The following is a 72,089-nucleotide window of genomic DNA, read 5'->3' on the forward strand; positions in this document are numbered from 1 at the left end:
GCTCCTGTGTGAGGTGGGCTCACATCTCTCTGCACTCATCTCATCAAACCAGGGGTTTTGAGGCATCTTCCCATCTCGTACTTGTGAAGATCGGGTCGCAGGAAAGGATCTAGTGGTAGCATCTTGTATCACTATGACAAGGATAGCTAAGGTGTGGGCGAGGTCCAAATCAGCCTCCAATAAGGTCGGAAGCTCTCTGGCTAAGTGACACACATACATAGGATCAAGGGCACGGTCAAAGTGGATCCGGGTACAGGTAGCAGTAGGAACTCTCCCTGTGCCTGGTGTAATAGCAAGAACATCGAAGGCCAGATATGAGTGGTCGGCTCCAAGTGGGGGGGGGTATGGTGAGGTCATGTATCTGTGAGACAAAGGCCAATGGGCCCAGTAGGTAGTCCACTATGCTAGTCCCGCCTCCATGTGGGAAGCATGTGAATCCCTCAGATGATGGCCATAAAGGCCATTGTAGATGATGAGGCTGTGGACAGCTCCCACCTCAAGCAAGTGTTGCCTGTATGCTATCACATGTGAAGTATCTGTAGAAAGTCTCTGAATCCCAAGTTCTAATGCATCTAACTCTGGCATCATGTGGGGGTCTCTCTCATATGCGAAGTCAAGTAAGCCCACTTGCCTATCCCTCATCCTTGCATTGAAATCCCCCAAAAGAATGGTGTCTCCCTGTCTGGAGAACTCTATGATATCATCATGTATCGTCTCATAAGGGCTGTGCCCCTCTATAGGGACATCATGGGCATATGATGACATGTGTGGAGGGAAATAGCATACTGCATGAAGATCGGTCAGGCATCTAGTAGGCTGCACTCGTATCCACATGTGACGTGCATGTTCCTCTCTCCGTAGCACAGATATGAGTGGTCTCAAGTGTGTTTTGAAAAGGACAGCTACACCTCCAGAGCCTCGTACTCCACTATCTCTCCTCATTTCTCTCCTATGAGTAGACTCCCAGATGTACCCTCTCACTGTGGGCGGTCCTCCCTCTGAGCTCTCATGTGTCTCAGTGTAGAACATGATGTCTTTGCCTGTGTATGTCTCCGAGAAGCCACCAGGGTCGGACCAAAGTAGTGTACCACTACAATTCCATACAACCATACTCAACTTATTTTGTGCACTCCCCCCAGCTCTGACACTGTCATAGTTCCCCCTCTTCCTTCTCCCCTTCTCCCTTATCCCCTCTGTCAACTCTTTCTCGAATAATCACTTTGCCATCCCTATAGGTAGCTCATTTTCCTGCATCTCTTGCTGCCATAACCTGCATCATCCCCTCTCTCCAATGCTCTTGTTGCAACAATGTGAGATCATCATCCAAATATATTCTGGTCCCTTTCAAGGTTGCCCTCATGCTCATGAGGGTGGACCTGTCCATAGCTGTCGTAGTTTGATTACAAGTGGTCTTGTTGGAGCTTCAACTTTACCAACCCTCCATGCTGCCTCGCATGTAAGGTTGACTCCCATTTTGGTGAAGGTGTTGGCATCAAACATAGGGGTGTCTCCAATTGTTAGGCCTCTAACCAGAACATTCAAGGCCTTGCTCCTCCTCCTTTTCCCTTCCTCCAAGGCCTTAGAGATGATCTCTTTCTTGGGGGCTGCTGCACCCTTCTTAACCACATTCTTCCATTCTAGCATATCTACACTACCTTTAGTGATTTGCTGTGTGAACTCAGCATGCTTCCCTTGTATGGTTGTCTGTAGCACTGCCATCTCCTTCTTAAGCTTCTCATTCTTGATTCTCATCTCTTCCATTGCCTTGCACTTACCTTCTTGTATCCTCTGCATATCCCTCAATTATTGTAATTCTGTCTCCATGGCCTGCATTTTGTCCTTGAGGTTGACCTTCTCATCTTCCCATTTCTCCTTCTCCTTGTCCCATTCGTCCTTCTTCCCTTTCTCCTTCTGCCATTCTTCTTGCATACGCCCCCCTTGCTTCTTGATTTCATTTAGGGTCTTGTCAATATGTGTCTTTTCTGCCATCAATACCACATTAGTGGTCTCAAGGCAAGGCCAAACAAATTTTGTTGAGGTGGGTCAATACCCCGGAGGTATTCTTAGGGGGTGATCCTGCCATGTACACTTGCATTGCACTTTCGAGAGCCTTCACATAGCTCCATGTCGTCATGTTCCAAGAGTTGATTTGCTGATCTTTTTTTCCCTGATCTCTGAGTTTCTTTTTGCAGTTTGCTGATGGAGTGGAGGCAGTAGCTCACGAGGGAACCTGGGGCACCTTCTTGGCATCTGGGTTCAGTTCAAGGGCTTCTATGCCCTCTCACAAGCCAGGGGACCTACATGCCCCTTCCACCAACAATCATCAACAACAAGTCAGTTCAAACACACCTTCATATGTCAATCACCAAGTCTGTATTTGGACAAAAATGTTTGATATCCTCCACACAAAATCCTCAACTGGCATACTGAACCACGTCAACCCTCCATCGAATTAGCCTTCCTCTATGGGAGGGAGGTCAATGATGATGGAGAAGAAGGGCAATGGTGGTGGCGGGGTGAAGTTATGAAATGGTCATGTAGCAAAGGAAGGAGAGAGAGAGAGAGAGAGAGAGAGAGAGAGAGAGAGAGAGAGAGAGAGAGAGACAGAGAGAGAGAGAGAGGAGAGAGAGGTCTATAAAAGAATCATATGGGTCCAAGAAACTAAAAGCAACATGAGCACACCTTTATGAGGGGAACTAGAAGTGTTCATCACACCATAAAGAGACTATTGATGAAACTGAAACATGAAACAATATGAAAGAAAAGAAAAGATGCTTCATGTGTCAGGAGTAGCTCCTATCATGTTCGGTGCTATCATGTTTTAATCATGAGTATTTTGACCTCCAGATGGGCCTCATTGGGGTCCCATCATGAGGCCCAATGTTTTAGAACATACTTAAGGTCTGCTAATGGCATTCTTGATTCCTCCCTAGTAGGACGTAGATGTGAGCAGCTCAAAGTAGCTTGATATTGAGATGTTGCAATGCTAGCCCCTTAAATGGGCTATGCTAACATGGCCTGTATTCATTCTTCGATTGAATTAGCATGCCTTGAAGTTGAGGTCTTAGTCTGGATGTCTCCTCACTATCTTATCTTGTGAAGAAAAAGTATGTTAGTTCTCGTTATTTAGGGATGAGTCCCATGGTAGGTCTTATTAGTTTATAACCGAGTCAATTGACTCATTAACAAAGACTGTGGCACATCTTTTCCCTAGGTAGTCAATGACTTTATTCAATTTTGTGTAGCCATGGGTGAAAATGGCAGTCATACCTATCTTTAATGTCAAAGTATCTGGATCATCACATTAGGACATGCTCCTTGGCCTCCACCTTGTGTGTTAGAATGTGGCTGCAATCTTGTATCCTACCTCAATCTAGGATCTATGGGATAAGGTCTAGAGCTAGCCCATGGAGGTATATATTAAATGGGAGAGGTGGACTTGTAGGTATCCTAGTGTTTAGATGAATCTATCCTTAGATTGATGGATGAAAGGCTCTCTATAGAAGGCTATCTTAGTCACATGTGATTGCAAGGGGGATACGCATGTTCTTTGGATGTGCACTTGTCATAGACCACCCCAGATGATTTGATGAGTCTCTTGTTGGCAACTAGTGAAAATTGGCATGGTGATAGATGATTGATAGACATGCCTAGTGATTAGTTCCATCTAGAGACTCGGACATACTAGCATTGCTCTTTTCCCTTAGCTACGATCTACATAGATGATGAGAGGGCACTACATGATAGCTTATGATAGGGCACTCCATTATAGTTTATGTCACTCTGGCATCTTTCCAACCAACACACTGAAGATTACTATAGAGCCAAGTACTGTGATGCATGTTCAAAGTTTGGGCATGATTAATTCGAGTGTCAATATGCCAAGAAACATACTGCAGATGTCAACCAGTGGCACAAGAAACCAAGCCCAAGGGTGAGCACCCTCTGAGGACCAAGCCAAGATGAGGAAAGGGAAAAGGCAAAAGTGACAAAGAACATGCCATCTTTTAGATAGTGACTTTCATCCACAAAGCCTAGGATTACCCCATTGGAGACTTCGGAGGTTGGCCCTAGAGTCATTCAGACGACTCGCAGAGAGTGGGGCAAACACATGGTATGCACGCATATCTACATGGCTTGCCAGGCACAGTATCCAGATGGATAGGCTTCCCCCTTTCATTACAGCATGGATGCACCTCCTTAGTCGATCCCGCTAGATGAGATCAATCGTATCATACAGTTAGACCTCCTCCAGCTTCACACATCCCAGACTTGGGGGGAGGACCAGGAGCTCCCCACCAAGACCCAGTTTTATTGTGACTACTTCCTGAGAGTATCAGAGGAGGAATTCATTAGCAGACCCTAGTATCTCAAGGATAGAGGAGTCTCCCATGCACTAAATATTGCCATTGGTCAGATGCAGGTTTCGTCCCACCAGCTGAGGATCGAGGCAGGGAGAGTAGCAAGTATACCCGGAGAGCAGCAGGTATGCCCAGAGAGCAGTGGGTATGCATGCTATGCACGCTAGGGTCGATTGAGACAGAGGAGCATTTTCTTTGTGTTTGCCCAGCCTACTACAAAATTCGGGGATGCCACCATTGTCTCTACCTAGAGGGGAGTGGCTTTGGTCCTTTGTCACGACTGATCCATTTCCATGACCAGGTCTGTATCGGGCTTTATCTGATGGAGATGTGGCGACACAAGAAGATGCTTCTACGATAGATCAAAGAGTAGCAGGAGATGGTCAGACCACTACAGGACATAGAGGGACCGAGCACAACGACACGTCACAAACTTCTATACATTTGAGTCAGCCCCCAACGCAGTGGAGTGGAGGAGGAGGAGCTAGCCGACATGAGATCAGTCTGGATGAGCAACTGGCACAGTACCACCAAGAGAGGGGTGCAGAGGCCACATGTGCGACAAAGAGCCCCCAGAATACACTCTATTGAGGTCTGACCTATCATAGCTTTCCTAGAGGAGACCGATAGAGACGAGGGGTCACCCTAGACATAGCCCAGAGAGTCCAAAGAGCAAGGAGACCGCATTCCCCACCGCAGTGTAAGACAGCTCGATAGACGCAGATACGAGACATCTTCGCAGCCCACCAGAGAGCCATCACTATACCAGGCTTCGGTTTCATCCCAATGCCTAGATTGATTGATTGATTGATATGGCCCACTCTATAGTTGTAGTTGACTTTTTTTTCTATGATTATGATTCTGTTAGGATAGGTTAGTACTCAACAAGGATCCTAGCGTACCCTGAGGCTTGTATGAGTTCGCTTTTCTGTGTACTTTGTCCCATAGGCTCGTGAGGCCTTCCGTGGATGTTAATCTCTCTCTCTCTCTCTCTCTCTCTCTCTCTCTCTCTCTCTCTGCCCCCCATAACACATACTTGCTTGTTATGAAATTAAATATTTAAGGGAAGATCTAGGGCTTTCATCTAATTCTGCTGAGCTTCAAGATTAAAATCTATTGAAGAACCTAGGCCCAGGGTTCGTCGGGCTGAGATAACGATACTAGCCCCATGCACCCCCTCCCCCCCACACTTGCTTGTTATAGAATTCAATATTTAGAAGAACAATTCTATTGATCTCTAACATTAGAAATTCTTTAAGAGACTAGGAAAGGGTTTATGTTGTTGAGAGAGAGAGAGAGAGAGAGAGAGAGAGAGAGAGAGAGAGAGATTCATTTTAAACTTATATAAAGACTCAAAACTAAAGCAATCAACCTACTTTCTCTTCCTACAAAGGCATTATTACATTCTACCAAGGTATCCCTTCACCCTACAAAGGCATTCTTGGGCATTATAGCATCAGACAAAAAGAGCGTAGAAATACAACTTTGTCTATGTAGATTTCAAAGCACCATAGTAAGAGTCCTTGAATCATTTAAAGAACATTCAATCATATTCCTTGAAAATTAGCTTTCTAGGACATGTGTGATGAGACCAAATCCTTGAAGACTTAAGCTAAGCATATAACTTCTATCATTAGATCCAAGATTAAAACCCAATGATTACATGGCATTTAATCATTAGATCCAAGATTTCAAGGCCATGTGGTGACTCAACAAGCATGCACACGAAATTGTTTATAGAAAATCAAAGGGAATGCTTGGACTAACCCTTCTTTTTCTCTTGTATAATTGTCATGCATCTACGTGTCTAAATCAAACAATTAGAACCTTTACATCAATTTGAGAGGAGTCGTTATCCCAATGGGACCTCTTGAAAAACGGTACAAGGTACTACATATTTAATCAACACTACAAAACCATGAATAAACAAAAGAGCACTAGCAAAAATGTATAAACTTGTTTTGTTGTAAGCAATGTAAGGAATGCATGTGCACCCCCCACCTATGGCATTGTACACTACCCTACACCATCCTGCACACAACCCTACACCTATGGCATCGAATGCATACAAGGGGAGAAGGTTCCAACATTGGATTACCCTTCTATTAATATGCACTTAACTTTCTCTTATTTTTCTTTACATGGCTCTATTTATCCTTAGAGATTTCTAGATATGTACTCAACAACTTTATCATTTGCATTTCTTTAAACCCTTGTTTTTAATAACATACTCCCCCTCAAAGAAAAAATTCAAGGGAATTATAACTTTTCCATTGTCTAATATGAATTTTGGGGGGTTATCAATTTTCAACTACCTTTGAAAAGGAAAAAGTTTTATTGTATAAGTATGTCAATCTATGTGTGCGGATTATTGTTTCATTCTTGTTGTCCTTGTAACTCAAAACCTACACATGCCTTATCACATCTCTACTAATGGAATGCTCTATTCTGATATATTAATCAATTTATATCACAAACGAACTCATCAATGTGCTACTTGAATATTATTCACATCTCATGTGAATATCCTATCAAAAGAAACTAGAATCAATATCATAACCAGCAATCATATCACCAAGAGAAGTGTCTGTAGCTAAAACTAAAGTAGCAACCTTGGATTATCACTAGCCAACCTACAAAGTATCCAATGAATTGTCATCACAAATCTAGTTCTCCATAAAGTTTTAAGTCAATCAACAAGAGTTGTCAATTCAAAATTATTTTCCAAGACTTTATTTCTTGACCATGAATTATTTTTCAATATATTAGTGCCTACTAAACTTGTGTTGCTTACATCACTTACATCTCTTGCATTATTATAACATAGACTAAATGTATTCACTGCTTTGTGGAGCTTAAACATGTTCTTAGGGAGAAGCACCAAGACGTGGCGATTCTGTAGAACACTGGGAGGTTTGTTATGGTCGAGGAAGGCCTACCCCATCCCTAAACGGAAGGGCAATGGGGTTCTCCAGGTGTACCATACTCTTAGTACATGGAATCTATCCCACATACATTTAAAGAATTCCAAGGGGTAAGTGTATGTAGAACACTTTTCATTTCTCTGAAAGAAATACATCTCACCACTTGTTTACAACTTCAATTGTGGATAACCTAATCTTTGCTCACAAATAGTCCTTCAAACTTTCGATTGATTATTTAAAAATGTACAATGTGCCTTATTGAACTATTGATCACAAAATTGATGCTCCACTAATACTTTTAACCATTTCACATGCTCAACATTGTCCAGCTCACTAAAACTCGACCAATAGTGTCTTAACTACATAACTAATTACAAAACTAATACTCCACCAAGACTTTTAACAAACATGTACTCCACACAAACCAATCAATCATACACTGCTTGAAATATGTCGATTACGTTTACATGGTTGGTGTATGTAATTCACAAGCTGACATGCTCAACTTAGTCTAAACTCAACCAAATACTAAAGTGTGTAGTGCAATGTGTAACATCAAGCCTCTTGATCCCCACAAAGTAACCTCAACTTATTTCTAAGAAATCTCAATCACCAATGTCTTGTGGTTGCGTTCCAAAGCTTTACTACCAATCCTTAGAATAAATCAATATTGGCATATCATCAAATGGACATATCTCTTCATCACACAAACAGAGAATGGACATTTCTCTTCTTCACACAAACAGATTTACCTTTTCAAAACATATGACGTATCAAGATACTCATTTTGCTTTGTTGATCATAAAACATTGCATAACACTTTTGATAAGATCTCCGGCTTGAAGCCCTTGCACACTTTGTTGCCATCAAATTTTTATTCCTTTTTTTAACTGACTTGCAATTTATTTATCACTCCTCATTTAAATCACCAAACAAACCTTCAAAATATTCAGTACCCATGCCTCTAAAATCTCGAACAAACATTGTCTCCACAAAGTTGTCGCAAATTGCACCGAAAAATGCATTCCTCCCATCATGCTGAAGTAGATTATTCAACTATCTAGGTTAGAATCAAGTATGCAAGCAAGACCTAATTAAATTAGGCTGGCTAACGTAATGGAAACTTCTCATATGGAACAAAACTTCTCCTCACCAACATCAAGCTGTAGTGCAAGATTTGAAACATGGTGATCAATCATGATTTACCTAGCAATGGACAGATTTTTTTCACATTTTTGTACATAGAGCCCATTTCCTTAGCTGATTGTGATTAAGAATATTAACATATCAACTCCGATAAATATGTAGAGAGCCAAGGTAACGCTTTTGAGTACAAGAGATTGAGCCTCACACTTAATCTCTATTCTTTGGATGAGAATGCATACACACGGATGCTCTTTTATGGTGCTCCAAAAGTTCCAATCTTGGCCATCCCTTCTAATAATACCAAATAGCATGCACCTAGCCGCCTCCTATTTTGCCTTACATGTGTTTCTTTAGAATTGTTACAAAATAGACCTCACTACATGGTCATCAATCTATCTTCAACACTTCATAGGGACATACAATGGTATCGACTGATGGCATACAATGTGTGATACAATGGTATCACACGTTAGTCCTCAGTAGAATATGAACCAACATGTTCATCATTTGGGCTTTGTTACTGGCTCCTTTTCTCGAGTGTTGTAACACAAAATTCTTTAAAATTGAAAGTAGACAATATATACAATAGCAGCATTAAAACAACTAAATCTATTTTATATACTTCTGGTATCATGACATGCTCAGCTTCTACAACAAAGAGTAATTTCTCAAATCTTCACATCTGCCATTGATTTTCAATGGCACACATATAGTAAGTACTACAGGAATTTGCTTTCTGATAGCGAAGCGTGGAGTCCATCCTCAGCAGAATGCTTCAAATCTACCAATGTTTATTACAATCGCCGCTAACACTCGTATTACATGAATTTGCTTCAATTCTGGTGGCCAAGTGTGGACTCCATCTTATCGCCTTGTCGTTCTACAGTTAACATCATCTTTTGGCAGATGAAATTTTTTCACATTGAGAATCTGTCAGCTTGTAGAGCTGAAGAGGCTGCAGTGACAGGTTCCAAAATCCAAAGAACAAGCATCAACCAATGGCAGACCAGGTCTTGCATCACTTTTAATGGCAACCATGGTCTGTTAACTGTATCGCCCACGTTTGATAATCTATTGAAAGGAAGATCCAGCAACAAAGCATTACAGGCTAGACTGTGATTTATTCGATGCAGAAAAAGCCCAGTCCTCTGTGAAGCCAGCCATGATACTCGCAATAAGGACTTAAAACAGAATAGTGTGCTCCATCCTAAAAAAACATACCAGGACTCATGATACTCAGTCACAGTAGACACTCAACAGAATAGCATTTACAAAAACTGTGCCACCACCCAAGAGTAATCAGCATAAGCCTTAAGAATTTAGCAAGCATACTATTGTACATTGATTAGATTTTCAAGTACTCTTTGGCGAGCACAGATCCGGAAGTTGAACTGCAGAATAGTGACACACCTCCATCAATATAATTCTTTGAAAATGCACTCATGACTTCTCAAATACAGTGCATATTGAATCTACATCTATTTATGCACATTGCCAAGCAGTAATCAGTGTCTATCATGGATAGGAAACAGGATTAACCACACTGACGGCAAGTTCCTTCCCTTTCCACCTGTACTCCACATTTTTGCCATCAAAAACACATTTGTGTTGATGGACGAACCATCTTATTCCAATAGAACATGAGCTGATGGCAAAAGAAGACCTTGAGAACACAAATGGATTTCCATTTGAACAGCCAGTCAGCTCTATGTGATCAAAGAAGAAACCTTTCTCACAGTTTAAAAACCCACATCAAAACGATTTCCCCTGAGACCGTGATCGTCGCTTCCGTCTGCCCCTGTGCCGGATCCGGGGATACAGTAGCTGGTTCAATAGCTCTTCTGCATGATCCACACTTGTTGCCTGCACCCAGATCTCACATATTTTAGAGGTACCATGCAAGCTGTAGCAATTCACCAGCACATCATTGTCCAGACATACAGTTTTAATATGTTAAGCATCTTTATACTTGTATCCATTCCAGTCTGTCGTCATCCTTTTGGAAATTTTATAAAGCAATTATACATACCCGTTGGCTAAAAGAGACTCTGACAGTCTGAACTTCTCTCCCACAATGCACGCGTAAATCCATACCCAAACTATCAAGCTCAAGCAAAGCCACTTCCTGCATGTAAAATACAACTTTTATGTATTGATTCATAACACGGTCTACAGAAGTAATTACATTTTCGCAAAACAAGGTAAAAGCCAGCCTTGGCATTTCTAACTAAAACGACACAAAAATATGATGACTACGATACCTACCTACCTACCTCTCTCTCTCTCTCTCTCTCTCTCAGGCCTTTCGTAAAGGCTAACATGTATGTGGACCATCAATACCAATGTCATGATTTACAAATCAAAAGACCCTATCGACACACGTAATGATCAAAGCATCATTATAAACCAAATGATGGCTCTCATCGAGGAGGCAATGCACCAAAAAACGAGAGTATGCTGCTTTGTAGAGTTTCAAAAGACTTTCAACTTTATACCACAATCTTGCCTCATCTCACAACTTCAAGGTCTCGACATTCTAGATAATATCACCAATGCAGTCACGTGCTCACACAAAAGAGTCGTAGACAGAGTGCACAACACACAAAGTATGTCTGAAAAACTGAGTAGCACCAGAAGTGTGAAGCTGGGGTGCCCTCTATTCCCTACCTTTTTGGCTCTACATTTGATGAGCTATCCGTTTTTATAGACATTTTAGGAGCACAAGGATCATCATCAGCACAGAGCCCATCCTATTTTCTGCTCATGATGCAATGCTGATTTCATAGAAGACAAAGGGCTTGCAAAGGCACCGGGCATTTTAAGAGGCATTTTCTGACAGCCTAGACATGAAGATCCACTTCAACACTAGCAAAGTTCGACTTCAATATGAGTCATTCGCTCTTGCAAAAGAGCCTATCGAGATTGCCACATCCTAAGTTTACTTGGGATGCATCTTCACATGACGCAAGTTCACCATGAAACGAATAACCTATCCACAATTGACCAAGAAGACATGCTTCAATACCAAGGTTGAAGTGACCACGCTTTCAAGCCCATTATTAGCATGAGAATACAAAAGCCCTCCTTTTTAACTCACCAATTAAACCAGCAACTTTGAAAGAGGCTGAATTGGTTGAATTTGAGGGGCTAAAGATCATTACCTCTCACGCATGTTTTGAGAGAAGAGAATCACTCCACATGATATCATACTCAGAGAGTCAATTGCGAGACTTATGCACAGAGATGCCTCGATAAAAATCATTAAATGATAACTTACTTCTAATCATCACTGCAGAATCTATTGCAAGACTTTGCACAAAGCTGCCTCGCCTCGATGGGGCTTGAGAATATGGCTAGACTGACGAGGGTAGATAGAGGTTACCCTAAAGGCTCTCTCATCGTCCATCTAAGGGGATAATACGTGCTAGTACACATGGGCCACTAGATAGTAGAAGACTCACCTGCTCATCGAACATGAACTATGGCAGCTATACATTCAATGGGCATGGTCTCTCCATTGATACCCAAATGCCACCAAAATGGCATCCAATAGAGAGCATTTCCTTAATGTGCATGAGAATGGCTTTATTCAAGCATTGTGGTAACTTTACAGATCCACCTATCACATGTATGTTGCATGTCCATGGGCCAGCTCTGAACATCATCCCATCATATTGAAGCTAGGCAAGAGGTTGAGGCCACAACACCGCAATGATTTGAGGTCATGGACTTTATGTGACATGATGCACAAGTACCTAGATACAAAATCAACATTACTGACTGTTCGACCAAATAAGTCAGAGGGTTTATTGCGCAAACTAGTGCTACACTACATCTTCGTATCAATGATCACAATACTAGATGCAAACTTATGAGACCTTTACAGACAAGAATCCTAATAGCAATGATCATAGATTTCTTCTTCACTAAAGAGAATCTCACACTAAGGGGAAGGTCTTAGGATGTGATATATCAAACACGTTCTCCAAAGATGTCAAAGCTCTACAAGATTGACAAAGCCAACAAGGCATCCACATTGAGAATCGGTCACCCATGGGTGATAACTTGACAGGATCCTGTTGGGGACGTACACATGCTTTCATAGTTTCAATTTCCCTTAGATCTCTATGAGAGCTTTTTTTTGTGTGATATAAATTAGACTTGCACTCATAGAACTCCCTCGCCCCTTCCCTTGTCTATGGCACAAACTCTCCTCCCCAACCTGCTCTTTGTTGTGGCAGTATTGATCTCAAGCACAACGAAGGGACTACATATGTATCTGAAGATTTTAAGAACACTTGGTAAAACCAAAACTATGATCTTCAACACCAACAAGGCCTAGCTTCGATGTGGCTTATTCACTCTTACAGAGAGCCAATCGAGATAGTTGGATCCTATGCTTACTTGGGCTGCATTTTCACAAGATCAATGTTATTTGCACACTTGACTTCCATGTACCTATACAAAGTCCAAGAAACACCTAAGCATCAGCTGCCAAAATAGCTTGCAAGGCCAGCTCTAAACTATAGAGAAGACACAACAGTAAGATCTTGCAAACACATAAGGCTACTAATAGCAAGGAAAAGTTCAGCGGTTGATGCAGATGCAATGAAAGGCTACCTGAAGAGGAAGCTGGTAGGGAGATATACTAGCTCATCTTTAATCCAATTACTGGTTTTAGCCCACAATACCCAAAAAACTTCATAGCATAGGTTAGTCATTTCACCCTATGGCTATGTGTGTTTACTTTTGGTTTGATAATTTAAAGAGGATGTGCACACCAATCCTTCCAAAAGTTAAAAGCATTCGCCCATTGAGGATTGAACTCACAATATCCCCTCTAATGGCTCCTTTCTTTTTAATATGTCAACTTTTTTGGTCCTAATAGAATCGACATAATTCTCTACAGCCTAATGGTAAGGCTCACATGCACCCTCCCCCCCTCCACCTTTTGCCTCCCCTTTTATTATGTCTTGTCCCTTGTGACATTATAAGAGTGGGGAGCCCTTTGGACAGAAAGCAACATCCATGAACGGAGGTCTAGGTGCACCTAATGTTGGCTCAATCAAACCGATCCATCCCTCCATAATCGCATCAAAGACAGAAACCAAAAAGTTGAAACTCTAAAATTGAGACTGTAGGAGCTAAATATCAACTATATGCTTATATACTGATCATTTAAAACAGAGAAACACCTAATAACTCAGTCGAATGCCATTTAAAATTAAAATGATACATTCTGTGCAGTACAAAGGTTCAACCTTCGAGACATATGCATCAATCCAAACTGCACACCACATCCTACAAAAAATTAAAGACGAAATGCCCAGAGTTTTAGGTTACCTCTGCCTCAAGGCCTTTTCTCTGCAGACATAATGCTTTCAAAGCATCCTCAGTAGCTTTTCCCCGAGCATTCAGGCGTTCAATTATGGAAGATGCAGCATGTGCAACCACATCTGGCCTTGCTACTTGAAACTCGAGTTTATCCACAGTAGACTGCAGAAGACATTCCAAGCCTCAAACCACATTACATAATTATATGCATCTCTTATGCCAAATCATCTTCATAATGTGAGAACAAGTAGGGAAATGAAACAAGTAATGTTTCTCGATACCAACTAATAATTGAACACTACTGAAACAAGATTAAAATGCTGCGTTTTGTGCTTGGGATGCAAGCATTGGTTAAGGAGGGAGAGAGAGGGAGAGAGAGAGAAGACTCTACACAAAACTGTAGTTTTCATCACCCCATAAAATTCACACAGCGTGGTCCCTTCTTTCTCCATGCTCCACCCAAAAAACCCCCTCTCTAATCCTCCAGACACTTCTCTTTCCCTACCATTTACACATGACCCTTGTCTTTAAAAAAACAGCTCTACCCCCCATGGGAATAAGTGCCTGCAGAAACACAATTAACTACATGACTTGACTCCCGTAACCCAATTGACGTGAAATAGGTCACATCTGGAAGCTCTTCCTGCACTCCACCTCCCTTTGGACTCCATAGTGGAGGTGGGTTTACAAAAACCCCAGTACGGCCTTCCAGACCAGTGTCACTAACTAAAACCAAAAACCACACCAAAAAGCCAAGAAATAAATTTTCACAGAACACTATTAAGCAATCCAGCAATGGAAAAACGTGACCTCACCCTCAAAAAGATGTTATCCAAGAGAATCCTTAAGTCGTTCAAACAATACATTACAAGCAATATCGGAAGTATCGCACAAGGTGTGTGGAAAAAGACATTCCTTAGAAAACATTACAAGCGTTTTCAGGGAGTATTATGAAAAGTGTGTAGAAAGCTCACATTCCTTAGCACCTTTTCATAATTCAAATAAAAGACCATCCAAACAAGGGGGATCTTCAACGCCTAACTAAGAAATAACCCAGCTTTAGCATTGCAGCTTTGCTATGAGTGAAATATTGGTTGTTCATGCCAATGCATTAATAGCGCTAAAATTTGCACAACTTCTTGTCTGGTAGGGTTGTGTCAGTTATTTTATCTGAGAAACGTACCTTCTTAATCAATTGGTTTAATAAGTAGCATTTTTTTATACATCTAAAGCAGGAAGGTATCTTCTTAATCAATCCCAAAAAACCCCACCCACTTAGAGGTGGAGGATAAAGAATGATTCAGTATTGAAAGAATGTAATCCTTTAATATAAAAGGGCTTAAGTGGATACCTAGACAACAGCACGATCCCCTCCCATGGCCCTAGATGATGCATATTGGAAGAGAATTGTTGGATTGGAACCAAATCTACTTGAAGGGATTTGAGAAAAACACAAATCTAATTCTCATGAGCTCAGGGATTACACACGGAAGTGTTTCGCTATGGAATCAAGCTTCATCAACATGTGTGTACTTCACAACCATTCATGTGTGTGCAGACTAGCAAATAGACTGTGCTCAAAGACAATAAAGAAGCAACTCTTGTATATTTCCGTCCGTCCACAAACTGGACAAGATACAATACCAAAAGGTTCTCCCACTATATGCCTGGCAACTCTAGATCCCTGAGCCCGCGTGCTCCACTAAGCTTATGTGGACTCTCCGTCCAAAGTATCCCTTCCACCTTGCTGTCCGTAAACTCAGCCTAGGTGGGCAGTTCCTTGAGCTAAGTCTGCAGCCCTCCGTAGGTCACCTTCACCTCCTGTGTACTTCACAACCATTCATGTGTGTGCAGACTAGCAAATAGAATGTGCTCACAGACAATATAGAAGCAACTCATATATTTCGGTCCGTCCACAAACTGCACAAGATACGATACCAAAAGGTTCTCCCACAATATGCCTAGCAACTCTAGATCTCTGAGCCCGCGTGCTCCACTGAGCTTATGTAGACTCTCCGTCTAAAGTATCTCTTCCACCTTGCTGTCCGTAAACTTGGTCTAGGTGGTTAGCTCCTTGAGCTACGTCTGCAGCCCTCTATAGGTCACCTTCACCTCCTGTCTATAGGCCCAAGGATTGATCCTCCTGCTGCACCTTCTTGCTCTTGGAGTGCTGCTCCAAGTGATAAGTAAATGGGGCCAAATGCCCCTCCTTCTATAGGGCTCTAGGACGTCCAAAAATACCGACCAGCAGGGGGATATGTACCGACCCCCCTGGGCCAATTTCTGCAGACTGCCAGCCAACTAGCAGCCCTAACTGCAGGTCGGCCCGGTTGGCTACCTCTCCTGCCCCATATAAGGGGGCCCTTAACTGGCCCTCTTGAGCTGCTTCCAGGCCCCAAGGACAGCCCATATTGGGCCCCACCCTTGGGTACTTCTTTGGCCAGGTGACTGGCCATCCAAGGCCACCATCCCTGCCTGTCCTGCAGCACCTCTTGCAGGCCCCACCTTATGTCGCCATGTTGCAACCACTCGTGTGTATAGGCTGCCCACATGGCAGTCTAGATCCTGCCCATGTGGAAGCCTTGTCACCCTATGGTTCACCCCCCCCCCCCGCTCTCCTCATTTGGGGGCTCACAAGTGGGGAGGTGACCAACCATATTCCAACAACTGAGCATAGCCCTTGGCAACAATGCAGGCTTTGTAGTGGTCTACGCTCCCATCAGCTTTCTCCTTCAACTTGTAGACCCACTTTGTGCCGATGGTACGCTTACCAAGATGCAACTCCCTTGTACCATTTTGGTGAATGGAATCCAATCTCGCCTTCCTAGCATCCATCCACTCTTTGCCGTCACATGCATCCTTATGGCATAAAGGCTCCTCATTACGGGTCGTGGCAATCAATGCTACATCCAAAAAATGACCATGCATATGACGTTGCACACGTCGAGTGCGAGTAGCCAAAGGTTCAGCCTGCTTGCTCTCCTTAAGGGTATCCAAGAGCCACCTTGGGACTGTTGTGCTGTCTAATGACAGACCTTCCCTCGGTAATTGCCTGCTCAATAGCATTATCATCATGCTGAGGCCTATCCAGCTGAGCATGGGCATCAATCTAAGGTGGAGAACTGCTTGCAGCTGTGGGATTTGAACCCTGCAACTGCTGAATGAATCCATGCCAGGCTGAAAGAGAGGCAGCAATCAAATACATCTGAGGCATTTACAAAAGGCTATTTTTTACAGTCTAGCCAAGTCAAAGTTGCTTGCTCACATCTCTACTGACAATAACTTTCCCAGTGCTAGGCTGATACAATCTGTACTTTTACTTTGTGAGCTTTAGCCAATAAATATACATTTTATTGCTTGTCCTCCGGCTTGTGCCTCAACTGAGAGGGTAGATGTGCATAATGCCAAACAACCAAAGACTCTCATGTGTGAAAGCACTCACTTACGACTTGTACATGAGACTGGGTCGGCCCAATCTATGGGCAGTTGGTTTAGCTCACAGACCAGTCAGCCAATCTGTGAGCAGGTCACACAAGTCTCTGGGACCTTCCAGCTTTATAAAAGGGCCCACTTGGGTAGGCAGTCTTTCAGTCAGTCTGTGGGCAAGACAGCGTCCTCCTTGGTGCAGACCAGCAGACTGTTGGAGAGCATAGGAGAATGCTTGTGTCTACAGACTGTTGGAGAGCATAGGAGAGTATTTGTGTGCTGCAGAGGAATTTCTCACCGTTCGGGAGTCTTTGGACAGTCCAGGAGTACACAAAGGGGCAGATCTACCTCATTGTAGAAGATCCAGATCGTGGTGCACAGGAAGAGAAGTAGTAGACTCACCTACAGCAGCAACTGAAGTCCGTTGAGGACACGTGGTGATCTAGGAGAGGTCTACAGCAGAAGGATCAACAGCCGAGCCTGTTCTTAGTGGCTTACCTCAACGCTTGTTTGCTGGCATTGTTGTCACAGTATCTGGCTCTATTTTTTACTTGGACATTAATCTTTTCATGTGATTTCGTTTGGATGAATATCTGTGTGTACTCTCTCCATATCTAAAGTGTTCTCTCAATGAGCACATGGAATGTGTTGTGTTCCGCATTAAGTGTTTCGAGATCTCTGGGTTCATCTTCTGCTGCGATTCGCGAAGTAGAGCTGGCCCTAAGCAAGCAACGTACCTGTACGTTTTATACCACAGAATTGCATCCACAGATGTCTGAATTCCTCAGGTCCACAGACAGATGTTTTCAAGTAGAGCAGCAATGAGAATTCCAAGCCCAGCACACGCTCAGAAAAATCCTCACAGAGGGAAGTTGCTTTCTTCTCTGTTCAGTTCAGCAAGATTCCTTCATGCTGTGGGGTTTGACAAGGAAATTAGCATTGTGTATTGATGAACCAAAGTACAACTCATACACAGGTACCCACGAACTGTGCATCTGCAGATGTATGGGAACAGACACTGCAGTGACAGAGGCAATTTGGGGGCATAAAGGGGTGAAGAAGTCGTGAAAGGCGCAGGTGACAGAGGGGGAAATCTGGAATCTGACAGCAGCAGCTCCAGGGAGTGTTATGGAGCAGTGAAGGGCCGAATTTCTGGAATGTTCTGCTGAACGGCCAAGAAGGGAAGCAGAACTGAGGAGGGAACTGAGAGGGAGAAGATAGGCAGGAGGAGACCACGGCAGAGAGAAGCAGGGAATTAGGCATGGGATTTTGGAAAGGATGGAATCCATCAAAGCGGGGCCCATGGGGTCTTTTTGTAGAAAGAGAGGGGGTTGAAGTGGACGAAGGGACCACCCATTGGTCTCTCAGGTTCGTGAATAGAGGACATGTGTCTCAGTTCTCCTTGAGGGCTTCTGTAGCCCACCAAACCTTGTGTCTCTCAGGTTCATGAATAGAGGACATGTGTCTCAGTTGTCCTTGAGTGCTTCCATAGCCCACCAAACCTTGCGTGTGTGCCCCACCTTTCCTCAGGGGCTCTTCCTTGAAGAACTTTGATCTTTCTTAAAAACCATTATAGAAATACCGCCTTTGGATGCTTCTTTGGAATGAAGTGTTAGCTTTCCGAGTTCTTCAACATGAATTTGGTCCATTACTCTCTGTTTACTAAAAATAGTAATAGGGACTACTTAAGGTGCAATTGAGCTCGGACGCACCACCTAAGCTATGGGTAACTCCAATGCTTCGGGGATAGTTTGTTAGTGTCAATTCATTGGTCACAGGCTTAGTTGTTCAAATGCCTTCATGGGATGGCTGCACCTTCAACCTTGTAGAAGGCCAAGAAGCTTTGCCCGTCATATTTAAACATTGACATAGAGCCTTTGGTGTATACACCTTTGTATAAGGCATCTCCATTGATCTAGCAAAATATTTAGAACCTCCAAAATTTAAAAAATACACCGCACGTTAAGTTAAACTTCATCCAAAAAAATGTCTCTATGATACATGTGCATGCAACCTCATAGCAACCATCTATAGTGTCTTGATGTCAACGAAAGGAAGAATCTTCAATGTGCACGAACAGCAGAGGTTCCTTGCAGCAATAAGGAAACTGGATGACTAGATATTCAGAAACATATCAAGAGACTTGAATAAATTATTAATGCATTTTTACTACCCAACTATTGTTTGGACCCATCTCAAATTCTTTGGCATGCCCAATTCCTCCCTTGCGTCTTGCTTCTTGCACCCTCTCAATTTTTTGTCATCATCTTTAATTCTTTCTTTTAAGAAACTAAAACCTTGCCCTTGTGCAATACAAGCATCACGTAGACAAAATAATTTGGGTCCACATTCACTTCCCAGGTTGAAATATGACAGGATACCAATACCTCACTAAACGGTGGCTTCCTGTGCATTGCAGAACTTTGAACAAGACATCTAAGAGTATTTTGCACCCATGTGATTTCTATTATTGAATCATGCCATTACAGGTCGAAAGGGGGAAAAAATATAAAAGGAAGATCAAACATGAGCTGATGCATCCGCGTTGGCCCCTTATACACCATCTAAGGCCAAAATAACACACATCACAGTACTGCAAAAATCATTGATATGGCATAACAAATGCACTCAAATGAGCAAGACAAATGTTACCTGGGCTCCAAATCTGGAAACAATGTGGATGCTTTGTATATCAAGCTTATAGAATGAGCTTCCAATGTCAGTAAAATCAGCTGATTCGACTAGTTGCTCATTTTCTCCCCCTCCTTCCAAGCTTGCAGTCTCTTCCCTGGGTGAAAGTAAGCGATCGCCTTCATCCATCTTCTCACCTGCCTTCTCTATTCCTACATCTGATTCCCGAAATAAATCACTTCTGCTTGAATCAGAACTTGAGCGTGCCATATCATCATTTTCATCAGATTTCTCTTCTGTCAAATTAATGCAAGTATTCTGCATCCTTGAGCTGGAGGTTCTGCTAAGAGATAAACTCTCCTGTTGCTCTGATATGCAGTCAGCAGAGTTAGACACTTGTCTTAAACTGTTGATTAATTGTAACAAGCCAACAACAGCTATTTTAACCAAATACTACAATTTGCTGTTAGCAAGATCTTGATTAGGTTTACGCTAAGCAGATAATCTGGAATTAAATTGAAACAACAGGAAAGAGTAGTGAATTAGCCCACAATGATCATGGGCAACCCACAACTAGCTCACAATGATCATAGGCAAGTCGCTTGACATCAAAGTTACAATTGACAGAAGTGTCATATTACTCACAACTCTTACAGAAAACTTAAGCACACACATTAACGCACCTTCTACATGTTCTGTGAGTTGTTCACCATCTTCATCATCCTCTCTTTCCCCATCAAATCTATGAAACCATAACCGCTGTACATAGTCCTCTTCATCCTCGTTTACACGATGCACCTCTCCAACAATTCTGAGGCTCTTTGAAGGCTTTTCGATCTTCTCCACGTGATCAGCTAGCGCCGCCTTGAACATTTGTGAAAACATTGAAAATGTAAAATGGCTTACAAAAACAGCAAATGAATTTCAACTTCATGATGCTTGTACTTTAATTAAATCATGCATTTCACCAAAGATTGGACTGGACTCCCACTACAAGAGCATTACAGCACTATAATCTTGCCACAACATTTATGCATGGCTGTCGATAATGACTATATCAAATGAAGATTATTTTGTATGCATTCCATTACTTTGAAATACATGTATGACAAGAAGGTGAATGATGAGTAATAATTCCTTGTCTAAAATATCTCCCTCATGCAGGCATTCATCGGATAAGAATGCATGCAGATTGCTTGAAAGTATTTTCCCCCCTCCCTTTGTTTCATCCAACGTTATCTTGCTTCAATTATGATAAATACGTACGTATCTTTAAAAATACATCTTGTAAACTCATGTATTGAGCATGAACAGTAGAGTTTTCAGTGTCCTTAGAGATGAAGGAGTCAATTGTTTATGATAGTACAAAGCATGAAAAAATGGAATTCCAACCACTAGGATAAAAAGAGATTACGGGACAATTAATGTACAAAAGTAGAAAACTCAAATAATCTTGCACTGTCGTCAATGCAAAGGTCAAGGAGAGCACCGGAAAACAATACGATGAAATTGTAAATGAATGTTGTATTGGTCCATGAATGTTTAGAGCATATTGATACGCCAAACATGATATTTGAAGATTCTCTACACTCTTCATACATGAGGTCACCCGACTCAAATCTAGGCTCATGAGACTGCCATGGGCCACGGGTCTAGACATCAGGAGATGGAGATATGGGACTCGAAGATACTGGGAACAAGACCTTGACTTTCATGCACATCAGATCAACAAGGGACTAGACACAACCCTTGCCAGCAGTCGGCGCCCACCCCTTCCAAGTACTATCGTTGTAGCATCTCGATGCCGGGCTGCCTCACACTACCCACGAGTACACCTAATGGAGGAGCTGAGCATGTCACAACAGGTCAACAAGGGACTAGACACAAGCCTCACTAGCCCTGGGTGCACATCCATTCCAGGTACTTTCATTGTAGCATATCGATTGCCAGGCTGCCTCCCACTCACGGAGAGGAGCTGAGGATGTCAGCAATAGATCTGGATATGTTCCAAAGGCACTGGGACTTTTTTATGGGACCCTAGTTGGATCTACACCGAGCGTAGACTACAAATGGCTGATGCAAGACAGGATCTGACATGACAAAGGCCTCGCTTAGAGCTTCCTTTCATTTATGTTCATCTTAGTTTTCTTCATTTTATCATCAGTAGTTTCCACTGTCCAACAGGTGTGATAGACACCCCCCTTTTCCCCCCTAGCGAGTGTGTTTCTATGTGAATTCAATTTTCTATGGTCTCATAGGGTTTTTTTTGCCTTCAACAAACATTAATAAATCTCTCATGTAAACGCACAACAAATGTGGAAGATGCCAAACATCTATTGAATATGAGATAAAGTACCTGAAGGCAAAAAAGAATCTAGCAAAAAAGCCACTGACATTCGGAGCTGCAGAAAAAGGGGCAGAAAAGATATGATGTTTACCCCCAGGGGAATGATGTTTACCCCAAAGAAAATACCTGGAAGTAATATGTCACCATATGACAAGTTCTACACGTCAACAAGAAGGCAAATTTATGAGTCTATGATACAATTGCAGAATGAAAGCACAGCACTCATGCAAGAATCCAGAAAAATGCAAGAAATGAATGAGATACACCAGAAACTGATGGAAATGGAAAAGAAAATATGCCAAACTCAATAGCATGGAACATATGCTTGGGCAGATCGTGCTGAAGGAGAAACGTCAAATGCAAACTCCACCAGAGTCATCAAAACAGGACATCATCAATACTCTTGATGATCTGGTCAAGAACAAATTGGATGAAATAGCCTTCACAGTGAAAAAGCAGCAAGAACAAAAGGAAAAAGCTCTCGATATTTGGATTGTGGGAATAGAGGAGAATGAGGATGAGGACATAGAGAAAGTTCTCACCCACGTTTTCCAAAAAACAATGCACATATCATCCACTGAATGGCAAGAAGCCTTCACGATGGGTGGGAAAGGAGAAAAAGCCGAGGCAAATACTCAAGAAGTTTCAAGACACTCAATCCCACCTCAAACTACAAACCCAATCCCACCTGAAACTATTTAACCACAAGCATCACTTTGAAGCGACACTCCATCTGGATTAATGAGGACCTTACACAGAGTTAATATGACCAAAATCTCAAGGAGTTGGAAAAATCAGACAAGCAAAAAAGGAAGGGAACAAGCATACATCTCTTTTTTTTTTAATGCACTTTTTTTGTAGTCCATTCTTAGCGTGGGATGTACAGTAATTTTCTGGTTTATTCACAGCATTGCTTGTTCCTATGATGCCTATAGACATTGCTTTTTGTCTGACTCGAGACTCATCCTCAATCTTGATGTAATTAATCATGTCCTTTGCATACATATTGTGAGGAGTTGCATTCCCATATGAGTGATTTCCCCGCCAGCCACATGTATTGTTTGTGTGGGACCTCTTTTACAACTTTTGTTGTTTTTTCCCACGACATTCTTATGTAGCATGCTGTCCCACCAAACCCTCACCCCCCTATGTGTTTTTTGGCATTTGAGCTGAAACAAAATCCCAGAGACTACACGGCAAGAAACCCAAGAGAGGTGATACCATTTGTCAAAAGCCTCTATGAAAGAGACGGGGACGAAAATATCAATGACAACTATACTATCAAAGCAAAAAATGGAATCATAACAGGGGACATGGAAAACGGCCTGAAAAAGCTAGCTAATGGGAACGCTCCAGACACACCAGGGCTAGTAGCACAGATGCTAACATGGGAAGGTGAATCCTAACCCCAAAAAGTGTCGTCCTACTACCTCCGTGGCACTTCTAGAAACCTAAGGTCGCATGCTCCTCATCAAGCTTCTGTAGACTTAGTCACCTTGTGCCTGATCACCCCACCTTGCTGCCCTGTCACCCTAGGCATGCAGCCCGACCAAACTTTGTCTGCAGCTCTTCAGTCTGCTCTAGACCTGGAGTAGGCCATATTGCTGCTGATCTGCTGCTCCAATCTGCTGGGCATTTTACGCTCCAGACACACCAGGGCTAGTACCAGAGATGCTAACATGGGGAGGTGAATCCTTACCCCAAAAAGTGCCTTCCTACTACCCCCGTGGCACTTCTAGAAACATAAGGCCGCATGCTCCTCGTCGAGCTTCTGTAGACTTAGTCACCTTGTGCGTGATCCCCCCACCTTGCTGCCCTGTTACCCTAGGCGTGCAGCCCTACCAAACTTTGTCTGCAGCTCCAGTCTGCTCTAGACCTCCTGGAGTAGGCCATATTGCTGCTGATCTGCTGCTGCTTTTTACTGCTCTGGTGGTTGTGGAATCAGGCCCCAATGGCCTCCTTTTATAGGGAGCTGGATGCCCCCTAAACTGGATGACCTACCCAGGCCTTTCAATCAATCCAATCAGCCATAGAAGGCCGACTGGCTGGTCTGTAGAACCAGCCTGGTGGGAGCACACAACCTGAGGGATGGCTGGCCCTGCCTAGTCACGTGGCGGGCTGGCCACTGGCCCAAGCTCCTCCAGCCCTAACCCGACCTGATCCAGGGCCCACATGTGGCCCAAACCTGTCCAAAACAAGGCACCTCTTTGCTGATGCTGTTCAACATTGTTTCAGGCTCTGTTCCAGCTCCTGGAGGCCTGCTCTACGTCCATACAGTTCCTCCATACAGATGCTGACGTCAGCACCACATCATCACAGCGTGTCTTGGCTGGTTCACTGCGCAAACCTTCTCCTAGCTGCCATGTACAGTTCCGCACAGACACGTGGCAGATCCGGCATGTTGCAGTCCACCATGGCACTCCAGATTTGCCAGTTATGTCTCTCCTTGTACTAATCTTGTTGGGCAAAGACTTACCCTTAAGCATGCACCTGGCCTTCCCATCAAAGTCCGATTCTTCTGGCCTTCCCATCAAAGTACGATTCTTACGGCCTTCCCATCAAAGTCCGATTCTTCCACTCTGCAACTCCATTCTATGTGAAATGTATGGCACTGTGCCCCGATGTATAATGCCCCACTAAAAAAACTGCAAATTCACGACCATCAATGCGGAGGGTCGAGAGCCTGCGGCTGCTCTCATTTCAGCCACTGCAAGGAAATGCTTGAAACAAGTAAAGACATCAGACTTGGATTTCAAAGGGTAACCCAAGTATGCTTGGTAAAGTCATCCACAAAGGTGACAAAGTAAGAGTACCCTCCAAGAGATGTTGTCATCCACTGACGTTATTAGCACCCAACAATTGGTGTAGACCATAGCATAAACATATGCTCTCAAACATACAAATCGACACATCCACACATTCTTGAGCATCAATTTATATAACGGTCTTCGTGGCACTCCGGAGGTGAAGGGCAGACTCTATAATGAAGGTGGGAAATAGCACAGAATTAGGTGGGAAATAGGTGGGGAAAAAGAAGGGAAATTGGTGGTAAGATAGGATTATGAAGGGGGACTATATAAGTCAGCCCCTTATGATTTGTATGGTACCTTTTTGATGTGACATCTAATCCTATCTACTCTCCCTTCCTCCTTAATGCACTATGCTAACACTCTCTCTCTCCTCGCTCCTATACCTAGATGAATCCAAGAACATTCCCAAACTCATCCTCTAAAAACACAACATAGTGCAGTTTCAATCTCATGATAATTACTCACAAGGTTGAAAACCATAAACTCCATCATGCATAGCAGGGACTAGCTACTATGACATCCCCACTGACGTCATCAGCGCCCAACGGTGGGTGTAGACCATAGTATAAAAATATGCTAACACTCTCTCTCTCCTCGCTCCCCCTATCTCTCTACCCCTCATCCTTCTCTCTCTTCCTCTCTCCTTCCCCTTCTCCTCTCCTCTCCTCCCATCCTTCTGCTATTGTCTCCCCATCTCCAAATCTGCCCCTTCCCCCTTCTCTACATTGGTATCAGAGCTCCCCTCTTTCATCTTCCTTCCCAACTCCAACAACACACTAGCGTCAACGCCAAATCCTAGCTCACCACTAGCAACTCAACCAGCAAACATCAATCGTTTGCAGCGCACAACGTGGCACAACCAATCAATCGTGAACTACGTGAGCTTGTACCACAATGAGAGCAAAAGCAAGCAAGCACCTTACTACAGTGCGACTAACGGCTGACTAGGAAGCATGCGCTAGATCCGCGACCCTTACGAGGGACTTTGTGATACCTGCAACGGAGGCCTAGCAGGAACCAAACAAACAGTGAGGCGAATCAACATCCCAAATCAACTGCCCCTTCCTCGTCCTTCCCGATGCCCAACCAATCGGAAGCAAGCTGTCCGTTTAACCAGCCAGATCCGTCTCTATCTTATCGTTTCTGTCCATTTCCGGCCGTCACCGCTCCTGCTGTGTGATCACCGTGAGCCTGCCCGTTTGCTGGTTGCGTGATGGTGCCAGTCGAGATCTCCTTCAACCGTGACGATCTTGCCTCACGTACCCACGACTCCTATCCCTAGTCCCCCGTCGCCACGCCTCCGTCGCCACGCATGCGCCAGCGCTTGTCGCCGCCACCTCGCCTACGCCATGCAGACACTACACCTGTCCAACAAACCTTAGTCTTGCAAGTCTTCCTAGGTTAGTTCAACAGGGGGTTAGTAGGAAGGTTAGGTTGTTAGGTTTGGTCTAGTCAGTTAGCCTTAGTTAGTTAGGTGAACTTAGATTAGCTAGATTGGGGTAGCTTAGAAGGTCAACCTAACCAAGGTTAGGTTCAATCATGGTTAGGTTAGGTCAGACTAACTACCTGTCCTAATTATTCCAGAGGTCTTAGGTTAGGGCTGTCCTAACTATCCTAGGTGTTTTAAAAAAAAGCAAAAACTCAAAAATTTTCAGCCTATTTTAGGGGCTCTCCACATCCCTATTTTGGCTCATTCAAGCCCCATTTCAAAGCTTCTTCGACGACCTTTCTTCTGAGCCTTTCCATCGACATTTTCGTGTTTTTCCACACACTATCTCAAGTGCTCATTACGCAGGGTTTTGCAATCCATTCCTCATTGCCTACATTCCAACTCCTCTCTCCAGGGCCAATCACCATGGCACCGAAGCATGCCCCTCGTGATATATTGCATGACACTGATGAGATTGCTCAGTATGAGCAAGTGCCTGCCACAGTGGTTGCATCCACTGGTGGTGCAGAGGTTCCTTCCGGTCATCCTCTCTCTCCTACATCCCGAGAAGTGCAAGCAACGCAGACGCAGTTTTTAGATGCTTTCCGCCAGATAGGACAGGAGTTCAGCCAGCAACTTACCACAGCCATGGCTATGCAAGATATGGCTCTTATCCAGATGGGACAGCAGATGGGTCAGCAGATCACATCTGCCATTGCTATGCAAGATAAGGGTAAGCAAGCCGCACCCCAGCACGGGCACCATTCAAACAGTCAAGATGTTTTATATGCTCCACGCAGGGGTTTTATGGCAGATGCCCGTCGTGCCTATGAGCATACGTCTTCTGGACCATTGCATGTACCCCAACTTGGGGATTATCTGGACTTAAATGATGCATTTTTTGTGCCACAGAGCACCTTCTTGCAGGATGTCAGGGCATTGTTTGGCTCTCAACTTTCTGCATCTACGCAAGCTGAGCTGTCACTTTTGGGCCGACCCGTTGGTGTGCATCCGGCTAGTGCTCCTTTCACCCCACCAGCGAGTATGCCTGGAGCTCGCTACAGCCCAACGTTCATGCACTTATTACTCCGCCAGCGAGCACAAATAGCCAGACGCAACTAGTGCATCGGATGGCAGCAGCTTCTATGCAACAGGGGGTTGGTGGTAGGCAGCAAGCCACTTTTGATGACATGTTGGCAAATTCTTTGCGTTCATACAAGGCCCTACCTGACGCCATCAAACTTGAGATGCCCTTCTCCGATTATGTGAACCTCGCGCGTGATAATGCCTGGACTTCTAGAGGTTACACACACAAGAATTATGCAGCCAAGGATATCAAGGACAAACTCACAATGCATAAGTTTAAAGAGGACACTCGCACTCCCAATGAGTTGGAGGAGTGGCTCACGAAGCTAGAAGACTATTTCCGCTTCTACCCCAAGTCTGAGGAGGAGCGCATCATTTTTGCAGGTATGCATATGCAGGACTATGCTCACACATGGTGGCAATACATGAGAGATTCGCCTCAGAGACCAACCACTTGGAGGGGTTTCAAAGAATTGATGGTCACTACATTTGTATCTCCACTTGTATTGGATCAATACTTGACTGAATTTTATGCCTTGTCACAGACCGGTACGGTCCACGAGTACTTGCAACGCTTTTGGAGGCTTTCCCTATTTGTACAGGACGTATCTGAAAAGTACAAACTGCTCCATTTCATCCATGGGTTAAGTTCTTCTCTCGCTGCAGATGTGAAGGCACATAACCCTCAAACAATTGAGAGCACAGCTCAGCTTGCCGAAGTATTCAAACCTAAATATGCTGGCAAGCACAAAAATGCCATGGGCAGCTCACATGCTACGGGGTATGACGCTGAGTCAAACATAAGTTTGCTGAGTGGACTGACAAGAAAACAGGTATCCTAATGCCAAGCCTGGAGGCAAGCCTACTGCTGGAAATTAGCAGGCTAAGATAAAACAGCATACACGGGCAATAATGGACAGCAGAAAGAAGGCCAACTTATGTTTTAAATGTGGCAAGAAATGGACTCCTGAGCACAAGAATGTGTGCAAGACGCGCAACAATGATACTGCCAAGCTCAGCATGATCATTGGCCTCTCAGATGACGAGGAATTGTTTGATGCCCCAGGATCTATAGCACATGATGGGCCAGCGAAAGTTGGTACCTCTGCCTCCACGTCCACCTCGGAACCCACCCCGTCGACTGCGGGAACCAACTAACTCTACTTGTAAGCCCCCCATATGAGGAGAAGGCATTTGAGTAGCTCAGTTATCCAGTAGGTCCTGGTTTGGACACCAGATGGGGGCCATGTGTGGCTTGATGGCTGGACGGCTTCAGATAGAGTTGGCACACTACCAACTAGGTTACATGCAAGTGCAGGAAGGCATGATTAATGGCAGGATTGTGCATGTGTTGGTGGACAGCGGGTAGCAGCCATAGTTTTGTTAACTGCAAGACCTTACAGAGGGTGGGACTGATTGCTACTGAGATAGACCATGGGCTGAGAGTAGAAGTGGCCAATGGACAGCATAAGATGCAAGGATTAAGTTCTCTGATGACTATACATTTGCAGGTGATCTCTTGGCACTTGACATGGGCCCAATAGATGTTGTCCTGAGCTGTGATTGGTTGCAATCACTGGGCAAAATCAGCATGGATTTCAATGCCTTAACACTCAGCTTTGTCCACAGGGATGGATCAATTACATTGCATGGTATTGCAGCTCCTAAATTGCAGGTCATTTCAGCAAGGCGGTTGGCCAGAGAGCTCAAGATGGGCAACGCCATATATGCATTAAATGTGTCAGTAACTAAGGAGGGTGGCACTCCCCGTGTTGATGATTGTGATATGCAGAAATTGCTCTCAGAGTTTGCAGATGTGTTTGCTGATTTGCCATCACAGTTGCCTCCCAGAAGAGATGTAGATCATGCCATAGTCCTAGAACCTGGCAGTAAGCCAATCAATAAGGCCCCATACCAACTCTCTAAGGTAGAACGGGAGGAAGTGGCAACTCAAGTGAGGGACTTACTTCAGAAGAGTTTCATCACTCATAGCACTTCTCCTTTTGCATCCCCTGTGGTCCTGGTGAAGAAGGAGGACAGTTCTTACCGTATGTGCATTGACTATAGAGACTTAAATAAGGTCACCATCAAGAACAGGTTTCCAATCCCCAGGATAGATGACCTATTGGATGAACTCAAGGGTGCTCAGTTTTTCCACTAAGATTGATTTGAGGTCCCGCTATCATCAGAGTAGAATGAAAGCTGGGGATGAGCACAAGACAGCCTTTCGCACAGAGAGGGGACTGTATGAGTTCAAGGTGATGCCTTTGGATTGACCAATGCACCATCTACCTTCCATGCACTCATGAACAAGATTTTGCAGCCTCTCCTTTTCAAATATGTGCTGGTATTTTTTTATGACATCCTCATTTACAGCAAGGATAAGCAGGAGCACATCAGACATGTCAAGCAACTGCTGGAAATTTTGAGGTTGCATCAGCTTTATGCTAAAGCCAGCAAATGAACTTTTATGGCACAAGAGGTTGAGTATCTTGGTCACATTGTGAGCAAGGATGGCATTCGAGTGGATCCTGCAAAGGTGAAATGCATTGATGATTGGCCGCAGCCACGCAACCCTACTCAGTTGAGGGGATTTCTAGGTCCTGCTTCCTTCTACAGGCACTTTATTCGCAAGTTTGCCAAGAGGGCAGCCCCTCTGACAAACCTTTTGAAGAAGGATGCTTTTATGTGGTCTACACATGCACAGCGCAGCTTTGAAGACCTGAAATTCGCCCTCACTCATGCTCATGTGTTGGTATGCCCTGATTTTCCACGTACTTTCATTGTGGAGGCAGATGCAAGTGGCAAAGGATTAGGGGCTGTGCTAAGGCAAGAACACGGGGTAATTGCTTTTGAAAGTAGGAAATTGGATGCCAAGGAAGTTGATTATCATGTGTATGATCAAGAGATGTTGGCTATCCTCCATGCTTTCGAAAAGTGGCACCACTACCTGTACGGTAGCAAAATCAAGCTTAAGACAGATCATAGGACACTCAGGTATTTCCTTACGGCAGCCCGACTTGTCAATGAAGCAGAAGAGGTGGCCAGCGAAGGTTCAATCTTATGATTTCGACATTGAGTACAGGAAAGTGAAAGAAAACGTGGTTGCAGATGCCTTATCCCGTATGTGGGCTGCATTGCAGTTTGTCCGCCATTTCTACCATCTACCAAGAGTGGATTCATGGTATTCATGAAGAATACATGCAGGATTCTAAGGCAGCTTCCATATTTGTGGAGTTACAGAGGCCATCCAGCCAGGGGCATGCTGAATTTAAGCTGCATAATGGGCTGTTGTGGTGCAAGGACAGAATTTATTTGGTGCCAGATTCAAAGACTGCTGGTCTTACAAGAAATACACTCATCTCCTATGGCAGGACATGCACGTATTACTAAGACTTATGAAAAAGGTAAAACAAAGCTTTATCTAGGATGGCTTGTGGCGGGATGTAGTTAAATTTGTCAATGAATGTTTGCCCTACCAGCAGAATAAAGTGGACAGCCGGTTACCCGCGGGTCTCTTGCAGTCATTACCTATTCCAAAAGGCAAATGGACTCACATTGCTATGGATTTCATCACAGGGTTGCCTTCCATAGAGCGAGGATGGGATAGCATTTTTGTGGTGGTTGACAGAATGACAAAGCAGGCCCATTTCATACCCACTAAGACCCGTTATTCAGCATCACAGGTTGCTTGGCAGTTCATCGAGCATGTTTTTAAGCATCATGGCTTCCCTCGAGAGATTGTCAACGACAGAGATGCAAAATTTATGGGTCACTTTTGGCAGGATTTATTTACACCTAGCACTACTTACCACCCTGAGACGGATGGACAGTCAGAAAGGGTGAACAAATGGTTGGAGGAGTATTTGAGGCATTTCTGTCATGACACACAGAAGTCTTGGGATAAGTGGTTGGCACTTGCTGAATTTTGTTACAACAGTACCAAGCACATCTCTATTGGCATGAGCCCATTCGAGGCTATGTATGGATGCACTGTGGGTATGCCATCTTTAGTTGTAGACAAGGCTGTGAAAAATCAGCAAGCAAGAAATGACTTGGAGAGTATGGATGCCCTTCTGCAATTGGCTAAAAAGAATATGCAGGATACCCAAGCCAAGCAGAAGAAGTATGCAGATGAACATAGGAGGTATCTATCTTTTGAAGAAGGGGATTATGTGCATTTATGCCTCCATAAGAACCGTTATGCCTCGCTGAAAGGTAACACCAACACAAAGCTTGCTCACAAGTATTACGGTCTCTACAGGATCATCTGCAAAGTTGGCGAGGTGGCGTATGAGTTGGAGCTACCAAGGACCTCCAGGATTCATAATGTCCTACCGGGCTGATTATTATTTGCTGTTTGCTGCACCTATTTAACAGCCCGCATATAAAATTTTGAGGGCAAAATTTCTTGGGGAGGGATGGCTGTAATGAAGATGGGTAATAGCAGGGAAATAGGTGGGAAATAGGTGGGGAAAAAGAGGGGAAATTGGTGGTAAAACAGGATTAAGAAGGGGGACTACATAAGTCAGCCCCTTATTTTATTTTATTTTATCTTATTATTTTTTTCAAAGAAAGGAACCTTCTATTGATGCTTGAAAGATTTCATACAAGACAGCAGCCCCGAAGGTGCTGAGTATGGAAAAAACCGGCAAAGGATGAAAGAAAGAAACCGGCCTGTTCCAAAGAAACCCAGCTCACTGCCTAGGGGATCTCTGGAACTGGGGCTAACAGCCAAGTGGGGGGACTATACAGCCAGTGAATCCCTCGCGGAGTGAAGATGTAGAAAACCCCTGCAAGCCAAGCCTTGCAGAAACGAGTACGCCTCTCCATAGTCGCCCTGGAGCCTGGAGTCCCACGCTCCCAGGTGGACCGTAGAGTGTAAATGATATCCTGCCAGATGGCAACTAGGGTAGCCGAGGGTGGAACCGGGTGCTCACCCATCACAAGACTGCAGCGAGCCACCCAAATGTTCCAAGCCGTGATGCTGGCTACCACCTCCCAAATCCTCCCTAGGAGGAGGAGCTAGGCTGCTAAGGGGGACTGCCTCGTGGAGTGCAATCCTCTGGATGCTCTGACCCTGTATCCAGTAGGCTAGGGAGATCTCATCAATCTAAAACGCGGGTCCTCCCTCTGTCAACCAAGCCACCATCCCCCACGTGTAGTCTCTATGAAGACTCGGCATACGTGTCATCCTGAGGGCTCCCATCCAGAGCCTCGCTACTCTAGGACAGCTCCACAGGCATTGCGGGATAGTCTCCAGGACACCATCGGAGCAACAATGGCACTATCCCTCCACTCGCATCTGCTCCAACCACGGCCGATGGTCAAGCCTCCGTGGGCGGCCAGCCAGAAGAAGTAAGAGATATCCCTTGGCCACAAGCTGGACCACAACCGCGTCCAAAACCTAGAGCGCACATCCCGTGGCACTCTCTGGGTCACCCAATGTCTCTCCCTCAAGGGGGTCTACCTTGACAAGTCCATCTGAAGCTAAAGGGTGTTCTTAGAGTGAGTATTAGAGAAGCATTCTAGAGTCGCGACCTTCCCGCCTCCCTGCTGCTGCAGCCCCGTCGCCCACGGCCCCTCGCTGCCTGCGCGCCGCTTCACCCCCCTCCCCCCCCGTCTTCCTCCACTTCCCCTCCCTCGCCCTCCTCCACCTCGCCTCGCACCCCTCTTCGATCTGATGGCAGCAACGGCTGGAGTTCAGCGAAACCTCCCTCGCCTGGGCCTCCGTAGACCTCGCTTGAGCAACCTCGATCGTGTGATGGTGGGTTCACCTCTAGCGGCAAAGCTGGCCAGTGGCGGGTTGGGTGGTCTGCACCCTTTGCCCTCTTGTTGGGGCATGCTTCGTTCGCGTAGGGCTTGTAGGTGCAAGTTGCTTTCTCGTGCCACCCGTGGCTTGGGGCATTGCATCTCCTCGGAGGGGAGCATTGTTGGCTGTAGCCTGCTCCTCCGCCCCAGCGGCTTGCATCACCTGCACCTTCATCGCAGCAACAGGTACATCTTTCAGGAAGCGACGTGTGTGCTCGGGACCTTTTGTCGAGGAAAGATTTGGTACTACCTCGAGCTCAAGGAGATAGAGATGCGAGATGCCTGCTCCCATGGTGGTCAAGAGCTCTTCTTGATGGTCAAGCTCGACAACAGGGATCCTGGCGCTTCCGATCTCGGAGCTACACCGGCTCGTGGAACCTTGCTACCTCGACGTGGCTTCACTGCTTTCCTCCTAGCAGGGGTTCTTGATCGTGGTTGGCACCTTGGTCATGGTCGGCCTCGATTGCTGGATGTTGACTCAGAGGAGTCATATCAGTTGATGGTTCACTGTCTCGAAGACCTTCTTCCCACAGGGCGGCGGCTCTTGGCTCTATCCGCCGGGCTGCTGGACTTGATCCCTTCTCTTGGGGCTCTACTCTTTCTTGTTGTACCAGGAGGCACCCCAACTGGGTTGAGGCCTGCAGATGCGTGGAGCGGGCTACTGGAGTGCGGACTCGCCCCCCGCCAGGCGGTGGTTGCTCATGCAGGCGGGTCTTTTCTTGTTGGTGCCCTCGGGCGGGCTCGATGGAGGGGAGCTCAGCGGAGGAGGGACCCTTTTTTTGATTGAATCTCCAAGCTTCTCAAGACTCAGAGCTTTTCTCGAAGATTCTTTTTCCACAGGGCGGCGGCCCTCGACTCCTTCCTCAGGGATCCCTTCTCCTTTGGCTCTACTTCTTCTTGTCGTACCAGGAGGCTCCCCATGTGGGTTGAGGCCTGCAGGTGCGTGGAGCGGGCTACTGGAGTGCGGACTCGCCCCCCACCAGGTGGTGGTTGCTCATGCTGGCAGGTCTCTTCCTATTGGCACCCTCGGGCGGGCACGATGGACGGGAGCTCAGCGGAGGAGGGATCCATACATGCTTGGATTACGAGTATCTCCAGGATTCACTTCATCAGGGATTAATGGTCGGCCTCGATTGTTGGATGTTGACTCAGAGGAGTCATATCAGTTGATGATTCACTGTCTCGAAGGCTTTCTAGTACTTCCAGGATTCACTTCATCAGGGATCCGTAGCTTTTTTGGTTTCACGGTTTACTGGTTTTCAGAAGACCCAGACTAGGGTTTTTTGTTTTGACAGCATTTTGCAACAGTTTTTTGCTTGGCCCTGTGTGGCTTGTAGTTTCGCAGGTGGGAGTTATCCCTGTGCTCCAGCATTGCTGTTGAGTCTCTTGTATGCCTTGTCTCGAAGTAATATAATTAGCCCTTCTTCTTTTCAAAAAAAATAAAGGGTGTTCTTAGATCAGAGAAGACATGCTACCGAGGGATGAATAGCGAGGTGTGAAGGTGTTGAGATATTGAGCTCTACTCGTGATATGCCAAGGTGACCGTAGTGCATTTATGTCACCGACTTGTTCGCTGCAGATACGGTTAATACACCGCCCATGAATAATAGCTGAATGACAGCTATCTTTATGTACTCTAGTTAGTGGCTCAGTTAGTATGCTACCTTAGTTAGCTGAGTTTGGTTTGAGACCCACATATAGGATTCACCTATTCTTTTAGAGTTCTTTTGGCTTTCACAACTAAGAAGAGGAAAACTATTTTCAGCCTCCACCTTTGTGTATATTCTCCCATTGTGTATGTGAGAATGCTGCAAGTGAGACTACAATATCAGCAAGCTAATATCAGCAAGCTGCAACATGGACGAAAACTTCACAAGGTGAAATTTGCATGTCCGCTTATACGGCAAAATCATATACCTACATGAATCCAAGAACATGCCCAAACTCATCCTCTAAACACACAACGCATAGTGCAATTTCAATCGTGACAGTCACTCACAACGTTAAAAACCATAAACTCCACCACGCATAGTAGGGACTAGCTACTATGACATCCCCACTAATGTCATCAGCGCCCAATAGTTGTAGACTCTCACACATACAAATCAAAACACCCACACATATATACCTAATGAATCGAGGAACAGTCCCTCTTCTAAAAACACAACATAGTGCAGTTTCAATCTCACGATAGTCACTAAGCACTCATAAGATTGAAAACCATAAACTCCATCACACATAGCAGGGACTAGCTACTATGACATCCCCACTAATGTCTCAAACTCATCTTCTAAAAACACAACATAGTGCAGTTTCAATCTCACGATAGTCACTAAGCACTCATAAGATTGAAAACCATAAACTCCATCACACATAGCAAGGACTAGCTACTATGACATCCCCACTGACGTCATCAGCGCCCAACAGTGGGTGTAGACCATAGTATAAAAATATGCTCTCACACATACACATCCACACCCCACACATACTTGAACATCCATTTATTCAAAGGTCTTCGTACTTAGTTTCTGTCGGCACTCCGGAGGTGAAGGGCGGACTCAACCGTGATAAAGGCTAGCACTAAAGGAGAAGATTAATCAAAAAGTAGTCCACATTCGCTTCATTCAAGCTACAACTTCTTGTGAAGACTGTTTGATTTCATTTTAGTCTTTCTCAAAGAAGCTTCTAAGCAAAAATGCTTAGAGAGTAATAATAGGCTTAAACCTTTTTTCCAGAATTTCAAAATCATGTACCCACATAGATTGCTTCTAATTAACTCTAAGGGGACAAGAGGAAACACCTCAAACTGCAGCCTTGAAGTCTACAAAAAGAAAAAATTCGACCATTCTGCTTTGTTGACAAGAGCCCAGTCAAACCAATCAAAAGGTGCTTTCAATATTGACCTAGAAAAGATGTCAAGATTTACTATCGTAATACTGTGACCCGCATTCACAACTTGAAGTACTTTGCAAGGAAAACCCTGGGGTTCAAGAAAAAAAAGACGTATCACATACCTCAGCTATATTCTCTGCAAAGTCTAGGGGATGGATGTGTTGAAGAGTGTCAAGCCCACTCCAATCTCCCACAGATTCTGAAGAGTCTTCCTCCAGCTCCTCAAAAACAATGACATCTTCTAATGCAAAAGAGGCAAAACCCTGTTCCCCATATTTAGTTAGAAATGCAGACATGAGTTACCAGGATATAAAGCACAAAGAATATGTATTACCCTCAATGAAAGCTTCCTTCACACTAAAACACTCTCAAATGGAGCCAAACCTTACAACAATGCTTGTGTAGATGCTTGCAATGAATATTAAGATAAAGGTTTACACATGTAACGGCCAAATTCACACAATTCGCTTGATTGCCAAGCTTCAAACTATAACTTCCCCAGGCATTGTCCAAAATGCATGCTCTGTAGCCTTTGAGCAAATCAGCAGGCCAATTGCTCTCATACCCAAAGACACGATTTTCTTCGTGCTCAATTTCTACCACGTGCTCATATCCTGTAGAATGGCTTCAGAAAAAATCCACATACAGAGATAGCAGACCCTTGGCCTAAACAAAAAGCATGTGCAGCTAAGAAGACATACATTTTTTGCATTTGAAAACTGAGAAAACAAAAGATGACATAGGTGAGGAGGCCAAAGTATTTACATACTAGCGTCAAGTAAACAGCTATTTTCAGCCTAAAACTTAACTCAGGTAGCATGAAGTGCACCATTCAAGGGAAAAGGATTTAGCCTTACCACGTGCACATATCCGGGCTTCAGAAAAAACCGACATACAGAAATAGAAGACCCCTGGCCTAAACAGAAAGTATGTGCAGCTCAGCAGGTAAAAACTGAGTAAACAAAAGATCACATAGGTGAGGAGGCCAAGGTAATTTCCGTAGTAGTGCCAAGAAAAAAGCCATTTTCACCCCAAGACTTAACTCAAGTACATGAAGCTCCAATGATGCAAGTTCTACCTTCTTGATCTCCCAACATCCTTGGAAGCCAAAAGCGAGGACGTCAAAGTGGCTCATTTACATATCAAGAAAAATGTGTTTAGGTCTTAAAAACACCCCAGTAGTAAGACACGAGCCCACCCGTGGATCCAAACGAGCTCATTGTAAGAAATCCATGCATCTACTGGTGTGTATGATGTAAATATCCAATGCTACAGATCTGTACATGGATTGATTGAGATCAGTGGCTAATCTAGATTAATGATAATAGTAGCTAGTTGAACACACTCCAATGATATGCCAGTTGATCAGATTATGATGGACCTTCACAGGGGGAACAAGCACGAGTAGTACTCAATGGTAAGGGCAAGATCCTCAAGCAAACTAAAAAGCTGAAAGGCACCAGGATTTGGTCTCGGAGGAGCTCACCCCGACTCAGCTCAAGGCAAAAGTGCAGATTTGGGTAAAGTAAATGAGACTCGGAAGGAAGGAAATGGGCTATCTATAGAGACGGGAAGGCACTAATCAGAGACTTCAAGCCTAGACCCAAAGACTCTCAGTTTATAGATACCCATTTTAAAAAAAATGAGCACAACTATAAGCGAATGTGTGCATAACTCAATGGAAGAAAACACAGGAGAGTGCAATTACAAAAGTGTCCATTCCCGATATGAAGCTGAAACCATAAAATTGTGGGTGCGCCCCTCTATTGTATAGTTCCCGATATGAAGCTGAAACCATTAAATTGTGGGTGCACCCCTCTATTGTATAGTTGTGAGTTGGGCGTTCATTCCCAATATAACCATAAAAATGGGGGTGCACCCCTGTATTGTCTAGTCTTGATTTGAGCATCCATTCCCGATATGAAGCTTGAACCATAAAAATGGGGGTGCAGCCCTCTATAGTAAAGTTGTGATTTCAGCCCCCATTCCCTCGCTTTCCATTATGAGTATGAGACATCATAGTGTTGAATAGACCTAAGCAATTTGATGTCCCACTGAACTGCTAATAGAATAGCACACTCCTCTATACATGTCTTTGAAAGCTAGCTCACCATAGCTGCATATTTCTGAGAACTGCATGCTGTTCATAAGCTTCCCATCTCCCTGCAAAATCGAGGGGGCAATTCACATGAGGGCTGAAGGGCTGTCTTGCTGCACTCTCAGGAGGATCAGGGAGCCCTGCAGCAGGATATAAGGTTGAGTTTCTGGGAGACCTAGAGCTACAATGTTCCTTTTCGATAAGAATTTGGATCCTGTCTGAAAGTACGATCCTTCTAAACGACAGTTAGACCTATCTGCATGTTTTAGTGTTGGTGGTTGTAGCTTCTAAAGGAAATTTTATTCTGTTGCACATTCACCTTATCACATTCCGTATTTAAAATATAGCAGCTCCCACTGGAGACCATACATGGCACGACTGCAAAGAGCTACATATTAAACCAACCAGCTGCAAGTCCATGTCACAGTTCTAAATAAATATAATCCATGTCGCTGATATACACCATAATAGGAAGAGATGAACAGAATTGTCCACAAACGACACAACATTCATGATTCATATACTAAGAAAAATTTCCCTTCAACATCCTTCAACGAAATCAAACTATGAAGTGTGATCCTCTCTGGGCCCTGAACAGACTGCTTCCTTATCACCCTAGTCAAGTATCCCATCTCATTCTGAGCAGTCACAAGTACAGGGGCAACTAAATGGCTATGGCCAGACATTCCTTCTCACACTTGCTGGCACATATAATGCATGGGTGCTTCGAGCTTTTAGGTAGGTTCCTTTCACATCCTCAATCCTCGTATAATAAAAAAAACAAAAAGCTTGCTTAACTTACAGGGATAAAACTTGGTATCTTTTGGAGATACAGATCATGAAAAGTACAGTAGACAATGCTTCAATACTTGCAAGCAACCGCATACATATTCTCCTACTCGTCCTTTTGATTGGTTTTATCCACAGACCTACCTCTTCATCCTCCTCAGAGCCTTCATCACTGCTACTATCGTCAGAATCCTCTGGTATGGTTCCTTCATCGACTTCTTGTTGTTCCATGACCCAGTCCTCTATACTCCGATAACCAATTGCAACATTCTACAAACATAGCCACGTATTATATACATAACTCAACTAACCTTGAAAAACCAAAGCCACTGCAAAAACATCTAAAAATCATGAAAATGTTTGAACAAACCTCTAATTGCATTGAAAGTCAAACGAGTTTATCTCATACCATATAACTGCCCGCACTGTTGAGTGTTGTTAAAAACTCGCTGTCATCATCAATCTGGAAGTAGAAATCTGGCATGCCAATTGACAAATTAGATAACAAACTTCCAGCATATAATTCCACCTTTGTCTGAAGAAGGTTGTAATAAGGAAAGTAAGTCAACTTGGTAAATTCTTTCCTTTCATCACATCTTCAAGACCTTTCAGTGTATAACTGTCAAAATGGTAGGTTCATCAGGAACAACGATGTAATGTTGAGGAAATGATTATAACGAATAAACAGGATGTGGTGAAACTCCCAGCACCCTGCAATTTTTTTTAGCAGCACTATAGCATGATCACTTGTACTTGGACCTTGGTGATACTTTAAGTAACTGTCAGAAATAGTAATGGGGTGGCAAACCCCGCCCCCCCCCCCCCAACCGCCTAGGAGGGTGGCATGTTACTAGACCCCCATCCATCCCGGAGATGACACACCCCTAAAGTTCTAAAATCAGACTCACCACCCCACCATGGAGCAAGTTTAAGCTCACCCAAGCCAGGACACATAATGTCTCACATGCACATAGCAGTTACAAAAAGCTTTGGCATCCCATGCCACCAAGACACACTCGTTAATTGTAACCATAACCACAATCCTTGGGGCTACAAAGTCCTCTCCACATTCAATGATCATTAGCCCCTTCTACCTGCCTGGTCCTTCTTTATAAAGCCCCAGCCCTGTGCTATGACAAGCCAGGCTAACCCTAACTAGGCTCTTTTCCAACATTTGATTATTACCTATCCGAGGTCCAATCTAACCTTGATTAGGTGTAAGCTACCCAGGTTAATTAGCAGGGCATGTGACATCCCCCCCCCCCCCCCCATGAAGTTGAGAACCTTTATTAAGACTATGCCCACGTTCCAAGTAGAATCATCTTCCAACAAAACTTTGCATTCAGCAATTCTTCTAATTATATTTTCCTTTAATCTAGAACACTCTCAGGTTCCAAAGGTACCTAAGAAAATAACTCTTGCAAGGAAATCACACATTTTGAGAAACCAAGTGATTAGTTTCATTAAGTTTTTTTCTTTAATTGACAGGCCTTTCTAGAGGGGATTATTAAACGCTAAGAACAGTGATGGTAGCAACTATTTAAAAAATCTCTGCAGACAGAAAAGTAATAAAATGCATATAATGCCCTGCATCCCAAATCTTAGGCTCATCGCTAGCTCCTTAAACTGTGGCAGCCAAAGGCAAGAAAAGAGTACTAAAACCTTATCTAAAGATGCACCAACTAAAAGAACCCCATAAAAGACACGGAAGAGACCCCTTATGGCAACTCGCTGGCCAGCCAGCCCATAAAGAAGCTAGGGTAGTATTCCATTTGCAAGCTCAGAAAACAAGCTGTGAGCGACACACATTGTGACCTGAACCTGAGTTCTATGTCAAAAACCAGCCTTCCTAATGGCCCTTATAGCCTAACCGAGATACTTAAACCCTTGCTTAAGTAAATTGCTGAGCAAAAGAAACGCAAAAGAAACAGATTGATCTTGAAGTATTACGTAAAACCTTTAAAGATGCTGCTAGTGATGCATTCGTAAAGAACATTTGATGACAATTGCTATGTATGACCACATAAATGCATTACAATAGAGTTTTACAGATGACACACCCGGCACATGAGCACAACAAACTCATGTCGAGGATCAAACTAACCTCCATGCTCATCAACAAGGTAAGGCACCTCTGTTCCAAAGACATGATCTTCATCTTCTATTATTGACGCATAGATGATAGCATTCTGATTAACCTGAACCATTTCAAGTAACATCCAGATCAGTGATAGCTAACACTTGATGCCATAGACCGCAGTGACTTATAGAAAAGAAACTTAAATTTTCTCTTCTTTTTTCCTTTTACTCTGGTCAGTTGTGCATAATATGGCCATAAGAGTGGAATACGTGGAGTGCCACATGACTTGGAACCAAAACCCTTTGTGAACAAATTATCAAAATCAATATAAATTCCATCAGAAAATAATAGCAATTCAGGTTACAAGAATTGGACCTCTGCAAGAGTGCGAGCAAGTTCAACATCTGTCAACCTTCGATCTGTATGCTCAATGTTCTTCTTCTTTTCAAAACTAGAAATCTCCTCAAGAGGATGGTAGCCCAAATCGCCCAAGAAAGATGAAGCATCAGGTTTTGAGTCAGGATAGTCTGCAGCAACTCGCATTTCTGTATTCCATCCTTGTCTTTTGTGAAAATATGAAGAGCTTCCCAGCACAGCTCCAAATGAATGTCTGTCATTGAAGCTGCAGGCATATTGCAAGACTTCACGATTACAAAGCATGTAGCTGCATACAACAGTATACTCTAGAAGCTATTCCACAATTAGTGAGTCGTGGTCATCCACTATGCCAACTTTTAGAGTGTTCTGACAGAAAAAATCAAAGCCAATAGAATAAGACTGAGCACACTGATGTCTCTACAAGCTGGTCAGCAGTTTACTCCATCATAGGGACTGAAAGTTTACAAAGCATGAATGCATGGGTGCGTGATTGTTCGTGATCATGTGCAGACAAAGAAGATATTGAGCAACCAAGACAAAGGAGGGGAGGACTCTGCGCTATCACTCTTACACAGATTCTCTCTCTCTCTCTCTCTCTCTCTCTCTCTCTCTCTCTCAACACATAGCACACTAGGGCCCAGGACAAATCGTGGGGCTGGACCCCCCCAAAGGATTTTATTAATTGAGAAATTCTGAGTACAAGGAGTTCAGCATAGAGCTGTGTTACAAGAAATTCAAACGTGAAGGATTTTACAAGGGAGCTCAAAGCTCATTCATTTGGCAACATGCCACTTGTCAAAACCACTAACTAAATTATAGTTACATGCCACAAAGGGCAAAGTTCTAGGGTCTTCATAGCCCTTGGTCACACGAACATCTCCTATCTGAGCGTAGAGCTCCATAGCACTTGGGTTTTCAACCCCGCTTGGTACCTGCCATAATAAACTAAAGCGCACAACGATGGCACCCATTAAAGGTTAGCACTTTGCATGCTTTGCATGCAAATAATGATCTGAGGACTAATCCTAGTCACTGTGGGCATCCCCCCCAAGAAAACATGTGCACATAACATAGAACAAATTGCTTGGTCCACCGAGGTCAACCCTCTTGGTCGTAATTAAGGAGCTTGACCATCAGTCAAAGCACCTTAATTATGGCCAAGTCTCTCCAACCGAGGTTGGCGCATCTTGGTTAACTAAAGCTAAGCCAAGTCTTGTTGACCGAAGTCAACACTCTCTAACCGAAGTCAACGCTTTAATTTCTTAGTTAATCGTCGTTAACCATCTTGGCCGAAGCCATATCTTCCTAACTGGGGTTAGGTATACTTAACCGGGGTTAAGTATCTTTGCCCGAAGTCAATACTTTGACCAAATAAATATAACTCTTTAAACATAATTAAATAAATAAAGAACTCAATAATTATGATCAATAGATGGTCAACTTGAACTTTGACTTTGGAGTATTTACAGCTTGGTGACACAGGCCTAAACCTTGGATGTATAAATTCAGGCAGTTCTTTGCCCAAAAATGGGCAATGATTGCTCCTATAGTGCACCTGCGAGGCCAGGCGAACTAAGCATGAGCAACGACACACACATATGCAGAAGAATGCAGCATAAATTCCATAGGGACCAGTCCTTTCTAAGTCCAGATTCCAATCACTTTGAAACTACAATTTCTTTGGCCATATCGAAGCTAATTCATGCAACGCTGAGAGCAGCAGTGTCACGCTCCTGTAGTGCACCTGCCAGGCAAGGCGACCTACGTGGGAGCAACAACAACACACACACATGCAGAAGAATGCAGCAGAAATTCCATGGGACCAGTCCTCTCTAAGTCCACATTCCAAACACTTTGAAACTACAATTTCTTTGGCCTTGTTGAAGCTAATGCATGCAAGGCTAACAGCAACAGTGTCACAACCCACAGTTCCAAGCCCAACAAGAAGCCATCCCTAAGGAGAAAAGGGCTACATCCCAAGCCAGTGCCAAAATCGACGGCCGTCGCTAGGGCACAAGAAGCCAGACTGTCCAGTTCTGATCCAGGTCTGAAGTTAAATCCCATGCATTTACATTCACTTTAAGATTGGCATCCAATATGATGATCAGAATCCTGACTATGCACATTCAACAATAAGCACTGCCCATTGTCTCAAGGTCTGAGGGTCCCCACTGCACACCCAGACCCCCAATAGTTTTGGAAAGAGTGAACGATCTAAGGTCATACCCAGACCAAGGGGAAAAAAATCAATTTCATATCTGACGATCCACGGTCTGTTGACAGAACACTGGCTACTGACTCAATCACTGGAGGTGGACCTTCTTAGTTCCATGCACAGGATACAGATTCACCAATTCAAGGACAGTCCCATCTCCAAAGTGATTTGAACAAAAGAGCTTAAGTACTCTTGAGATCACACAATCTCAAACAATTGTGAATTGCAACCTTATCCACCATAACCACCGTCAGCAAACGTCTTTCATCATGATCAAAGGACTCGAAACAGTGTCTCTCTACCTTTACATCACATTTAGATAGGCTAAGATGGATATCCATGTATGGGCCCATTTATCATTACTAAATACATCCATATATATAACTGTGCCGCATCTATTATCACCATCAAAGTGAGAAATTTCACCATGCATGCACTGCAAATCAGTGGAGGCAGTCTTTAACCAAAAATAGTTCACACAAGAGAGAGATAGAACACAATGTAGATCTAAACATACAGAGAATATACACAGCCCAAACAGACCGAAACTGAAGCTCGACCACAGGTACAACTCTTGCGTGCCGGTAGCCTTCCACAACTCTTGAGACGCGAAGTGGGAGGACCAACGTGCTTGGATCCACACTGTCTGGTGCTCTTACACTCTTTAAGGGAGTGAAGAGGCACTTGTACCCTGTGGAGAATGAGATTGCAACTCTCACTTATACAGCCCGCACAAATGCTAACCTTGGCTGACCCAGGTAGGGCCAACTGAATACAAATAGGGCGATCAAGTGGCTCACCAGGCCGATCTAATGCCGACCATGAGGCCAACCTGTCACGTGGCTGATGCCACATCAGCTGCTAACCATGCCATGTGGTTGTGGGCTTTACATGTGGCTGCTGTCATATAATCAGCCAATCGCCCGTATGGTTGTTTTGCCATGTCCACATGCCTCTTAGGCTGCCTCACTAACAGTCGCACAGCACATGTGGCCCTTGTTCCACATCAGCATGTCAGGTGTGCATGAGGCTGTATGCATCATCATCATGCTATCATGCTCGTGACTTCTCTTTAAATGGGGCCCTTACAGATGAGCAAGAACCACTAGCTAAGGTATGGTGAAGGATTGCAGAGGGTGGAGCATTGGCCTCCAACAAACCCCCGAAATATCCACACTTTGGACTATTCCTTTGGTCTGGTGAACTTCTGAGAATAGTAACTATCTTTGACTGGTTCTCCCCTGGCTCCTTTGTGAAGGTGTCTTTTTGTGGACCATGGTGGCTCTCGAATTCGTGGTACCTACTGCCTGTGCTAGTTTTTCCTCCCGTCTCTGCTGACTACTATTTTCTTGGTGATTGGATCGTAGAGCCGTGTCCCCAACTTCACAGTGTACACTCAGAAGATACACTCTTGACTTTTCAAGTCAAGCTTTGTCCTCCATTCATCTAGGGCATGCACACAGCACTTAAACCCAAAATTGAAAGATGGCTTTTTCACCTAAGTAGGAGTCTTTCCTTTTACTGCCCTTGTGAAACTACCACTGGAGTAGGTACACTATAGTATGAACTGCTTGTGCCCGACAACGTTTGGGAAGTCCTTTGCCATCCGGCATTAACCTCACCATCTTCATTATGGATCTATTCTTGCATTTTGCTACCCCCTTTTGGGATGGAGTAAGAAATATACTAAGCTAATGCTTGAACCGGTGTAAATGATCTTACAATACACTATTGGGGATAAAGGCACAATGTGCTATCCCTTGTATAAGTGGTACTGCCATGTCACTGTGCCACGTCATACCTTATCCTCTTCTTTATATAAAAAAGGCAATAAGGGAAGTCATTCGAGACTTTTGCTTCCCACAAAACTTGTGCTCTCTCTTTTGCTCTCTCCACCCTTATCCCTTCTTTTTCTTCTTGCTTCCGCTCCTTGCTCCCATCAATTGGTATCAAAGCCTCCCAACCCGCTTGCTCCTTCTTGGTCCCTAGCCTCCCCTCGCACCCTGTGACCTTTCCATCACGGGAAGTCACTTGTTCTTGCTGCCCACGCAGTCCAGCCACTCTCCCTTGCTGCCCCCAGCTGTTCCATGGAGTTTCATCACGAGAATCTCTTCTATTCTCTTGCTCCCAGCTGGAGACATCTTTTGGGTGAGATGTTTTCAGCATTTTTCGACTGATTTTTTGGGCTCCAGCAAGTGTAAAACAGTAAGAAAGTGGTCAAGGACACTTTCCAGAGGTAGCATTCAGTGTTGCTACACCTCCTGCAGTAGGGCGACATCGTTGGAGCTGGATTTCATCAGTTTGGAACTAATTTCTCTTGGTCGACAGTTTCCAGCCACACAGGAGAAGAATTTCGCCTATCCTTTTGGGGTTTTCTTTCCTGTTTTTTGCTACAAATCAAGTCGCCCAGCCCTGTAGGGGAAGCCTGCCAAGTTTGGTCAGATTCTGTCGCCAGAGTGTTGAGTTATCATCACTTTTAGGGTTCAGCCTGTCAGAAATTGACACGTGGCAGTGGATAAGGCAGAGAAAATTTGGGGCTTTTGCAATTTTATACATTGGAAGGCTTAATCTTGCACATTGGGGCAAGAAATTTTCAGATTGGGACTCATTGGAAGAGGGAATCTCTGAAAAATCAGAACATTCCAAGAATATTCCTCAAGGGTGATGCCAGAGGTTATGCATTTGTGAAGTAATGCTTCGAGTACTTGAATGCATTGACACTGTTGCAAATTGGTGCTGATTTGCTTTATGCTTGGATTGTGCACATTTATGGTAGTCAAAGTTTGACTTTTGACCTCAGAAATTGGGGCTTTTGGTGCACAAGTGCTCAGCAACTTTTGTTACACTGGAATAGTGTCTTGGATGCCAATTTGGATGCTTTTGTGTTGACAAAACAGTAATATTGTTTGCTGCAGTTATTATGACCTTTTACTGTCCTTTGGGACAGTTTCTCTGAGTTTTTTGGATGCCTCTACCCCAGTCACAAGTTGGGACAGAAATTTGAGTGAAGTGCACTCAGTTTTGCAGGCATATTTCACTCAGTTTTGGAGTTATATTGGTGCAGGAAATTAATTACAGTTTTGGTACTGTTTATGCATTCAAAGTTGGAATATATATTGGCTGCAAGTTCTCTCCAGTAGAGGACAGATTTTATAAGCTCTTTTAATTTCCTTTGCTGATTTTTTATTTGCTGAGATACGGCTTCTAGATTATGAAGGTTGCTCGGAAGCAATAGGTTGAGTAGTGGATATTTGCTTAGATTATGAAGGTTGCTGGGAAAAGTTGGTATGCAAGCTGAAAAAGAGCTTATATGGGTTGAAGCAGGCTCCAAGGGAGTGGTGCTTCAAATTCCATACTTTCATGCAATCTCAGGGGTTTACGAGAAGTGATGTTGATCACTGTCTCTATACCAAGAAAGCAAAGGATGGTAGCCTTATTTTGCTCATCATTTATGTTGATGACATGCTTATTGCGGGCAAATCTCGGTATGAGATTGATGCATTGAAGATAGGACTGCGTAAGACCTTTGATATGAAGGATCTTGGTGACGCAAATCACATCTTAGGGATGCGTATTATACGAGACAGAAATAAGAAATTGCTCTATTTGTCTCAGAAGGAATACATTGGCAAGGTTTTGCAGTGTTTCAATATGGAGGGAGGCAAGATTCTTAGTACTCCATTGCCTCCATATGTGAAACTCAGTGAGAAAGACAGCCCACAGTCAGATGATGAAAGGGCTGAAATGGCCAAGATTCCTTATGCATCCGTGGTTGGCAGTCTCATGTTTGCAATGGTGGCTACACGTCCAGATATTGCCTTTGCAGTGGGAGTTGTCAGTAGATACATGGCAACACCTGGCAAGAAGCATTGGGAAACCGTGAAAGGAAATGCTTCTGAATGGAAATGCTTTACACTAGGGGCTCACCCCTGTACTGTTCCTCTCTGCAAATCCTGACTATCTTACGGGCATCTGTTCCACAGTGCACCACTAGAATGCAACTGGCAAGGCAATCTTAGACGTCCACTTTCGACCTAGCCCAATTGAAAGGCATCCAAGCATCCAAACCACTAGCAAACTCTGCTCAAAACAGTCTCAAGGCTTTCACATGCATCACACTAGCCCTCTGGCCTTTCCATAGGCACAACCTTTACTTATGAGTGCTTGCTTATGCCTGTGGGGACCAAGAAGGACTCCAAACACAAGAAATACACTACAAATAACTTCAAAATAAGAAAAAACAATCAAAAGGAAGACAATGACCAAATACCTGCTGTCCGTGGCAGAGGAGCAAGCTTAGTCCTCGCGCCTATCCCCTGGCTAGGCTCCAAGCAAGGTCCAGGAGTCTTCCAGCTTCCGTGAGAAGAGCGAAAGAATAGAGAGAAGGCAGAAGGAAGGTAAGAAAAGAGCTAGAGAGGCTATGGTCCACAAACCTGCCCCTAAGTGTCTGCCTCGAGATCTGTTCCCGAAAGTCTACCTCTAGAAGCGTGCGAGCTCCAAATGCGTGCCAAAAACCCCTCGAGGTGTGTGCATGCCTCGAAACACGAGCCCAAAAACCATACAACAGGGGTACAAGGATCGTACAGGAATAAATGCTCCTCGGGAGTCACGCCAACAGTCCATTCAGCAAATCAAGAGTCCATACAGCTGTACGGACTGTCCATATAGTTTGTACGGCAGCCGTACATAAGTGAAAAGGGCCTCGAAAAATGTGCCTATAATCCCTACACTGTAAGGATTTCCTCGACCTACGTGCATGATCAAAACTGGGAGCTATATTAGAAAGAAGCATGTGCAGGAGTAGCAAATGCTGGCAAGGAGAACAAGAACATGCAACGAAATCAGCTTCAAGAGCTTCTACAGACTGAGGATGCTCCAGGAGGGTGAGGGAGAGAGATGGTAGGTTGGGGGAAGCACATGCATTTGCATGCAAGCCACTTGGCCCCTCATTAAAGTCCTAACCACCATACCAAGGACACCGTTGGTTGTCCTTGGGCCCAACTTTGTAACCCTTCTTAAATGCCTATTCCTTGGACCTAGTGGGTGCACTTAGAAATTGTCCCTAGGGACTTCTAGGAAGTCTGCACTTCCTCTAACCAGTCCCTCATAGCCAAACTATTACTAGACTTAACGACGGTTAAGCTGTTGAGTTACATTAAACTTTACATCACTTATCACGTCCCCGTGACAATTGTGCATCCTAAGACTAAAGTTATGAAAAATATCTGCCAGCAATTCTCCAACTACTTCACTCAAATATTTGTAATTATATCACCACACCAAAACTTGGAGGTGCCGTGTATTTTCTGACCTTCATAGATGACTTTGAGTAGAAAGATCTGGGTATACTTCCTAAGAAGAAATTTGAGGTATTTGACAAATTTGAAGAATGGCTGTCAATGGTGGAAAATGAAAATGAAAAGAAATTAAAAACAAAGGGGATAGATAGAAGAGAAGAATTCTTATCAACTCAATTCTATCAATTTTGTAGCTCAAGAGAGTTCTAGAGTCACACCTTTTCATTTCTCATCTAGGCATGTAGGGTCTATTCTTCTTCATTTTCTTCTTATTCTCCCTGCTCCTGAAGCATATTATGCAATTGTTCTACATTTTGATCTTTCATGGTACTCGATCTACCGGGTATGCCATTCATTGGCGGATATTATTCATAACCTCAGTCCTAGGATGACCAATAAAGGGTTCTCATTGTATAGCCATTTACTCCTATAAAGGCAATTGTAGTCACACCTTTTTCATTTCTCATCTAGGCATATAGGGCCTCTTCTTCTTCTTCTCCCTACACAACAACTACAAAATATACTGACGAAATAGAATGAGGGGCGATGGATTATCTTCTTGATCATCTTAGTGTTTAATTGAATAGACAAGAATGCCATTTGCCCTGAATGTAGGTTCTTTGGGAATGGCTGCCCTACTTGCTTGCCCATCCTGCAAGAAGAACAAATACGTGGTGATGAGTGGATTTGGGTAGACCATACACGAATCCATTCTTTTACATGCAGCAAAGCATATCCATATGAACATATACCCATTCACACCATAGCTTATTCGAGCCAATATTAGTCTGAGATGTCAAAGGTGTTCATTCTATAGAGACAGTTGGCAGACAAATAAATGGCCGAAATATCCATAAAGGGAATAAACCTCGATAGTCGCAAAACTAGATTGTTACATGCTATCTTAAAGCATGGCACAATTACTTCTTAAACTCAACAAAATTATCGAATACAGAGTACAGTCTTCCTAAGCAAAACACATTGTAAATTTAAATTATTCAAACCTTTTCTTAGAATTCATGTCACGAGGGCGTGATTTCTGGCGCATGCATGTTGGCTTGCATGTAGACAGGACACTAGGAAAACAAGGAGGGAGGTCAAGGGTTGCTTGATGTGCTAGAACCCCTAGCTTTTGTGCCTTGGGGGTAATTTTGAGAGGCTTGGGCACAAGAGGGGTCAAAGAACCTTAAAATCCAAAGTTGGTCATTGGTTGGGTCTTAAAAAGGTCCCACTAGGGGGCAAGGGGCAATTGAAGGCGGGAATGCCACGTGGCATTCCCATGCCCAGATGCATTTGGCAAGGTTGCCTTGGCAATCACCTAGAAGAAACAATCACATAAGGCAAGAGGTGCCGACGGGAGATGGGTGATTATACACGAGATGATTCATGGGGTAAAAGCTCAAGCGCTCGTAGTACGGCCACAATACGGGATTCAAAGGCTGAGCTAATGGTGTTTGGCGCTGTACGGGCAGAGCCGTACTGACTGTACGACAGTCTGTACATTGAAATTAATTGCGGTCATATGGAAGGGGTTGGCTAAGATCGTACAGGCTATACGGAGGGACTGCTTGCCAGCTATATAGCCATGGTACGGTGTGTACGGCCATTTACCAGATTGTGTTCAAGCTGTGATGGGTTTGACGTATGGATGAGGAAAGGGCTGCATATTCACGTAGGTTGATCACAAAAGCTTGCTCATGTGGGTACGTTGGGAGCTGGCCTAGTCACTAGCCTAGTCACAAGTAGTTGACTATGAGTTTCTGTGAAGAGCAAGTGGGCATGCTAGGTACCTTGGCTTGTTTGTGGGCTGTAGTTGATATGGGCATCCTTTGTATCTATGCCTTGAGTTGATAAGAGGTTCTGAGGGTACTTGAAGCAGCTGTGGGGGATTGTGTAACGAAGTATTGGTTGCTGGGAATAGTCCTATGCTGAGTAAAGTGTTTTGGAGAAGCCTAGTTGGCAAGGAGGTCTACATTGGATGCTTACAGTTCAGATTCTCACTTCCGAGGTTGTGGGCTGATCAGATATGCGCTCACCTATTGCTTAGGTATTTCAGTGAGTCTGTTGACACCCGTGGCAGTGAGGGGAGTTGAGTGATCCCGTATGGGCTGCTAGTAACAACTCAAAGTAACAACTCAAAGTCTCATGCAGGTGTATGGACAGAGATGGATGCCTACGGTCATTGGGGTGTGAGAGCAGAACCCAACAGGGTTATTGCTTGGGTTACTAATGCCTACTAAGAGGAGGAAGATGCATTGAATGCAAGTATGATTGAATTCATTGCGTATCATATTGCAGGCTTTGGCAGGTAACATGTTCCGTATGGAAATATGTATTTGGTTTCTCTAGGAGATATGTCACATGTAGGCAGTGGTTGCTAGGAAGATGACTCATCGTCAGTACACGGGAATCCAAGCGTGAGATGGAAAGTATCCCTGGAACCCCAAGAGGGATAGTAAAGATGTGATTGCCATAGTCTTTGCGGTGTTGTGATGCTAGTTCTCTTATGGGAAACAAGTTGATGTATCAAGATATGTGTGACCCATAGTGTGAGAGGCTATTGGGCACGGCAGTCCTAGACAATTGAGAAAGCTTATGTATGCTTTCCTTCTCTGCATTGAGAAGATGGATGGATGGCTCTTTGGGCACTGTTGACAACTATGGGGAACTGTGTGGCCAAGTGTGGTTAATAGTGACAGTTCCGGGCTGTGTGAAAGCTTCCTGGATTAGAGATTGAGATCTACTGCCCGGAGTGGTGAGAGTAGTGAACAGTAAAGGCTATGCAGGGTATGTGGATGCCCAATGGGATGTGGAATGCCCAAGATGTAAGAAGGAATGTATCCTTTATGTATATACCTTTGTAAGACTAGAATAAGTTCAATCATACAAATTTAAAGTTCTTGTTGTTCTAAAGATCAAAAATCTACAGAGAAAATAAAAGAGAAAATAAAAGAGAATATGAAAGAGAAGAAAAAAGAGCTAAACAAAAACTTTTAGGAAAAACAAAAGGAAGACATACTTAGAAAGCAAAGCAACACTTATGTCGTCATCAGTGCCCAAGCATAAGCAGCTATACTGGGTTTCTAAAGACCCGCGGAGTCTCTTTATGTATCCTTTATGTAGCCTGGAATTTTGTCTCTCTCACTTATTTAAAGAAATACCGAATGGGGTGCCAAGGTTTGGGGCCAATTTGTTTCTTTGTCTTGGTGCAGGGGCACTCTAGCTCCTAGTCTGCTGGTAATACTTTTACTGAATTGTTGATGTAACAGTGTTGACTGGTTACTTATTAGTTTTACTGCCCTTTGATTTTATCGGTTTCAAGTCACTTCCAAAATTAACATGGAAAGGATTGTTTTAGAAACAGATGCATAAGATCCAAAATACCAATAAGCATTGGAAGCAAAATAGTTATACTTTATGTGGACAAATTTGATAAATATACCTTTGCTTTGGTGGCAAAATAGTTATACTTTGTGGACAAATTTGATAAAAACACCTTTTTCCCTCCACAGTGGCAAAATACCCATCCAATTGCAAAAATGGTAGTCATATAAGAAAATAAAATGTCAATAGTACTATCTGTAATCTGGTATCCGTATAAAACTGTACAATTACCATACAAGGTAAATTAAGAAGTTCCGTCTACGATCCTCTGAGTAAACTTAAAATTTGATTAGGGCTTGCCTACTCTCATCTGAGGGTTGTGTAGGCAAGATTCAACATCCTATAATATACCTAGATGAATCCAGGAACATTCCCAAACTCATCCTCTAAAAACACAACATAGTGCAGTTTCAATCTCATGATAGTCACTCACAAGGTTAAAAACCATAAACTCCATCATGCATAGCAGGGACTAGCTACTATGACATCCCCACTGATGTCATCAGTGCCCAACAGTGGGTGTAGACCATAGTATAAAAATATGCTCTCACACATACAAATCCACACACCCACACATACTTGAGCATCCATTTATACAAAGTCTTCGTACTGAGTTTCTGTTGGCACTCCGGAGGTGAAGGGCAGACTCAGCCATGACGAAGGCTAGCACTAAAGGAGAAGGCTAATCAAAAGGTAGTCCAAAATCTCTTCATTCAAGCTACAACTGCTTGTGAAGTCTAAACGTTTTCCTATTGAATATCCTGATTCTGATTCATCACAGAATCTCATCAGTTTCTGATTCATCACAGAATCTCATCAGGATTGTGCCCTTTCAATGTCATGCCATAGTTCACCAACTGTACTACTGCTAGCTCAACCCCTATGGGATGTTTTGTGGGATTGTCTCCTAGTTTTGAGGACTCTGTCTTAAAGTTGAATCCCTGGGCCAGACATCACTTTATTTGGTTGGGGGTGTTTCTGTATGTGCGCCACGCACATGTGCATGTGTGTATAAAAGAGAGACAAGCAGAAAGACACAAAGACAAACACACACACCACACAATATCCAATGTTACAAATTAAGATTGATAGGAAATCTCGTCATTACCCACGCATAAGATCCTCTAGGACAGAACCTGAATCCAGGAGTTAGATCGAGATTCGGTTCACATCAATCCGTAGCTCTCAATCTCACGTTCAAACAGCGCAATCGCTTCATCAATCCAAGTTTGGATCCAGGAGATATTTTCATGGCCCCATTTGGTCCCTGGCTAGGTTCTCACATGCCACGTGTCAGCCCCACAGGCTGCCACAACAGCAACAGTTCGGTTGGCTGGTCGGCCAGCCTGCCTGAGCCCTCTATGGGCCTATAAAAGGGCAAGGGGGGAGCCTATTGGCTCATTCAGTCCTACCCACCCTTGGAACAGCATCAGCACTCAGCAGATCAGCCCATGGCAGCACAGCGACCTGCAGCCCTGAAGTTCCCTTGGCCATCATGCAATGCTCTACACGAGTATGTGCAGCAACATTGTTCTTTTCAGCAATATGTAATAAAGTAGTAGTTTAGGCATTCTCCCTGTGCACGGTAGTGTGAGTTCTTTATTTTTTCAACATCCGCAAAGATATACGTGCTAGTGTGTGATATGTAAGTATGAGTCACAGTGCTTGTTATATGGGTATCATAGCTAAGGTTGTGGCGACATACCACAGTTTGGTTGGCTGGTCGGCCAGCCTGCCTGAGCCCTCTATGAGCCTATAAAAGGGCAAGGGGGGAGCCTATTGGCTCGTTCAGTCCTACCCACACTTGGAATAGCATCAGCACTCAGCAGATCAGCCCATAGCAGCACAGCGACCTGCAGCCCTGAAGTTCCCTTGGCCATCTTGCAATGCTCTACACGAGTATGTGCAGCAACATTGTTCTTTTCAGCAATATGTAATAACGTAGTAGTTTAGGCATTCTCCCTGTGCACGGTAGTGTGAGTTCTTTATTTTTTCAACATCCGCAAAGATATATGTGCTAGTGTGTGATATGTAAGTATGAGTCACAGTGCTTGTTATATTGGCATCATAGCTAAGGTTGTGGCGACATACCATAGTTTCCTTTCTGCTGGAATTGTGTGGTGAAGCAAGCAGAGGTGAATTGGGTTTGAACAGCTGGCAGGTTGGTCCATTTCCTTCATGGCTCAGCCCCACATCCAGTGGTACGTTCATGGCTATCAATCAAATTCATATGATCAAGTATTCACATTGGCTCAGAATTTTGAGCTGATGGCTAAGGGCCTGCACAACAGGACCGTTCCGCCAAGCAAGATTCATCATCTCCGGACCAGGGAGGTGGTGGTGGCAGCATGACAACAACAAGGGAGGTAATGGTTCAAGCCCGGGCAATTATGACACTAGCTACTCTCGCCCGGACCATGTTGGTAGTATTGAGGAATTGGAAGATTCTAAGCAGAAGAGGGAGTCAAAGATAGTGGAGTTTTTTATGTATTTTGCCCAAATCAGTAATAAGAAGTTTTCGAACTTAAGGGCATTGTCTCACCACAGGTAGTTAAGGGAGCTAGGCTGTCACATAGTCCGACCTGTGCATTAGAACTTGGTGGAGCTTTCATAGAGAAGATAGTGGATCCTTCACAAGAGATTCTGGTTGGTCACTCTCAGTTTGCAAGCCCAAGAAGAATATGACAACAATGTTTTATAGATCATGCTTCCAGGTGGACAGTCCAGGACTATCCACGTTCCACATAACCCTCTCATTTCAGTCATTTAACTCAAAAGGGAGATCTATTAAGGCTCACAGGAGTATTTCATTTATGCCAATCAAAAAGCCAATCCAGCTCCACTCAATCCACAAAATGTAACCTTATTGAAAGAATTTGATAGTATTTTTCTAATCTTGGGCTTACCTCTGATTTTGCCACCCAGCAGACCAGAAAACAATGCAATAGAGATTTTTCCAAGACCAAGCCACAAAGGAAGAATCCATGCTGCATACCTCAAGAGCCTTTTGAGCAGATGTCCATGGGCTTTGTGGTGAAGCTCCCCAAAAGCAAGCATCAGCAAAATGATACATGCTGGACCATAGTAGATTGGTTCAATAAATTCTGCATGTTGATTCCATGCAAGGAAAAAATGTCAGATCAGACGCAGCCCGCTTATTCATTAAGCATTGGTATCCTATTTATAGGTTGCCTCGCAGCATTGTATCTGACAAGGATTCAAAGTTACTAGTTAGTTCTAGCGGGCATTGTCCGAGAACTTTGGTAAGCAGCTGCAGTTATGCAGCTCCTTTCACCTGGAGTCAGATGGACAGACAGAAGTCTACAATCAGCTAGCATTGATATTCTCATGTGTTATCAGCAGCATCAATAGGACGTTTGTCATCCCTCAGTCCAAGCCATCTTCAATGATTCCTTTTCATCTACAGCTAGAATACTCCACGAAGTTCAAGCATCACGCTGCTTCTCAAGCAGTTGGGATGTATAAGTCTTTCTTCGACAACTATCCTGACTTGCTCACCTCTTTACAAGGAGGCTTTGCATCTTCCCTACTTCAGACTTCAGTAGAAGGTGATGTCACATGCATCCATGCTACATATGCTTGTGGACATGCTATCTCCTCTCTATACATTGGTAATTAGCCATGCATCTACCATGATAGTATCATATGGCCCAGCATTGTGGGCCTTATTGTTGGGACTAAAGAGGCCAGTAGACTAGAGCAGCATGATAGGAAGCATCTGGAGCACTTATGGGACTCTAGGATAGACCCACGATTCGGGAGTCGGATTGAGATCCCACGTGCATCAATGCGTATTTCTCAGTTTCCTGATCACAACAGTGCAGCCCATCGATCAGAGTTCCGAGCCAAGCCATTTTTGCAAGCCCATTTGAACCCCAACTTGGGCTTCCCAGGTGCCCCGTTGCAGCCCCACAAGTGTCACAACAGCAGCAGGTCACCAGCCTACTGGAGCCCACTATGGGCCTATAGAAGGGCAGGGGGCGACACAGTGTCAGTACTTAGAAGAACAGGCCATAGCAGCACAGCAGCCTGCAGCCCTGGTCATTCCTACAGCCCTGGATTTCCCTTGGCCATTTGGCAGTGCTCTGCAGGTGTATGTACAGCAGCATTGTACTTTTCAGCATATGTAATATGTTCTCCCTGTACAACGTGGTGTCAGTTCTTCATCTTTTCAGTTTACGATCTCTCTCTCTCTCTCTCTCTCTCTCTCTCTCTCTCTCTCTCTCTCTCTCTCTCTACACACACACACACATGCGTGTGTCCAAGAACATGCCAAATCTCATCCTTTCAAAACAAAACAAACTGTACAGTTTTAACCTCATGAAAGCCACCTGCACGGTTAACAACTGTGAACTCCATCGCATCTAGCAGGGACTAGCTACTATAACATCCCCAACGAAGTCATCAGCCCCGAAAGGTGGGCTCTTGCACACGTACACATATCCACATACACACACTCACATGAGCACCAATTTATACGAAGGACTTTGTACTGAGTTTCTGTCAGAGGCTCCGGCAGCCATGACAAAGGCTAACCATTTCTTGAAATACCTTGACCTTCTAGAGGGAAAGAAGAAAACAATGCAAATCCAAGTTGACCTTTGGTGAAGAGAAAGAGTTTGTGAGAGTTGCACCTTGCAGATGTCTGCAAAGTGGGGTAGGTGGAATACCAAACTAGAGAAGGCTGACTAACATAAGGAAAAAACAGGGCCTGCGGTTAAAAAGCATGTAGCACACGAGCATAGCTTGCTATCAAACGGTTATGATATGAGGCGTAAGGATTTGGCTCAGCTGGACAACCACACATCTGAGAAGTGGTGTTAACCTTGGTGTATGGGATGCCATAGCGTCCAGATGTATGAAATTCTAATTCAGTACAAATTTATTGTCAGGCATCATCTCTTAATTGATTGTAAATTGAATCTATTACACAAAACCTGAAGAGAAACGTACAACCACGTCGACTGAGCAGTTGTAAAACAGATCTATTATAAGAACTAAATTCATTCAGCGGCCAGCCACCAAAACCTCGGTGTGAAATGACTACAGGTGGTCGTTTTTTGGATAAAGCAGGGCACTAGCATGCCATTTTAAATGCGTTGGCTAGCAATTAAAGGGTATGAAGAGAGTGTAGCAGCCATTTGAAAGAAAGAGTAGTAACGCCCATAGACCAAAGAGAAGCCGAGGGACACACCTGGTGGTGCCAGAGATCCTGTTACTCCTAATTAATCGACAGACAACCCGGATAGTCCTGCGGGACTCGCTCCCCAACCCAGCTGGGCATACCGGGGGTATGCTCTCCAACTCGTCCCGCTGGTTAAGGAAGCTGGTTCTGGATCCTGAAACAACAACAGAAGAGTGGTTATACTCGCAAGCAAGCTTACTCACTGCAATTAGGGACGGGGTTCCGTAAGCCACAAGGCGCAATTTTTCCAATCCTGCGGAGAGCATTGTGCGGAGGGGAAGGCTAATGCGCAGCAGGGAAAAGGGGCAGGGTGGAAAAGGAAGGATTTGGTGAAGAAGGATAGAGCAATGCAAAGATTGCGATGTGAGGAGGAGGAGGAGGAGGGAGGAGGAGGAGGGATTTGGAGCAAACCTGAGAGGAGGGGAGGCGAGGCTGCCATGGCCGGGACGAAGGAGAAGGGATGGAGGTGGAGAGAGACCATGTGAAATGGGTTTGCAAGCGCCATAGATATCTACCTATCTATCATCTTCTGTGAAGATGGTCATCCGCGATGGACGTTGACGGCCGTTAAAATGAACGTTCCCCTCTTCCACGTTATCTCCACTCCTTTGTCCCCTTAAGGCCGTTCTACTTCTATGCGCACCTCACAGAATATCCTCTTCCAAAATATCACTCCTCCTTTACTTGCCCCTTCTTTTCCTTTCTTTCTTTCTTTCTTATGCCAAGCCCTTTTCTATTGGCGCTCTCTTTATCCCCATTCCACTTGTCCCTCCTCCCCCCTCCCCACCTCATCCCTAACAGAATGAGGATGTGTCACCCTTCGCCTCTCTTCCCGGCCTTAATAGACACATGTGCACACAACCTCACGTCTCAATGCTCTCCTCTCTCACGCACCTCAACCCTTCAGATAACAGCACAAACTATGGACTACTTAAGTGCACTTCACCTTCCAATGATTTGAATCGTGAACTACTTCAATGCAAATATAATTACACGAGTTATGGGCCAACATATATGTCAAGCCTTCTTGTAATCGAGCTATTTTCTAGCTCTTAAGCCTGGGCTACACATCTAAATTGTAAGATGAGTGACATGCAACATGTACTAGCATGCAGCTTCAGTTTGCCTCGATGTCACATAGAACTTCACAAACTATGTAGCACCGTTATTACCATTTTGGTTGATGACAAATAACCTAGGGAGAGAGCTCTTTTCATCTTCCTAACTTTTCCCCTTCTCTTTTTGTTACTAGATTGTGACCATCCTAATCAACCCTAGGGAAAGAGCTCTTTCCACCTTCCTAATAGAAATCCTTCCAATCTAACGGCTCTACAAAGATATGGTAGGTGCAAATAGAATATGTTTAATTCATAGAGGTATCTTCTACAAAGATATGGTAGGTACAAGTACACACCTTGAATTCGTAGAGGTACAAGTGCTTTGCAAATGTATGGTAAAAGTACCAGTAAAACACCTTAAATTCATAGAGGTAGAAGTCTTGTACATAGAATAGGTTGAGTAGTGGATATTGAGGAGCCTAAAAGAGGCATTGTAGTACAATACACACCTATTTGCTTAGATTATGAAGATTGGGGTGCACATGTTGGGGCATTAGTCCTAGAGCTACCTAAACTAGTAGAGAAAAAGAAGGAGCAATCCTTGGAGTTGTACAACAGGAATGTAGAGAGGTAGAGAAGCTTAAAAAGAGGAGGCATAAGAGCATGATTGGAGTGCAAAGAACCACACATGGTTTGCCAAGGTTTAAAGGCATGTGAGTACAGGAAAACAATAAAAGAACTAAAGCAATGCATTGAGTACTTGTAGTAGTAGCTAAAGAATAGAAGAACTAAAAGAAAACATCAAGCGCTTTTAGTAGTCGCTAAAAAATGCATTGAGCACTTGTTGTAGTAGCAAAAGATGCAGTCATAGATATTAAAAAGTGGAAATGCAGAATCTATACAAGTGCTCTTTCACATGCAACATTCACCCAATATCTATAATCACAATGCGATAGAACAATTGCAAGGAGACACATAGTTGTGGGGTGGGAAGCATGGGAGTTCAGTGCAATATGTGTGATGAAGTTGAGTCTTGGCAAACTCAGTACATGAGCCTTTAGAGTTAAACAATAATTGCATGCATGAAGCACTCTCCAAGGACCTCTTACATGCCTCTCATAGTGGATGGATGTCCTATGGCTTGGCCGTAATGTGGCCAATATATATGTACGCATCAATGGTATGCAAATGTGCAAGTTGCCCTTCCTTGTGTCATGGTTTGATGAGTTGCGCTTGCTACGAGAGTGCTTGTGCTTGCTCCACTTCCTTGGAAGACCTATTCTCTACCCTAAGAAAAGGTTAGATGTAGCTCCTTCATGCTATAAAAAGTCAAAAATCCTTCTGTTGTTGCCCCAAGGCTAGAGCCTCAATGAAAACTACTTACCAAGTGATCCAGTAATGTAAAGTTGTTTATAATTCTTTTTTCTTCTCCGTTGGATCTAGAGGCTCAATGAGGTCCAAGTAGGTAAGCTACGAGACAATCTATCCTATAAAGGAGATAGTGTTATGTTTCTTGTGGTTTTGTTAAAAAGGTGTAAAAAATCATCTATATTCTTAACATGTGTTGTGATATAGTATCAATGTCATTAATATTTCAATTAGATCAAAGTAATGCTAAAAATCATGTACACGCGCAAGAACAAAGATATAAATTATACACACACAAATATGCTCATGCATCATGTATTTATAGATACAAATCCTATAACATTCATTATTGATCCATATGGAATCTCAGAATCTCACAGAATTTGTGACATTACAAAGCTCTATAGATCCTACACTCTTTTGCATGCAAAGTTTTGTTAACAAAGGCTAGTGTAAGACTGTTATTAATATGTTTCCATGTCATCCCATTCATGCAAGGATTGAAAGTGACCGAAAATTCGGTTAAGAAAGTCCTTCATAATCAGCTAGCTAAATGATGGAAATTAAAAAATCCTTCATAATTAGCTAGGTAATTAATGGAAATTAGAACTTGCTTGCTTGTATAGAATGGATATTCCAAGTGATGGGAATAATTTCAACTAGCTAATAGTTGGTGTTGGAAAGTATGGCATACTCATTAGCTTTGTTGTTAGAGATCTTGCATGGCTCTAGGTAAGTAGTGAAAAAAAACCATGACACATAAAGCTTATGCATAGATAAAGAGAATGTAGAAACATAAAAAACTAGCCATCTTATTGTATTCAAGTAAGAGATAAATTTCTTCTTAACTAGCTAGCTGATTTACGAAAACCTAGTTGCTTGGTGTACATAGGAAGGATATTCTATGTGATGGAATTAAATCCAATGAGCCGGCTAGTGTAGGAGAAGATGAGAAAAACATGACAAAAAAGCTAGCTTGTTGCATCAAAACACAAGACTTTGAGCAAGAAATAAGAACCACCTGGCTTGACTAGGCAAAAACCACAATACATGCGACATTAGCTAGCTTGGTGAAAAAAGGGGGTACTAAAATTATAAAAAACTACCTTTGCTAGATAAGAAGAGAGAAGAGCTAGCACAATAAACCCAACTAGTTGCATATAAGAACTATATCCATGCCTTGCAGCCAATTACATAATGAGGTGGTTGGCAAGTCAAACTACATCTTTTTATTGGGTCTATCTGTCATGGTAGTGCCACATGTTGAGATGTCAAGCTCATAAAAAGGGTGAGGTGAAATTAGTAGACGGGTAGATCCATACATCATTGTTGATTAAAGTTGGTGGACATGAAGTGTGCCAATGTCCCCTGACAATCTTGTTTTTGGTTCAATGGCTGCACTTGCCACTAATGCTTGTTTTGGGTGCCTCCAAAATGATTCCTAGATTGGCTACACGTAACCAATTTCCAAAATGTTTAAAGACTGTGTGTATTAAGCTAGAAGACAATAAGGTTTCCATATCCAAACCATAACGCTAAATGGGTATTGGGAATTTATATCTATTCATTCTTTTCAAAACAATCTAGTGTATAAAGGGGTATTAAAAGTTGTATATAGTATGTCTTTTTGCACAATCTAGTGTATAACTATTGATTTGTGTGTGTTCTCCAAGTTGTTCTCTCTGTCTCTCTGTCTCTCTCTCTCTCTCTCTCTCTCTCTCTCACTCATCCCTCCCCCCTACAATCATGACTCTCCCTAGCCCACCCCCCACCCCCTCCCCATCCCATTGCACCTCTCCCTAGCCTCTCTGCAAGTCAATGTTTTGTTGTAGTTGCTAGTGCTATATCTAGATTCCACCTCTATGGGAGCTGCTATCAAGGTGGTGGTGAGGGCCATTGCTAGTTTGTTAAAGCCACTATTGTTGGACTGAGACTATTATATGGTTAACACTCAATCACATAATCAACCAACAATGCAAGGATATGAAAGTGCCAGTTAGCCATTCATTTAGTAATCTATTGTACGTAAAGATATGAAGATGTCAGTCAACCGTTCATTAAATAATCTACCTTATAAGAAATTTGTAAGAACCCGGTTTTCGGAAGAGCATGAAGGAGCAAGACAAGTGCAAGACTACATGTTTACATCATGATGACACAAGGCTATATAGAGGACACTTAGGGGAAGCATGCACTTGAATAGGCAATGATCATATTCTTGGTTGGGTGAGTAACTAAGGCCAACTTTGTAGTCCTCACACATATTTAAAAAACTTGTTTGTTGTTGATTTGGAAAAATGAGAGTTTGGTACCATGAATGTGGCACTAGTGGGTGAGAAGACACACAGGGATAAAGTCCTCTCCGAAGAGAAGAATGGAATCTTGTCATGTTAACCTAGTATTGATTGCCTCAATTTGGTTTACTAGATTCTTTAATCTTAGCAAGTAGCCTCAACCAGTTTTGATGAATCTCTCTTTGTAAAAGTTCTATTTTTCTTGAAGCAATATAACTTTTCACATATTTTTGGTGGAAAATGTATGTGCAATCGCACTCTAGGTATCAATTGCATTGAGAATGGTGTAAATTGCACCATATACTAAGGTCTCGAGAGAATCCTAAAAGGTTACATGGGAAAACCTTAATAAGGTTAAGATGTACCTATCTTCATTTTCCATTCATTTGCAATCTAGTGTATATTTAGTCCATTACGGTTGTGCGCTCCTCTCTCTCATCCTCCACTTTAGCACAAAACACTCCATTAAACATCACCACATGTATCATGTTGGATAAGCCTCTAGTTGTGAGCACCACCTTTGGCAAGGGAACACCTCTTAAGCCTCCATGTGTGAGCACCATCATCATCAAACAGTTTGGATAAGCCTTCATAAAAAGCATCATCATGTCTTGTAAGCCTATTGCAAATTGTATTGTAGTCAATATTTGGGAATCATGGATAGTTGATACTCTAATTCAAAGTCCAAGTACATATTGAAAATCCAGATCCACATCAAATGTCAAAATTATTTCATCATATTATGCAAAACAACCAAATTTTCTAGCAAGTCAAGACTATTCGATAGAGACAATCAATCTTATAATCACAACCATGGGATTTAGTTTGAAAGAGAGTTTCCAATTTAGATAAAGATAGGTAGAAGAAGTCACTAATACTTCACTAGTATATATTATTCAACCATATTTTTCATCTTTCAGTACATGAAGTTATAAAGCAACATAAAGTGTTCATGCTTAGTCAAAAACCCCATAGATTATTCATGCACTATAAAAACTTTCATATTCAATCAAAACCTCTAGCTCATGATAATTTAGACATTTTAACCCTTCAAAATAGTTGTAATCACTACAAATTTAGAAGTTCATCAAATGCATGCAAAATTATATTTCCACATCAACGACAATGTAACTATCTTAAAAATCCTCAATGATATCAATACAAAAAATTGGGAATTTTAGATAAGTATGTAGATACCAAGTAGATGAAATCTATTCAACAAAGTGTAGAACCACAACCTTTGCATGCAATCAACAAATAGATTTGCATTCTAACATTCAAAAACATGAATATTGTGAAAACATGGCATATGAGACAAAGCTTCTAGCATAAATGAATTCAAATATGGCATAGACCACTCAATCAAATTTTGAAGTTCCAACTGATCATGTAGTTTATCTAGATGCAAATATTAGATGCAAAAATGCATACACAATCAACTTCCAAGTTAGCTAATGAAAAGTGTATTCAAATGCCATAAATGTTGACATTGCATAGGTCCTTGGGTCTTATTCCGGAGAGAGGCATGGGCTAAATCGTGGAAAGCAACTCTCGTGCATGCCCAGGTGAGAAAGAGGGCTTGATCACAGCGATGGATGGAGGCTTTCACCTCCACGGGAGTTCAAGGTTTAGAAGGGGTTGCAATTTAGAAGGGAGATAGGGTTGAGAAGGCTAAGTACTAGGAGTTTCAGGTTTAGAAAGGGTTGTAGGGTTTAGGAGAAGTTCAAGGTTGATGAGTGGAGAGCTAGTCTCCTTCACGACTTCGAGGGGTAAAGGGTTAAGAAGGGGGATCAAGGGAGGAAGGAGGAGATGGAGGGAGGAGGAGGAAGCGGGAGGAGGAGGAGGAAGAGGGAGGAGGAGAAGGGAGGAGGGAGTGCAAGGTTAAGGGCATGCTAGAGCACGGTAGTGTAAGGGAGCATGGACGCAAAGGAGATCAATAACATGAACACCAAAGTGAACTTGAACACTGAACCTCAAAGAATGGGAGCTTCATTCCATCGAGAGGGATTTATACATTTCGGTCCCTACACAATTCGTAGGAGACCTCTTAGATAAGCGTTTCTACACTTTTTTGTAGGGAACCTCAAGGGGGGGACCGCTTTTGTAGGAGACCTCTTGGGTAAGAGTCTCTACACTTTTTATTAGGAACCTCAAGTGTGGGACCTCTTTTGTATGAGACCACTTGGGTAAGAGTCTCCACACTTTTTGTTAGAACCTCTTGAGGTCTCTACACTTTTTGTAGGGACCTCTTAGGATCTCTACACTTTTTGTAGGGGACCTAAAAAAGTGTAGGCTCGTAGTTTTTCTCTCTCTAGTTTTAGTATTTCTCGCTCTATATCCTACTTTTGCAAGTATGATAAAATCTTTTTTAGAGAGGATTTTGGCTATCCTCATCCTTTTAGATTCATCATACCATCTTTCAAGCTCAAGATATTATGAGCGTAACTTTGCAGCTACTCTACACACACAATGATCTCATCTTTGTCGCTCTAGACTGTGCTTCTAATCCTTGTTGCCACAAGGTAAATGACTCCCCCAAACCTATTTGATTACGCAGCCTCAAGTTATGGTTGATTCTATAGGAGATGTTGTGCTGCGGTTGCTTTTACCCAATGAGTGGGTAAAGATGGCATCAGTAATAGATGGATCGAGCTTGCTGCTGTCGATCTTTTCCTTGTAATACCTTGAACACTATAGATTGTTTGCTCAGTGTTTAAGAAGCTAATATCAACCATTTCTTCAAATAGACACACATACCGCCCTTTAAGAGATATGGCTCATTGGAAGAGGCGACTGGTTGTTTGAACATCTATCTGTTCATTCGGATTGGAACTGAGCATGGGTAGGTGGTCATCAATGGTGAGAGATATCTCTAGGATTACTACTAGAGCTTGATTTGGTAATTTCCTTGGGTGTTTTGTCATGGCTACCTCACATCTGCGATGCATGTTTGTCCAAGGATCTCATGAGTGTTTCTTGCAATATCCATTTCACTTTGGACTATTTATTTATTAGGGGCCAATTATAGGAGCATCTTCCTTGTCTCCATCATGTTTACTCCATCCACATATAGCGATTGGGTATTGCATCATTTATGGTATGCATTGAAAGAATTTTGGTGCTTGTAAATACTCAAGGAGGTATTTTACTTTGGTCTCCAATACGTAGATTGTGGCTCCAATTTGTTTCTTATGTCTAGAGTGATTTGCACTTGGCTAACGTGCATGGAAATTCCTGGGAGGTCCCATCCTCCCTCTTGACTACATGTTTGGGTAGTATTGCCTCCAAAATTCTTGTATGGGATTACTAGGCATTGAGATCCTGACTGAATATTGTGTGTCCTTATCTAAGTTCCACGTGGGTGTTTCATTTGGATTATCCAGATCATGAAGCTCTTGGTTGGAATCATTGAGTGCACCTTCCATTTGAAATTCAATGGATGTTTGAGGAATAAGTGGTCTTGGAAATTCAATGGATGTTTGAGGAATATGTGGTCTTAGAGAAGAGGAGATGTTATATGGGATAGACATGAGGTGAAAGCAATTAGTTAATCAGAGAAGGGGGAAGGATGGAGGTTGGTGGGAAGGGGAGGAAGAGCAAGGCAAGTGGATTTAGCATCTTGATAATCCTCTAGCGAGGGTTTCAAGTTGTGGAAAAAAGCTAGGTGTTACTGGATGATAGGATTGAGACTCTTGGAGTAGGAGAAAGTGTTGAGAGGCTTTTTCCCATCCTATCAAGCTCTCTTCAGATTGGCCATTGCACACATGGATTATGTCAATTTTTTATAGTGCCATGTGTCAAGAGTGCCATGTGCCAATAGTGCATGTTTCTTTTGTAAATGGTTGATGCATTTAACCCTCTTTATGATGAGGGTGTCATGAGTGTGGACAAAAGCAAGTTTCATTTGGGGCTTTTATTTGTGTAATTTATTAATAGTGCTCAAAACGTGTGAGTGCTCTATGCATCACTAGTGAGGTGGGAATTCCTCCTATATGCTTTTTGCTGGGGAGTTCATAGGGCACCTAGGACATCATCACCTTTGAGCCCTAGGTTGAAATTGATTGGATCACCTATATGTGCAAAAACTTACGTATGCAAGTGAGTGATCATGATACAATCTAATGCTATCTAGGGCCAAATCTTCATCATTGTTGGGGAGGGCTTGCATGTTTATGTAGTAGTGCTTTAGTCAGCTCCCATTGATTGTCAACGTGAATTAGACTCCGTTTCATGTTTCTAGAAGTATAGCTCCAATTGGATTCATCTTTTTGACTCTATATGGCCCTTGACCTAGATATTTGAGCCTGCCCTTGTGGACCTTAGTGTTATATAGTAGAACTACGTCACCTTCCTTGATCTCTTTATTCTTAAGATTTTTATAAAACCTTGCTTTCCTTCTTTGTTTTTTTGTAGTCATGGCATGGTAGGCTCCTAACCTTATTTGTGTATGCTTCTCCAATTGATAGAGCCTTTCTTTTAGGGACTCATGATCTCCCATGTATACTTGTTCTGCTATGTGTAGTCTTGGTATTACAAATTCCAGTGGGACCACTACTTCAATGCCATACACTAATTGAAAAGGCATCAATCTTGTACTGACCTTGAGTGTGGTTTGACATGCCCATAAGGTCACATTAAGCTTTTCTGCCTAGTCAGATCTCTTTGGTTCCACTATTTGGTGAGGACAATACATAGTACTTTGTTGGTGGACTCTGCTTGTCCATTGCCTTGGGGATAGTAGGGTGTGTTTTTTCTATGAATTATAAAGCCAAACAAACTTTCTTTGATTACCTCATTGACAACACGTGTGCCTCTATCTGACACAATTCCAATGGGGCATCCATACCATGTAATCATATTTTCATACAAGAACTTTGATGTGCTTTGGGCATCAGCTTTCCTTATTGCTTTAGCTTCTATCCACTTGTACAAAGTAATCAGTGGGTAGTGTGCTTGTGTTCCCTTTGTAGCTGGATGTATGTGTCCCACAAAATAAATCTTTTCATGCGGCATAACACATCTTCTGAGAATCTGATATTTTCCCATTTTGTATAGCTGCTTCCCTCCATTGGTCTGTTTGAACCAATGTGGCATCTGGTAGGTCATCGTCTATTCAGTCTGGCTCTTCTCCTACCATCAATCATGACATGTTATCTGCATTGTAGTGCTCAGCTCCTTTCCTTACCACTATCTTGAATTTCAATTCTTGGAGTAGTAGAAGTCATCAACTGATCCAACCAATGGTACATGGCTAATTCATAAGATACAACAAGGCTTGATGATCAGTGTAAAATACAAAGTCCATGGCTAATAGATAATGTCAAAATTTCTTTACGTTGTAGACCATTGCTAGGGCTTCTCTTTTTGTGGTGGTGCCAAGTTGACATAACACAATCCCTACCACATATTTGGAACTAACAGTATGCACATGGAATTTAACATCCCAATTTGGAGCCATTAGTATGGGATCTCGAATCAATCTCCACTAGAGGGTTTTGAATGCTTGCTTGCATTCTTATGTCTAGATGAAAAAACTAGTAGCTTATATAGGGGCCTTAAAATCATGGCATAGCTGAGTATGAATCATCTATAGTATTCTGCATGGCCCATAAATACTTTGGATAGCCTTAGCATTTTGTGGAGAGGGAAGTTCCATGATCATCTTGATTTTATCCATGTCAGTAGCAATCCCATGTCTAGAGACTGTGTCCCAAGCCTACTCCATATGTGACCAAGAATTGACATTTGAGAGGATTCAAGGAGATACCATACTCTTTGCATTTACATTTCAAGTAATCCTTCTTGCTTGAATGTATGCACAAGTCATCGAGGAAGACTTGTAGAAATTTGTTAGAAAATTCTTGAAGGTTGTGTACATGACCCTTTGAAAAGTGGCTGGAGCATTGCATAATCCAAATGGCATGACTTTGTATGCAAAAATTCCCCATTATGTGGCAAAGGCTATCTTTGCTTGATCTTGAGGAGCAATCTATACTTGGTTGTATTTGTTGAACCCATACAAGAAGCTATATACTTCTGACCCAGCTACTCATTACATAGGTCCATCTCATGAGTATGTGAAAGGAACATGCATGGTTTCTCACATGTATGTTGCATCATCCTAGGTAATCCATAAAGGTGGATTGGGACCCTCAGGAGAGGATACGTTTCCTTATATACAATCCACCATAGCCCAATCATGCTCACACCTCTAATAAGAACTTCCTCTCTCACTCATAAGCATGACCTCCACACATTGATTGCATGAAATCCACTCTAGGAAATCCATAGCCCTTTTATTGCATTCGTTGCCCATCTGTGTAGTCATCGATGGTGACACATGTGTTGTGGGGATCTTGGAAGTGTGTTGATGGAGTCTCCTACTCCAAACTACTCCTTATGGGAACTATGTAAGCATGAATGGTCCAAATGTGCCACCCAAATGAATCCTAGAGTTGTTACAAGAGTGAATTTCTCAATAGGGGATAGTGATATCTGATTGTTGTTGCATTGGCATTCTTGAGATTCAAACATATTCTAAACTTGTTCTTCTTTGGCACAATTAGAGTTTGACACCTAGTTGGTGTGCTTGACCTCAAAAATGAAATCGGCATCTAATAAATTTTCAAGTTCTTCATAGACATGGGTGCCATTTTTTGGATTTGTACCGAAGGTTTCACATACCGTAGGGTTGGATCCTTTCCTAATTGGTACGGTGTCTACTAAAATTTTTGGGGAGATCCCTTTCATTTCTTTGTAGGACCAAGCCATGCAATCGATGTATTCCATCAACAGTGCTTTTAGTTCCAATTATTTCTCTTGCATGAGTTGTTCACCTATTGATGTACACAACCTTTTCTTCTTCTCATTCCTAGGCAAGATACAAAATTCTAGTCTTAGTCAGCACCTCATAAATTGAACTTTCCCCTAGCTTATCTGTTCCATTGATTTTTTATGCTATGACTGGTCTAGGTATTACTATTGTTGCACTCCCCCTTGTATAATTTTGAAATAGTCAAGAACTTCCCTAAGGCTTTCATAGCATTGTGAGGTGCTTGCCTGACTATTAGTGCTATTGGTTGTTGTGGAATAGTCCTGGTCCATTTCATTCATGTCCCTTGCTTTTCTTTCTTATGTGCATTCTCCATTTCACTCTTCATTTAGACATTGGATTGGAACTTGCAAGACTTTTTGCTCTTTGAGACTGGTTATAGATTTTCAATGGGCATCTTTTTCTGAAATAGTGTCACTTATGCAATGCATTCTCCTTCAAGGCCCTTTGGATCCCATTGAAAATTTGGTGGTTCAGGTGGTTGGGTGGGCTTGGTTAAATAAATTCCACCACTCTGGCACATGAATCCTTTCAAACTCATTAAAGTGATCCACCTTGTCCTTTTGCCATTGCACACCATTTTTCTTTTTCCTCAACCATCTTCATTTGCTACTACCAAAGGATCTAGCTTGGGGTACTCCACTACCATTAATGCTTGAAAGATTGCCAAGTTGTTATCAAAGACTTCACCTTCAAATGTGGCATCGTCTGCTTTTGTTTCTACATCCTAGTCAAAGTTTGCACCATATCCTCTGATGATGGCATCTTCAAAATCACTATCCCTTTCTATACCTACCATGGGCATCAAAACATCCACCACTTCTAATTCTTCATCCCAAATCGGCATTCTAGTTGTATCATCTGTGCATCCACATCTGGCAACATAAGATGTGTCATACTCTAGTTATCAATTGTGCTCAATGCCTATATCCAATTGTTGATGTCATTTTGGCTATCACCTTTTGTGGGTTTGAGGTCTTTCAATGGTGAAAGTGATGCTTGAATGGTGATTGTGGTGGGTGGAGTAAGTCAAAACATTGAGCGACTGTGTTCGAGCGAGCCCAGAGTTCGAGCGATGCTTGTGATGAACTTTTTCTGAACCTATAGTAGCAATAGTTTTTTTACTAGAAATGGTTGAATCTACATGACCATATTAGAGATTGTTCTTACTTATTTTTCGTATGATTCTTGGCAACATACAAAGATAAAACCTACTATTGGGGATAACTGACAAGTCCATACAAGTCAGCAATGATTCAATGAATACCAAATGAAAACTTATTGGCAACATACAAAGAGAAAACCTATTATTTGATAAATAATAAATCCATGCAAGTTAGAAATAATTCAATAGATACAAAAGGGGAAATGTTGCAATGTCTACACCTCGAGGTAGTCACTCAAAATTATGTAAGGTAGCACGTGAGTTGAACGGGTTTCTTTATTTTGTGGACTAACATACAAACAAAAATAGTCCCATCCATGATATAGAAGCTCCTCCTATAAAAATCCTTCACAAAAAACTATTTGTACTATGTAGCTCATCGATTTTTATGCTACCCATATGATATGATCCATTTTGTACACAAAATGATAACATGAATAAAATGTTTAAACTATGGAGCTAATAAATTATTGATCACCTTATGACCATGATGCTAACAAAATATGGATCACCTTCATATGTCCATGACCATGTATATACCTGTGGGAGGGAGGGAGAGAACCAAGGACCCGAAATCTATATGAGAAAAATTTAAGAAAATATAAGAGTTTGATAAGGTTTAGCCCTAATGAAACAAAGATAAGTACAAACTTTTTAAAGTTGTAGAATTTAGACATTCTAACATGATAAATGGATTCATTCATATCATTTCGATCGTTTTGACTACAAACATGACCATATTTGGAGTTTGATTGACCAAGTTATGGCCCAAATAAAATTGGCAGAAGGAGCCTCCCAAGAGGCCGCGATATTACGGCCTCTTGGGAGGCTCCTCCTCCCATTATCTTTTGCCTTGAAAATGGAAATTTCACAAGAAAAACACATACTCTAACCCCTTTCTTTGACCCCTCCTTCTTCCTTGACCCTTGCAAAAACATTGCAAAACATTTTTCAAAAATTGTTGTTTGTATGTAAGGCAATTGATTCCTCATAATATCATGGGTAGTACAACAACTGTAAAAGTAAGCAATGCATGCTACTTTTTGAACATAAATCATCACACTAGAATGTCAATTTTATGAAAGTCCTCACTCGAACTGTCACCTCACTCGAACGCAGTCACTTGAATGCAGTCGCTCGAAATTCTGATAATCCTCTGGTGGAATAAGTGTCATTAATATTTTTGGGTATTGTGGGATTTATTTCTCTAGTTCCTAGATTTGTTTTCATAGCAGTATCTCTGATTGGAATTGTAATCCCGTCTATGCTCCATCTCGTGGAGTACTAAAGCCTCTCTACTAAGACATGGTCTTCCCAATAATATTTGGTATGCGATTGATCCTTGGTGAATATCCAATATGGTAAATTGTATGGTGAACTTGACTACCACAATTTTTGTTGACACATTGTCATGACAATGCTCAATGGCTTCATCTTAGTGTGGTCGGTGAGGCATATGTTGAATGTGGCATTCCACTTTGATGGTGGTCCCCATTATTCATAGCGACCTTTTGCTAGAATATTGACTCCTACCCCACCGTCCACTATTGCAGGGTATTGGCCAAAGGATTTATGCTCTAATGAGATGGTTGCATTTTTGATATTATCCCTAGGATCAAATTTTACTAAAATAGCCTTATCTTCCTCTTTGGATGGTTGGAAACATTGTGCAGATTCCATCCACCCCTTGAAACTCTCCCACATTGTAGGGCAATTTCTAAGTAGCAA

At 43.0% G+C, this 72,089-nt stretch overlaps 1 protein-coding gene across 5 annotated transcripts; it reads right to left on the reverse strand.

Moving 5' to 3' along the window:
- Positions 1 to 9,025: 9,025 nt before the first annotated feature.
- On the reverse strand, positions 9,026 to 58,256 carry LOC147894173 (uncharacterized protein At3g49140-like). Of its 5 annotated transcripts, XR_015542099.1 has the most exons (14): positions 58,056 to 58,256; positions 57,654 to 57,798; positions 41,540 to 41,786; positions 41,189 to 41,282; positions 39,494 to 39,561; positions 39,229 to 39,354; positions 36,320 to 36,460; positions 20,506 to 20,686; positions 19,844 to 20,190; positions 13,775 to 13,927; positions 10,461 to 10,556; positions 10,183 to 10,294; positions 9,537 to 9,638; positions 9,026 to 9,386 (listed from the first exon to the last, which is right to left on the reverse strand). XR_015542099.1 is itself a non-coding variant. In XM_087384717.1 (13 exons), exons 1-12 carry the CDS (start codon positions 58,147 to 58,149, stop codon positions 10,184 to 10,186), a joined length of 1,803 nt encoding a protein of 600 aa, XP_087240843.1. In that variant the 5' UTR covers positions 58,150 to 58,256; the 3' UTR covers positions 9,026 to 9,579; position 10,183. The 5 variants fall into 5 exon arrangements, 2 of the variants coding, with proteins under 2 accessions (XP_087240843.1, XP_087240842.1); XR_015542098.1 differs by having other exon boundaries at positions 9,026 to 9,579; positions 9,772 to 10,294; XR_015542097.1 differs by having other exon boundaries at positions 9,026 to 9,579; positions 9,764 to 10,294.
- Positions 58,257 to 72,089: the final 13,833 nt, after the last annotated feature.

This window comes from Dipteris shenzhenensis, chromosome 14, assembly GCF_047967505.1.
Source record: "Dipteris shenzhenensis isolate YYH24624 ecotype China chromosome 14, Dip_SZ_1.0, whole genome shotgun sequence".
Taxonomy (NCBI): domain Eukaryota; kingdom Viridiplantae; phylum Streptophyta; class Polypodiopsida; order Gleicheniales; family Dipteridaceae; genus Dipteris; species Dipteris shenzhenensis.

Bases quoted from the DNA above. Each gene is read 5' to 3' on its own strand.
- LOC147894173 (XM_087384717.1), bottom strand. From the start codon at position 58,149: ATGGCGCTTGCAAACCCATTTCACATGGTCTCTCTCCACCTCCATCCC. The intron at 39,562-41,188 runs GTTAGTTTGATC...TTGGCATGCCAG, and splicing joins CCTTGTTGATGAGCATGGAG to ATTTCTACTTCCAGATTGAT. The intron at 20,191-20,505 runs GTGCGTTAATGT...ACTGCATATCAG, and splicing joins ACTCACAGAACATGTAGAAG to AGCAACAGGAGAGTTTATCT.